General features: G+C 39.3%; 1 protein-coding gene and 1 pseudogene across 1 annotated transcript; both read left to right on the plus strand.

Moving 5' to 3' along the window:
- Nucleotides 1-3,026: 3,026 nt before the first annotated feature.
- Nucleotides 3,027-54,215, plus strand: LOC117279477 (alpha-farnesene synthase-like; annotated as a pseudogene).
- A 15,189-nt stretch (nucleotides 54,216-69,404) lies between these two features.
- On the plus strand, nucleotides 69,405-70,493 carry LOC138905142 (uncharacterized). Its single transcript, XM_070193648.1, has 2 exons — nucleotides 69,405-69,593; nucleotides 69,678-70,493. The coding sequence occupies exons 1-2, from the start codon at nucleotides 69,405-69,407 to the stop codon at nucleotides 70,491-70,493; spliced, it is 1,005 nt and encodes a 334-aa protein (XP_070049749.1).
- The last annotated feature ends 1,596 nt before the right edge of the window (nucleotides 70,494-72,089 follow it).

The raw sequence follows: 72,089 nt of genomic DNA on the forward strand, positions 1-72,089 counted from the left end.
TAAGACTTATTTGTGAAATTTGGTGAGAAACAGAGTTGATTTGACGTGATTCGGACGTCCGGTTGAGAAGATAGTAGTTTTGAAATGTTCTTGAGGAATTCATGAGTTTTGGTGCTAAATCCATAGTTTTAGGTGTTATTTTTGTGATTTGATCGCACGAGCAAGTTAATATTATTTTTTAGACTTGCGTGCATATTTGGTTTGGAACCCCGAGGGCTCAGGTGAGTTTCGGATAGGCTACAGAGTGATTTTGGAACTTAGAAATTTGCTGGTATAACTGCTGTCTGTAGCAGGCCTCTGATCTCGCAATTGCGAGATCAGGCTTCGCAAATGCGAACCAAGCAGGTATGGAAATTTCGAAATTTTTATCGCAATTGCGAAGAAAGCCTAGGCCAGCAGTTCTCACAATTGCGAGTTTATCTTCGCAATTGCGAAGAGAGTCGGGGAAGGGCAGTGATCGTAAATGCGATCATTTAGTCGCATTTGCAAAGATTCAAGATCGCAATTGCGAACTTATCATCGCATTTGCGAAGGCAGTAAAAGTGTGAAGAGCTTCGCATTTGCGATGACTCCTTCACATTTGTGAAACTCAGGTCGCAAATGCGACATCTGCAACCGATCAAAATGACTTTTGGACGGGAATTTTCATTCATTTCCCAAATTTTCAAGACCTAAAACACAAGAGGTGATTTTCCAAAGACCATTTCTTCCCCAAATCATAGGTAAGTGATTCTAAACTGGTTTCTTTCAATCTTTCACTACATTTTACAAGATTTCAACCTAAAATCTAAGGTTTTCATGGTAGAATTAAAGGGTTTGGGTATAAACTAGGGATTTCGAAAATTTACGAATTTAGACCTCAATTTGATGTCGGATTCCAAAACCAATTATATATTCGGGCTTGGGGGTAAATGGGTAAATATATTTTGGTCCGAACCTCGGGTTTTGACCAAGCGGGCCCGGGGTCGGTTTTTGACTTTTGTTGGAAAAACCTTAACTATGCATTAAAGTTGATTCTTTTAGCGATAATTGATGATATTAAACTAATTATGTTTAGATACGAGTGGGTTGGAGGTGAATTCTAAAGGGAAAGCGATACTTGAGCAGTGAGTGGCTTGCGAAATTGAGGTAAGTATCGTGTCTAACTTTGGCTTGAGGGAATAGGTATTGTGTGAGTATTTGCTACGTGTTTTGTTGTTGAATACGATGTATAGTTAAGGTGAAGAACATCTATGCGTTGTGGTCGAGTCATAGCATGCGAGTGAAATTCCATTCTTGCAAATTTGTAGTCTTAAATCTTGTTATTCATACTTATTGTTGTTGTTGAAATGTTGGAAGACTTTTATCCGGTTCTACCAAGGTTGATAAAATTGTGAATATTGATTCGAGGTTGAGATGTTAAATTGTGAAAGTAATCATTGATGAAATATTGATTTCTTTGTGAAACTTCTCTCTATCCGTTGTTATTGATTCTGTGATGGGTGAGGAGGAGTGCAAAGCACGAAGGGTGATGCCGTGCATGCATTATTTATATTGTGAGGAAGAGTGTAAAGCACGAAGGGTGATGCCGTGTATATTACGAGAGATTTAAATGCACGGAGGGTGATGCCGTGTATATTATGAGAGGTTTAAAGCACGAAGGGTGATGCCGTGTATATTGTGAGAGGTTTAATGCACGAAGGGTGATGTCGTGCCGTTCTATTTATTTATTTGGTGAGGTTGGGAGTAAATACATGGAGGGTGATGTCGTGTCGTTCTATTTCTTTATTTGTCGAGGTTGAGAGTAAAAGCATGAAGGGTGATGTCGTGTAGTTTTCCTTGCTGTTTTAATTGCTCAATTCGTTTAAGGATATTCAGTTTAATTCTGTCTTTTCATTGTTCTCACTCTTTATATTGTATTCCCCCACTGTATGTTCCCTTCCCATTATTTTTGCATTATTTCTTTATTTACAGTTGTTGCAACTAGCATGATTATACTGTTCAGGTTATATATGGGTGTCTTTTCCTAGCCTCGCCACTACTTCGCCGAGGTTAGGCTCGACACTTACCAGTACATGAGGTCAGTTGAACTGAGGCTGCACTCTGCACTTTCTGTACAGACTTTGATACCGGTTCGGGTTGATCAAAATTTTGTTATTGGTCCGCTGCCCGGAGACTCAAGGTAGATTTGTCGGCGTTCACAGACCTTGAAGTCCCCACCTATTTTTTTTTGTTCTACTATTTCTTTCATTCAAACAGTTGTATTTCTTTCAGATTATTACTTGTAGTAAATTCTAGAATGCTCGTGAATTGTGACTCCAAATCCGGGTGGTAGTAATTAGTATAATTTTATGATATTCCGTACTTATTATATTTCATCTTAGTTAATTATTGTTAATTACTTAATGAAAATAAGAAATTAGTTAAGGATTCTCTAACGTTGGCTTGCCTAGCAAGTGAAATATTAGGCGTCATCACGCTCACGTCGATGAAAAATTTCGAATCTTGACAAAAATCAATCGGAAAAATATGATTTCTGACTGATTTGACGGTCGCAAATTTAGTGAATATTAAAGCTTTGTGCAATAAGCTGAAAGTTGGATCAATATCCGCAAGATTTTATTTATTTAAACTTTAAGAAAAAATAGCACGCGCCGCATGAGATGACTGAACACAGTTTACTCCGAACGAGTCGAGACAAACGTGTAAAACTTGACCTAAGGAATCTGTTAAGTCTAGAAGGTGAACTGACTGTCACTTCCAGGTCCACATTCCACACAATAGTTATCTCATCTTGCGTCGTTTACAACGTTTTTTGTATTTTAAGTTTTTTTTTTCGAATTAAGGACTCCAATTCTATTTTTGTTCTTTTCTCTCTCTCTCTCTCTTTTACTCAATATCGAGTTAGGAGGCATAAATAAATATATCACGACAAAGGGTTTCTTTCACTTTGTACGAAAGTTTAGATTTGAGAACATGTTGAACAAATGGTAATAGAAAGACGTGAAATTAATTAGTCATTTTACCTATATAATCTCTTAGAAGTTATGAAAGGTCTCCACAATTATTCCTGTATCTTCTCCACCTCTATTATTCCAATATTGTGTCCCAATATTGTGACCCTTTTTTCCACTATACAGACTAATAAACTTCATAGTACTATTAAAAAGCAAAGTCAGCCTGAAAGGAAGATTTGTACCTATAAACCAAACATTTGGAAATATGATCATCTACTTGTTAGTTCCGCCAATATTGCTGTATTTGTAAATAATAATTCTGCAAAATATAAGTTAACGTAATGAAACAGTAATTAATTCGAGCCCACTGAATTCACAGTATTTTCTTAAGGAATTTAATCCCCTCCTAGTACCCAAGGTAATGGATTATTTCCTCCCAGGATAGAATGAATCACATACTGGTGTAGCGGTACTTCAAACCCCAGTGTTTCAGCGAACACAAAGTTTGGTAGCAAATCACACTCACAGTTGCTTTGTTTGAAGTTAAAAACAATGCAGAACGAAGGAGTAGAAACTCAGAAAATCATATGAAAATGCTGAGAGGAAGAAGTGCAATGTATAGCCAAATCTGTTGAGTGATTTCAGTTTGTTGGTCTTGTGTATTGTGTGTTGAGTGTCTTTCTTCAACAGCTGCTGCACATATATATAGCAGCCAATGTTGAAGAAGACCAATCGTCCACCCTCCATGGTGGAGCAAGCATTAGCTTATTTGTGGAGCAAGCACATTCATTGTGGGAAGAGCATTAGGCGGCTGCCAAATGGTCAATATACGGATTGGAAAATATCCGTTACAAATGCGGATAATCTTACGTTAATATTTACTATTAACAAATAAATTTGGTCCAAAAAATTAATCAATCAATCGATCATTTGACCAAATCCGAATCCGAATCCGAATCCGAATCCGAATCCGAAGCCGAAGCCGTAGCCGTAGCCGAAGCCGAGCCGAGCGAGCGACGACGACGGCGCGAGGCTTGCTTTCTTCTTAACTCTTTAAGAGCTACAAGAAGAGCAATTATATATATACCCACCAAAAATCTTTTCCTCTTCCAATATGGGACAATGTCTCATTGTCAAGAGGGAAAACTTAAAATTTTACTCAAAATTTCATTTTTCCTCCATTTCCCATTCACCCTCATTTTAAGACTATTTTATCTTAAAAACAAAAAACCTCAACAATCCCCCACATGAATGGGGAATGTCTATATCACGGAAGTATGCATGGAAAAACTGTGTGATTTACAAGTAAGGATTAATCGCATCTGGATAAGTAGGTTTCCCTTTGAACTTTCCGTAGTAAACTTATGTCGGATATACTCCGTCAATCGGTAGATTTGATATCTTTGAACCGTCGATCTTTGGTGTATACCTAAACAACCATAAGTCACACAATCAACCCTTAACCGTCTTTGGTTCTCATTGTTGTGTTCGTTTCAGCCATGAACACCGCCTGGTTTCATAAGTGCGTAGAGAACTGGCCTTACAAAGTTCTCCTTGAAGCGGCTAACTCTTCACACTTACATAGGTGATTCCTAAACGTGTCATCCTGTACATACACTATTTGATATACCCCATATCAAATTTAGAAATCATTAAAAAACCTTAATGCTTTATCCTTGGTACTGAACATTGTCTCATCACGAGAACGGACTAAAACTTTATTTGACAATGTTGAACCGTTATTAATGACTTTGTTTGATCTCCTTGAACCTAGATCTTGGGATCTCCAGTCTTCTAGGTAGAGTTACCGCCACAATGACTTGTTCTCGGCCATAGTCCCATTTCCCTTGATGATTTCTCAACTACCTCTCTAGTTAGGCCTTTTGTAAGTGGATCCGACACATTATCACTTGACTTTACATAGTCAATCGTGATAATTCATCTAGAGAGTAATTGCCTAACAGTTTTATGTCTTCGTCGTATATGACGAGATTTACCGTTATACATAACGCTCCCAGCCCTTCCAATTGCCGCTTGACTATCACAATGTATGCATATTGGTGCCAACAGTTTGGGTGAAAATGGAATGTCTTCCAAGAAATTCCGGAGCCATTCAGCTTCTTCACCGGCTTTATCTAAGGCTATGAATTCAGCCTCCATTGTAGAGCGGGCAATACATGTTTGTTTGGACGACTTCCAAGATACCGCTCCTCCACCAATAGTGAATACATATCCACTTGTGGACTTAGAATCAGTTGAACCGGTGATCCAATTTGCATCACAGTATCCCTCAATCACCGCAGGGAATTTACTATAGTGCAAGTCAAAGTTCTGGGTATGTTCTAAATATCCCAAAACTCGTTTCATTGCCATCCAATGAGATTGGCCTGGATTGCTCGTATATCGACTCAGTTTACTTATAGCACAAGCTATATCTGGTCGTGTACAATTCATGATATACATTAAGCATCCCAACACACGAGCATAATCCAATTGTGATATGCTTTGGCCTTTATTCTTTGCTAATGCAAGATTCACGTCAATTGGAGTCTTTGCAACTTTAAAGCCCAAGTGCTTGAATTTTTCAAGTACTGTCTTAATATAATGAGATTGTGACAATGCCAGACCTTGAGGAGTCTTATGGATCTTAATTCCCAGAATTAAATCAGCAACTCCCAAGTCTTTCATATCAAACTTGCTATTGAGCATACGCTTAGTAGCATTTATGTTGGCAATGTCATTACTCATTATCAGCATATCATCCACATATAGGCAAACAATGACTATGTGATTTGGAACATTTTTAATGTACACACATTTATCACATTCATTTATCTTAAAACCATTTGACAACATTGTTTGGTCAAATTTCGCATGCCATTGTTTGGGTGCTTATTTTAGTCCGTAAAGAGACTTAACAAGTCTACATACCTTCTTTTCTTTACCTGGAACCACAAACCCTTCAGGTTGTTCCATGTAAATTTTTTCCTCCAAATCTCCATTTAAGAAGGCCGTCTTAATATCCATTTGATGAATTTCAAGACCATACACTGCAGCTAAGGCTACTAATATCCGTATGGACGTAATTCTTGTAACTGGAGAGTATGTATCAAAGTAGTCTAGACCTTCTCGTTGTCTATACCCTTTGACTACGAGCCTTGTCTTGAATTTATCAATAGTGCCATCATCTTTGATTTTTCTCTTAAAAATCCATTTAGAACCCAAAGGTTTATTTCCAGGAGGAAGATCAACCAATTCCCATGTATGGTTATTCAATATGGATTTTATTTCACTATTGACTGCCTCTTTCCAAAACAATGATTCCGAAGAAGTCATAGCTTCTTTAAATGTTTGAGGCTCATTCTCCAATAAGAAAGTCACAAAATCTGGTCCAAATGAAGTAGAAGTTCTTTGACGTTTACTACGTCTTGGATCCTCCTGATTACATATACTTTCTTTTGTTTCTTCCCGAGGTCGTTTAGATCCTTCACCAAACGACTCACATTCCTTTTTATACGAATATATATTTTCAAAAAACTCAGCATTATCTGATTCTATAACCGTATTATTATGAATGTCGGGATTTTCTGATTTATGAACCAGAAATCGATATGCTTTACTATTTGTCGCATATCCTATGAAAACACAATCAACGATTTTCGGTCCTATCTTTACCCTTTTGGGTTTAGGAACTTGTACTTTTGCCAAACACCCCCACACTTTAAAATAATTCAAGTTGGGCTTCCTTCCTTTCTATTTGTCATATGGAATGGATTGTGTTTTGCTATGGGGAACTCGATTTAATATTCGATTAGCCGTAAGAATGGCTTCCCCCCACAAGTTCTGTGGCAAATCAGAACTTATCAACAACGCATTCATCATCTCCTTTAATGTGCGATTCTTTCTTTCCGCTATCCCATTAGATTAGGGCGTGTAAGGGGCTGTTGTTTGATGAATAATTCCATATTCTAAACATATTTCTTCAAAAGGAGATTCATATTCACCACCCCTATCACTTCTTATCATTTTTACTTTCTTGTTAAATTGCATTTGAACTTCATTTTTGTATTGCATGAATGCGTCTACTACTTCATCTTTACTATTCAGTAAGTAAACATTGCAATATCAAGTACCATCGTCAATAAAAGTTATGAAATACTTCTTTCCACCGCGAGATGGTATTGACTTCATGTCACAAATATCTGTGTGAATTAAGTCTAAAGGATTTGAATTCCTTTCAACTGACTTATAAGGATGTTTAACATACTTAGATTCCACACATGTTTGACATTTTGATTTTTTGCATTCAAACTTGGGCATTACTTCCAAGTTAATCATTTTCCGCAAGGTTTTATAATTGACATGACCCAAACGTACATGCCATAAATCATTTGACTCAAGAAAGTAAGAAGAAGCTGAAATATTATTATTATTTTCCACAACCATTACATTTAGATTGAAAAGGCCCTCGGTGAGGTAACCTTTTCCTACAAATATTTCATTCTTACTTATGACAACCTTGTTGGACACAAAAACGCACTTAAAACCATACTTAACAAGAAGTCCAGTAGAGACTAAATTCTTTCTCATTTCGGGAACATGAAGGACATTGTTCAAAGTCATGACCTTGCCAGAAGTCATTTTCAGAAATATCTTCCCATATCCTTCAACTTTTGTTTTTGAAGTATTTCCCATATAAACTGTCTCTCCGGGTCCAGCAGGAGCATAAGTAGCAAAAGCTTCTCTAACTGCACAAACATGGCTAGTGGCTCCTGAAACAAACCACCACAGTTTAGGATTTCCCACCAAGTTACATTCAGAAAGCATGGCACACAAGTTATCAACATCATCATGATTTACTACCATGTTTGCTTGACCCCTTTTCTTGTCTTTCTTCGGAGCACGACACTCCGTAGATTTGTGTCCGGTTTTTCCACAGTTGTAGCAGTTTCCACTGAACCGCTTCTTGCTTGGGTTGTATTTCGGACCAGAAGCCTTCTTCCTCTTTTTGTTATCTTCAACAATATTTGCTCCCATTATTGTTGAATTTCCACGGCCTCTCCTTTCAGCAGCTTTATTATCCTCTTCGATTCTCAACCGAACAATGAGATCTTCAAGGGACATTTTCTTTCGTTTGTGTTTCAAATAATTTTTGAAGTCCTTCCACAACGAAGGCAACTTCTCAATCATTGCTGCTACTTGGAATGCTTCATTGATGACAAGACCTTCACCAAGTAGATCATGAATAATCACTTGCAATTCATGGACTTGGGTAATAACAGACTTGCTATCTACCATTTTGTAGTCCAAAAATTTTGCGGCAACGAATTACTTCATCCCGGCATCTTCAGTTTTATATTTCTTTTCAAGTGCATTCCACAATTCTTTTGACGTCTCCACGCCACTGTATACATTATACAGATTATCATCCAGTCCGCTAAGAATATAATTCTTGCACAAAAAATCAGAATGCTTCCACGCTTCAATCACGATAAAGCGTTCATTCTCTGGAGTTTTATCTGGCAGATCAGGAACATCTTCCTTGATGAACTTCTGTAGACATAACGTAGTTAAGTAGAAGAATATCTTCTGCTTCCAGCGCTTGAAATCAATCCCGAAAAATTTTCCGGGTTTTTCTGCCGGTGCTAACGCCGGTGTTCGGCTTGTCGATGCGTTGGCAGTCACCATCGGAACAGCTTGGTTTTCGCTTTCAGTCGTCATTTTTTTTTCTGAAAAAAAAAATGACACAAACAAACGTTTAATACACGTTTTTAAACTGGAGTAAAAATCACATAGATTTTAATCTCTAACAAAACGCCACGAAGGCTTTACTCTCCAAAACGGGAGTACACAAAACCACAAAGGTTTTAGGTTGCAGAATAATAAGAATAACACAAATACAGAAATAAATATTAAATTGTCCCGCCAAACCCCAGTGTTTCAGCGAACACAAAGTTCGGTAGCAAATCACACTTACAGTTGCTTGTTTGAAGTTAAAAACAATGCAGAACGAAGGAGTAGAAACTCAGAAAATCGTATGGAAATGCTGAGAGGAAGGAGTACAATGTATAGCCAAATATGTTGAGCAATTTCAGTTTGTTGGTCTTGTGTATTGTGTGTTGAGTGTCTTTCTTCAACAGCTGCTGCACATATATATAGCAGCCAGTGTTGAAGAAGACCAATCGTCCACCCTCCATGGTGGAGCAAGCACATTCATCGTGGGAAGAGTATTAGGCGGCTGCCAAATGGTCAATACACGGATTGAAAAATATCCGTTACAAATGCGGATAATCTTACGTTAATATAAAAAAATTAATCAATCAATTGACCAAATCCGAATCCAAAGCCAAAGCCGAAGCCGAAGCCGAGGCCGAGCGAGCGACGACGACGACGCGAGGCTTGCTTTCTTCTTAACTCTTTAAGAGCTACAAGAAGAGCAATTATATATATACCCACCAAAAATCTTTTCCTCTTCCAATATGGGACAATGTCTCATTGTCAAGAGGGGAAAACTTAAAATTTTACTCAAAATTTCATTTTTTCTCCATTTCCCATTCACCCTCATTTTAAGACTATTTCATCTTAAAAATAAAAAACCTCAACACTACTTACTCTTACAAGTGAATATTCTGTGAGTATTTAACAACTTTTATCTCTTAATTAATGTTCATGTTCGAAATACTTCTAATAATCGCTCCTGCGGGAAGAGAAGTACAAAGTTCAGGCTGAGAAGCTAAAAGAGGAAGTTAGTTGCACGTTTTCAAACAGTACTATTAGTCCACTGGACCGACTCAGTTGTTACTTTGAGGTTGAAACCAAGGAAGCTTTGGAAAAGATAATAATGTCCGTGAAAACTAAGTCCAGCGCGAAGGAGGAGGATCTGTATGCTACTGCATTGTGCTTCAGGCTTCTCAGGGAACATGGCCACCATGCTGATTAATGTGTTTATCTACCAACTAATTAACAGTGGCACAACTAGGAATTGGACTATCTTGACTGGGACGGCTGATAGTAGGCTATATACAATTATGTAGTTTAGCTACTATTTAAACTCTAACTTAGCTGCACTTTATTGATATTTGAATGTTAAATGATAACAAATTGCTCTAATTAAGAACTTTATGCTTTGCAAGAGCAATTCCGGGCTATGGGGACATTAAAGAGTGTTTTGGAGCTAATATGGAGCATTAAAGGCCAATTGGAGGTCAGCACGCTTAAAAAGAAGAAAGAAAAAATACTGCAGAAAATCCTCCAGGTGCGCGGTCTATGAGCGGCCGCGCACTGGGCCGCGCATATCAGGCAGAAACTGGCCATAGTGCGCGGTCGATGCGAGGTTCATGCGCGGCCGTGCATGTGCTTCCGAGAAAAATCGTCCAAGGCCAATTTTTTAATTTGAGATGAGACTAACCTTGACCTATATGAAGCCCAGCTCTCCCCAAAAGAGGGTATCTCTGTTTTTAGAAGAACTTTGGAGGCAAGAACACAAAAGGAGCAAGACGGAGAATTCTCCTACAAGTTTTTCATCTTCTTCTTCTTAATTCCATTGTTGGTTATGACTTTTTATATTATAATCGTGCATAGTAGTATGAGTAGCTAAACCCGTCATCTAGGGTTGATGGAACTAATTGTTAGATGAAGTCTTGATTACGTTTTGATATAATTGAGCCGTTTTTACTCAATAATTGTTCAATTATGTGTTTCTTGTGATTAATTAAAAGGGCCATTTATTAATAGTGTCTAGTTGTCTGGTGTTGCTTGAAAACTACTTGAATTACTTGAATTACTTGAATTTAAAAGCAGGATTAGAGATAACGAAGCTTTGGTATGATATTAATGAGTTGTACAAATTATAAACTAGAGTAGTTCGAGAGAATGCTTCTAGTAAATTATCGTAATTGATCAAGAGATAAGTACGGTAACCAAGAACTTATCATCTTTATAGAGTGTTATGGCGAGATTATAGCTAACGTGTCAGGAATTAATCCGACAATTGGGGAAATCAATAACCCTAGATTCTTTTACCCTTGAATTCAATTTCATTCTAACTTATTGATAGTTTTTATTGTCATTTTTTCTTAGTTAAATAATTTTTGTTAATTATCAAATAAAATCTTTAACTCTGAAAATTATCTGAGCTTATCATTAGCGATACTAAAAGTTGTAGCAAATAAGTTAGTTCCCTGTGGGTTTTGACTCCGGACTCTTGAACCGGATTATTATTGTAGCGACCTCTTATTCCTTTTTATAAGGCATAGTTGGGCGTGATCAAATTTTGGCGCTGTTGTCGGGAAACTAACAGTGTTATTTATTACAACTTGAAAAAATTTCTAGGATTTTTAGTTTAGATCAATTTTTTGTGGTGTTAAAAATATTTCTATTGAAATTCTCACGTTTGAACTCTTCTTTGACTCAGGTGCATGCCTAGAAGCTCCTTGAGAACTGGTGAACCTTTTGAAAGATTCTTAGATCCCGAGAAAGCATTCAGGGCATTGAATCGGAGTTGAAGGGCAAACATCTAAAACAAGACGAACAATTCGAAATTGAAATGGACGACATCGAGAATGTCAACGAGAACAATAGGAATGATCGAGTTGACCCAAACATCGGAGTGGTAGCACCTCTTGTGCCGGAAGCTGCTCTATATGATTGGGCGCAACCAACTGTTGATAACCTGGCCACCACAATTGCAGTCCCTCCGATACAAGCTGAGACATTTCAGATTACCAACAACATGCTGCACTTGCTGCAGAATAAAGAGTTGTTCTTTGGTTCGTACATCGAAGACCCACAACAACATCTGAATAACTTTCTATCAATTTGTGTCAGTCAAAGACAGTCGATTGTGACTCCTGAAGCAATCAGATTATTACTGTTCCCATTCTCAGTGACTGGGGAGGCTCAAACTTGGCTGAATTCGCTCCCAATAAACTCCATTGCTACTTGGGAGGAACTAGTCAAGCAGTTCTTAAACAAGTTCTATCCACCCAACATAACTGCGAGGCAAATTGATGAGATATTGCAATTCAAGAAGAAACCGACTGAAACCTTGCAGAAAACCTGGTAGAGGTTTAAGGGTATGCTGGTGAAGTTTCCACACCATGGAATCCCAGATCAGATGCTTGGACAGAGATTCTATATGGGTTTGGCTGATAGTCTGAAGGCCAATGTAGATGCTTCAGCTGGGGGTGCATTGTTGAGCGAAACATTCACAGAGTGCAAGATTCTTCTTGACAAGATGGCTCAAAATTCAGGCCGGATGACGAGAGATACAACACTCACTTCAATAGTACATTCTGTTGCTCTTGACCCAAACAATACAAATGCAGAAAACATAGCCACTCTCATGACCTAGATGAGCTTATTAACAAAGCAAATTGATGATATGGGTATGAAACAGGTGCACATTGTTGATACGACAAATGGAGGCCTATGCACTCCCTGTATAGATGAGTCATATGTTTGCTCGTGGAGTGGAGAGAATGATAACTAGGGCTTCAGAGAAGACATGAATTACGTCAATAATTTTGAGGGTAAGAGGCAAGGTGGACAACAATGGGGACCTCAAAATCAGCTGTACAGACCAACCCAACAACAATACAATACCATTCCAGGGGGAGCACGACCACAAGGCCAAGTCGTGCCTTATCAAAGGCAGTAGTGCTACAATCAGCAGCACCAACAACAGTTGGCTTACCAACCTCCTCATCCACAGCAGGACAGTAATATGATAGAAATCAAGGGCATGCTGCAACAACTCATTGGGACAAATGGAAAGATGCAAGAAAAGTTAGTTGCACATGATTCGACTATTAAAGGTATTAAAACTCAATTAGGCCAGTTATCTATGGCCTTGAACAATCTCCCACAAGGAAATTGCCTGCAGACACAAACATCAATCCAAAGGAGTAGAACCCAAATCAGCTAATGGCAGTGAGTCTGAGGAATGGAAGGGATTTTGATAGAGAGAAAGAACTTGCTCAATCTAGGAGAGACGCAATGCCAATTACTCAGTGACATTAGAGACCGGCAAGTCAACGGAGCTCACAGAGGTTGTAATTGAACATGCACAAGTTGAAAAAGGAAAGGAGAAGGAATTTGAACAATTTCCAGAACATGTGGTGGAAAAGGCTCCTAATAAAGAAACGACACCAAGCAGTGGGCAGAAGCTAACTTCTGCACCATTCCCTCAAAGGTTGGCAAAGCAAAGGAAAAATGACCAATACAGAAAATTCATGGAAATGGTCAGACAAATTTAATTGAATATTCCGCTGATGGATGCTTTGAGGGAAATGCCAGGCTATGCAAAAATGATGAAGGATTTGATGTCTCGAAAATTTGACTTCCAGGACCTGTCTACTGTAACTCTAACTCAAACCTGCAGCGCGGTAGTGACAAGACCTATGGCTCAAAAATTGTTTGTTCCCGCTAGTTTCATTATCCCATGCACAATTGGAAGTTATGCTTTTGCTAAAGCATTGTGTGACTTGGGAGCCAGTATCAACTTGATGCCTTTGGTAATCTACACAAAATTAGGCATTGGCAGAGCTAGACCGACCTCAATGTTGCTGCAACTGGCTGATCGCACAGTCAAAAGGCCGACATGAATTCTGGATGATGTGCTCGTCCAAGTGGGGAAGTTTGTATTTCCCGCCGACTTCGTTAATCTTGATTGTCAACTTGACAAAGAAATACCAATAATTTTGGGGAGGCCGTTCTTAGCCACTGGGAGAGCATTGATCGATTGTGAGACTGGAGAGTTAAAAATGAAGAAATAATATTCAATGTTCAACATTCTATGAGGAGGCCCAGTGAATTTGTAAATTATTCACTAGTGGAGGCTGTTGATGTAATACTACAAGAAGAAGATGAGACCCTTAATGTCAGAGATCCGTTAGAAGCTTGCTTGATGAATTTGAAAGATGTGGATGGTGAAGAGTTGGCAGAGTGGGTCATGGCTCTCGAAGGTCAAGGGTTCTGGAAAAGGGAACCCCAGTTCGAGCCACTACACTTAGAAAAAAGAGCAAAACCACTGCAACGCCATCAATATAGGAGCCACCACAGTTGGACCTGAAACCGCTTCCAGCTCACCTCATGTACGCTTTCTTAGGGCCTAACTCTACCTTACCTGTTATTATCTCATCAGGTTTGTTAGTTGTGTAGGTAGAACAACTCCTACAGGTGTTACAGGAATGTAAGACTGCTATTGGTTGGACCATGGCAGATATAAAGGGTATCTGCCTGGCCTTTTGTATGCACAAGATTCTCTTGGAAGAGGGGCACAAAACTTCCAGAGAACATCAAAGAAGGCTGAACCCGAACATGAAAGAAGTGGTGAAGAAAGAAGTGATCAAGTGGTTAGATGCGGGTATTATCTTCCCCATCTCTGACAGTAACCGAGTCAGCCCAGTTCTGTGTGTGCCAAAGAAGGGTGGAATGACGGTCGTGCAAAATGAGAATAACGAGTTGATCTCGACTCGTACAGTCACGAGTTGGCGAATTTGTATGGATTATAGAAAACTGAACACAACCACCCGGAAATACCATTTCCCCTTGCCATTCATTGACCAAATGTTGGATAGGTTGGCTGAGCGGTCTCACTTATCCTTTTTGGATGGATATTCAGGGTACAATCAGATCTCAATATCCCCTGATGATAGAGAGAAAACATCATTTACTTGTCTGTAAGGCATCTTTGCCTTTCGGAGAATGCCGTTTGGCCTGTGCAATGCACCAACTACATTTCAGAGATGTATGTTAGCCATTTTTACTGATATGGTGGAGGATATTATGGAAGTCTTTATGGATGATTTCTCAGTTGTGGGGGATTCATTCGAAGGCTGTCTTCACAATTTAAGAAGAGTGTTAAAAATGTGTGTGAAGACAAATTTAGTGCTGAACTGGAGAAGTGCCATTTTATAGTACAAGAAGGTATAGTGTTGGGGGCATCGAGTGTCCAGTAAAGGCATTGAGGTTGACCATGCTAAGGTTGACATGATTGAGAAGCTGCCACCACCCACTTCGGTCAAGGCAGTGAGAAGTTTCCTTGGGCACACCGGATTCTATAGGCGATTTATAAAAGATTTCTCAAAAATTGCTAACCCCTTATGTAAACTCCTTGAAAAGGATCATCCCTTTGTGTTCTCTGATGAATGCATGTTGGCATTTGAGGAGCTGAAGAAGAGACTGGTGACTGCACCAATCATTGTTGCGCCCAACTGGGAGCAACCGTTCAAGCTCATGTGTGACGCGAGTGGTTATGCTATAGGAGCAGTCTTGGGCAGTGAAAGGACAAACTGGTGCACCAAATTTACTATGTAAGCAGAACGCTAAGCGGTGCACAACACAATTATACCGTGACTGAGAAAGAGATGTTGGCTGTGGTGTTTGCATTCGACAAATTTAGATCTTATTTGATTGGTTCAAAAGTGATTGTTTATGCTGACCATGCAACACTTAGGTAATTGATAGCAAAGAAGGAGTCAAAGCCACGCTTGATCCGTTGGGTTCTTTTGCTACAAGAATTCGATTTGGAGATCCGCGATAGGAAAGGGATAAATAACCAAGTGCAAGACCATCTTTCAAGGTTGGAGGGAGCTGAAAAAGAAGTAGAGGTTGAAGATATAACTGAGACATTTCCGGATGAACAATTACTAGTAGTGGCAATGGAGGAGACGCCATGGTATGCTGATATTGCTAATTATTTGGCAAGCGGTATTGTACCTTATGAACTCTCTTCGATTCAAAAGAAAAAGTTCTTTCGCGATTGTCGGTCTTATTACTGGGATGAATCTTTACTTTTTAAAATATGTGTAGATAACATGATCCGGAGGTGTATCCCGGAGAAAGATCAATCTTCTGTTTTGCAGGCTTGCCATGCTTCACCATATGGTTGGCACTTTCAATGAATTTGGACAACGGCGAATGTGTTGGAGTCGGGTTTGTATTGGCCGACTTTATTCAAGGATTCCCATGCTTGGGTGAAAAGTTTTGATGAGTGCCAAAGGACATGCAACATATCTCGCTTTCACGAGATGTCGATGACTACAATTCAAGAGGTGGAAGTATTTGACATGTGGGGGATTGATTTTGTGGGACCGTTTGTCAGCTCGTATGATAACAAGTACATATTGGTAGCAGTTGACTATGTCTCCAAATGGGTTGAAGTTGTGGCCCTTCCAAGAAATGATGCCACATGAGTGACATGCTTTCTAAAGAAAGATATTTTCACACGTTTTGGCACTCTGAGAGATATAATCAGTGATGGTGGAACCTATTTTTGCAATAGAGAATTCACAAGGCTGTTAGAAAAGTATGGAGTTTGCTATAAGGTTTCCACACCTTACCACCAACAAACGAGCGGGCAAGTGGAAGTGTCCAATAGGGAAATCAAAAGTATCCTGACCAAAATAGTGAATGCGACAATGACTAATTAGGCAAAGAAGTTGGATGATGCAATATGGGCATACCACACAACATTTAAAACTCTAATTGGTATGTCTCTATACAAGTTGGTGTTTGGAAAAGCATGCAATCTTCCGGTGGATCTTGAGCATAAAGCCTTATGGGCACTGCGGTAGTTGAACTTGGATATGGAAACCGTAGGCACAAGTAGAGTCACAGAGCTACATGAACTCGAGGAATTCCGGTTCCATGCATTCGAGAATGCAAAATTGTACAAAGAAAGGATGGAGATGATGCATGGTAAACACATTCTAGATGAACATAAAACCCGGAGATCTAGTTTTGTTATACAACTCGAGATTAAGATTGTTCCTGGGTAAGCTGAAATCTAGATGGTCAGGACCATTTATAGTTGTGCAAGTGTTCTCAAGTGGAGCAGTAGAAATTTAGTCTGAAGATGGAACGAATAGGTTTAAAGTGAATGGGAAAAGGTTGAAACACTACCTTGGAATGGTTGAAGAAAAAGGGGAGAAAGTTGTGATGTCTTTGGAAGAGCCTCAATATGTGAGCGAAGTGCAATCATGAAAGCCTGTGTCATGTCACGATGTTAAATCAGGCGCTTCTTGGGAGGCAACCCATGATTTTGTTATAATTCATCATGCCGCGATGTTAAATCAAGTGCATCTTGGGAGGCAACCCAATATTTTTTCTTTGTTCATATTTTTCTTATTTGATTTTGAACGGTGAAAGTATTGACGGGTTTATTAATGTGCAGGGATGAAATTATGCGCGACGGAAGGACTTGGGGTGAAGAAATCCATCCAGAGATAGGTAAAAAGTAGCTAAAAGGGAGAAATTTTGAAGGACAAACGTGCGCGGCCGCGCATTGACCGCACACTTTCGGACCCCAATTGTTGCAAAGGTGCGGCCGCGCACTGACTGCGCATGGACCGCTCATTTTTTGACCTCCACTGCCCCACATGTGCGGCCGCCCACTGACCGCGCATTGGGCGTCATTTTTAGGTTATTTCATTAGTTAATTTTATTTTTTTATTTTTTTCCCTTTATTTTCTTTTTGTTAGTTTTTATTTTTTCTTGTCTCCCTTACTAATAACCGACCCCCCATCCTTATTCCTCCCCTAAAATCTGAATAAAAACAAAACAAACCCTCCTCTCTCACAATAAACACACGCCCAAAACCCTTCCTTCTCCCCAATTTCAAAAGCAAAAACCTATCTCCCTTTCCTCCTCTTCCCTACTCAATCACTCCCCAATCTCTATTCCTCACAAGCTTCTTCATGTAAGTGCCATGGCTTCTATTTTCCTTTTCCTTCAGTTTTTATTTTTTTTAGTTTTTCCAATTTGTTTTTCTTTTCTTCTTCTCTTTTAATTGTATAGCTGTAGAAGTCATTGTTGTTCTTTTCTTTGCTTTGTATTACTAAGTATACTTGTTGGTATGTGAGTATAGTAGAATTTCATCTTGTTGGGTTGAATTAGACATTTTTATGATTGTGGTGGAATTGAGGTATAATTGGGTGTTTGGGGAATTTGGGGTGAATTTACACATCAAGTGTTTGTTTAAATGCCACTGTGAGTTCGTGAATGTAATTTGTGACCAATTGTGCGGGTGAAGTCTGAGTAACCGCTATTGGTTCACACATCCCTCCTTGTACTGATAGTGGTATTTGTTTTGTAGGTACTATGACACCCTCAAAGAAAAGACGAACCACATGCGCCTCTTCTAGTGGTCATGCAGGATCGTCCTGGGCACGGGTTTCAACCAATGCGCCTCAGTTTAATAGCACAAGATTTATATCAAGCTCAGCCCAAGAACGTTTTAGTCAGAAGGCTCTTAAGAAGCCCATACCAGAACGGGGTATTCATAGGGGGTCCCTCTAGATTATTTGCCCCAATATGTATGATGAGTTGGTTCGACGCAGGCTGGATAGTTTCTTTGAAGAACCTGAGGAGGCCAACTTGATAGTTGTACGAGAGTTCTACGCAAACTGCTCTGAACATGAGGACCATATTTGCACTGTGCGACAAAAGAGTGTTGATACATCGATAGACGCCATTAGGAGGGCGTATTGGCTGCCAGTATTTGGTGGGTATGAGGACTATTATGATATTTATAGGTGAGAACCAACCTCTTGGAACTTGTTTTTTAGAACAATCTGCGTGCCAAACAAATACATAGTGTGGTTTTACGTCGGGGCAGAAGTTTCACTCGGCCTCACTCAACTTTGAAGGGAAGTGTTAGCTTTATATCATCAATAGCTGCCTGCTGCCTTCCTCCAACACCACTGAGGTGAATGGTCCCAGAGCTGCATTGATCTGGTTCTTCATGAATGGTCACGATTTTGATGTGGCTAAGGTTATTCACGATGAGATGTTCATCCATTGTCCAGTGCAGAGGTATGGGTTCTTCTTCCCTTCACTAGTCACTAGATTATGCCGGGCAGCACGAGTGCCCAAGAACGTTGATGGAAGAGTAAACAAAAGAACCAAAGTTCCGGACAGATAAAGTGACCATTGAAAAGGATCATGTGGTACATGGCAGAGCTAATAGTGATGAATCTGATGCGCCAGAGGAGGGAGATGAAGGGCAGGCTGAGGCTATGGCTGAGTCACCCCCACACGAGCAAGTTGCTGCGGCTGAGGCTGAGGTTGAGGGAACATCTGTGGTCAGATGGGATATGCGGATGACAGCCCTAGAACATGAAATGGCAGGGTTACGCACTTCTGTCACAGATTTGGAGACTCAAGTTGATGCACTGGCCACCCAAAATGCAAAATCTGAGAAGCAGATCATGGCTTCGCTGCGTGCGCTGGGGAGGGCGTGCCATCTCGACCCCGGCACTGTCTTCGATCAGGATTGATGTACCAGGGAAGTTTCCTTTACCTCGCACTTTTTTTATTTGTGTGGCATGGGGACATGCCACCATTTTAAGTGTGGGGTGGGGGATATTTTGTATGTATGTTGTATGTATAGAGTTATGTAGAGTAGTGTAGTTTCGTTAGTTAAATGAATATAAAAAATAAAAATAAAAACAAAAATCTTCAAAAGTTTTGATTTATCCCAACGATGGATATCATTCGACGGTTTTCTTAAGGGATTCAAGTCGAAGAAAAAAACACACAAAAAGATTTTCTTTTGTTAGGATTGTATCAATTCCTCTTTGGTTTTTCTTTGGGCCACAATTCTTTTCTAAGGGTTTCGTTTGAACCGGGTGTAGTTAATTTTTTTTTTTTAAAAGTTAGGAACCTTTGGGCTATGGTCTGAATTGGAAATAGGATATCTTAACTTTGTTGTGCCTTGAATATAGCGGGTACTTTAGTGTGACGCTTAGGCTCAATTGTTCATTCTTGTAAGAGTGCCTTCAATTGTATGTTCTTAACTTGGCTTAAGTACCCTGACTAGAGTATTTTGATGATCCAATATGGAATGACTCTTGTTCCATGTGTGTGTAAGGCTTGTTGTATTCTGTGCACTACATTTGATGCCTAGAACTTGCCCCGTGTGTTTGCAAAGTGAAATAGTAGTCTTGTTCAGTCTTGGAAGTGATATAGACGTTTCTTTGTTGAGCCATATATATATTCCACCCACCTATTTGTTATGTATCGTAGTTAAACCCTTTGAGCTTGTAATCCTGTTTCTTTGACAACCACATTACAAGCCTTACCCATTTGTTTGAATTAACTATCTATTTGAGCCTTTCATGAGCACTTGAATTGTTATGAGCTTTGTAAAAGTTAAAGTGTGGGGTGGTTGGTTTGGCTTTTGAGTGGAACTAATGAAATAAGGACAAAGGTGCACTATTTTGAAAAAGTAAGAGCCACTTGAATTGAAAAATAAAGAAAAGAAAAAAAATATCTGTATTGCCGTGTAAAAGAATATTCCTTGATAAGTGGTGGCTTTTGATGTAATTGTGCTTAAAGAAGTATGGGGTAATATATGTTGATGTGAAGCCGGAGTGTTGGTTTGACATAAGTATGGACTTGAATGTTAAAGAATATGTATTAAAGTGCTTAGGGAGGTGTAGTCACTCTTATATCCAAATATTATCCTACCCGGCCCGCAGTCTACATTACAACCAAATAAAGACCTACTGGATCTTAGACTGAATGAACTCGATTAGTAGAGTAGTACACTACGGGCAAGCATATAGAGCATCTTTTGTGACACAAAAATATCGTTTTTGAGGGTGAGTGAATTCTGTCTATTTTGAGGTCCCTCATTGTGCGTGAATTTTATTGATTGTGGAATGAGTCTCTTTTGTTGTGAGCAGGCACTTGATTCATGAAGGAAAGGTAATTCTTGACCTCTGCGTTAGAGTAAGTGAGTAAGTTAGGAATATTGCGTGGTACGTGGGAGTCAACTCTTGAGGTGAAGATGTTACACTACTGTGCTCAATCTATGTGGAATATTCTTGGCGTGATGAGTTAGAGGCGACGCTTAGTGAAGTTAGGCCTATGTAGAGTGTGTTTTGATTGATCGAGGACGATCAATGATTTAAGTGTGGGGTATTGATAGTAGGCTATAATTATGTAATTTAGCTACTATTTGCAGTCTAACTTAGCTGCACTTTATTGATATTTGAATATTAAATGATAACAAAATGCTCTAATTAAGAACTTTCTGCTTTGCAGGAGCAATTCCGGGCTACGAGGACGTTAAAGAGTGTTTTGGAGCTAATATGGAGCATTGAAGGCCAATTGGAGGTTAGCTTTAAAAGAAGAAAGAAAAAATTCTGCAGAAAATCCTCCAGGTGCTCGGTCTATGCGCGGCCGCGCATATCAGGTAGAAACTGGCCAAAGTGCGCGGCCGCGCACGTGCTTCCGAGAAAAATTATCCAAGGCCAATTTTGTAATTTGAGAGGCGACTAACCTTGACCTATATGAAGCCCAGCTCGCCCAAAAAGTGGGTATTTCTGCTTTTAGAAGAACTTTGGAGTAAAGAACACAACAGGAGAAAGACGGAGAATTCTCCTACGATTTTTTTATCTTCTTCTCCTTAATTCCATTGTTGGTTATGACTTTTTATATTGTAATCGTGCATAGTAGTATGAGTAGCTAAACTCGTCATCTAGGGTTGATGGAACTAATTGTTGGATGAGGTCTTGATTACGTTTTGATATAATTGAGCCATTTTTACTATATAATTGTTCAACTATGCGTGTCTTGTGATTAATTGAAAGGGACCTTGATTAATCGTGTCTAGTTGTCTAGTGTTGCTTGAGAAAGAACACTTTATTAGATTGTTGTTGAACAATTTACTTTCGAGTAAGTTAAGATATTAATTACTTGAATTTAAAAGCGAGATTAGAGATAATGAATCTTTGGTGTGATATTTATGAGTTGTACAAATTGTCAACTAGAGTAGTTCGAGAGAATGTTTCTAGTAAATTATCGTAATTGATCGAGAGATAAGTACAGAAGCAAGAACTCATCATCTTTACAGAGTGTTACAGCGAGATTATAACTAACGTGTCAGGAATTAATCCGATAATTGAGAAAATCAATAACCCTAGATTCTTTTACCCTTGAATTCAACTTCATTCTTGCTTATTGATAGTTTTTATTGTCATTTTTCCTTAGTTAAATAATTTCTGTTAATTATCAAATAAAATCCTGAACTCTGAAAATTGTTTGAGCTTATCATTAGCGATACTAAAAGTTGTAGCAAACAGGCTAGTTCCCTGTGGGATTTGACTCCGGACTCTTGAATCAGATTATTATTGCAGCGACCGCTTAGTCCTTTTTATAAGGTATAGTTGGACGTGATCAACGACTCAATAGAATTAGAGGTCTATACCAAATTATCTTAATAGAGGACCTTAACTTTATTTAGTGAAATTCATCATCTAATTAACAGTGACACAACAAGGATTCAGAGTGAAAATAGCACGGGCTAGCCAGTTTTCGGACTAGTAATCGAAAATAGCCAGCGTTGGCAAAGTCATTGAAAAATCGCCACTATTTAATTTGCTGAAACACAGAAAGTTCCAGCATAATATGCAGGATTATGGAGCTCCTGCATATAAACTTCCAGCATATTATGTTGGAACTCCAGCACACGAAAAATTCCAGCATAATATGCGGGAACTCCATGCGGGGTTATGGAGCTCCCGCATATAAACTTCCCGCATATTCATTAAATTTCAGCACATTATGCTGGAAACTCATGTGTAAAAACTTCGAACTCCAGCATAGTATGCTGGAATATTTTCGGGTTTTAAGGGTATTTTTGTTGAGATTTTATCTTGATATTAAAAATGGTTAAATTTCGATTACTTTTGAAGTTGTGACTATTTTTCATAAATATGGGTATTTTTTATTTTTTTCTGGGATTTAGAATATGTGGACAGGGAAGGCTCAATAGAATTAGAGGGCTAACCTCAATTATTCTAATAAGGGGCATTAACTTCATTTAGTAAACTTCATATAATGAGATAAAGGATTTATTTTCTAATCAAGAAATAAATCAAACGGGATAAAGAGAAATATTTGATTAAGGATAACATAATTGAAATTGGAAAGTAAATTCGTAAGAATAGGAAAAATGAATAAACATACGTAGTGCCGCAGTGGAGTAAAAATCATAATCTAAAGGAGGTAAATATGCTAACAAACAAGAGATAAAACAGTTTTTTAGTCTTTCAATCATCTGAATAACCTCAACTAAATCCTAGCAAACAACCTAAAATTTGAAATCTTTAATAAATAATAGCTATATATATATTATAATATTATTATACTATATAATAATTGTAAGTTTGACTTAAATATTTTGAGGCCTAAAAGCAATTAATGCCTTTCTAAATTACTTTCAAGTTTTTGCTGTTGTAGATATGTTAAAGAACTTCTTTGATGGAAAAGGAAAGCTGAAAGTCTCAGATGTGAAAACACTGTTGGAGGTTTTGGAAGGGTCATATCTAAGCATGGAAGGTGAAAACTTACTAGACGATACACGATTGTTTGTTTACATGAAAAACGGATAGAGTTGAATTTATACGCAGTTCTAAGGATACGTAGTATAAATTGGTACTAATTAGAAAAGATAAATAAATGTGTACTGAAGTTAATTATAAAGGAGATGAATGCAAACCGGATGAACTAGTTAGCCTAAGCATTCAAATTTAATCACCTCCAAATTGGGTGAAGAACAATCGATAGAAGAAACAATATGACTAAAATACCAACAACCAAAGAAGGACAGTATCAACACTATTTTCTTGTATATAATAGAATGAATGTGTGTGCCAATCAATTTTCTCTTACAAATGATAACCACTCTTAATATTGTGAGGGAATTCCATATTGGATATGATTAAAAATACATAGTGGAGATCCCATGATAGATTAATTAATTAGCTTTTCCTTGATTTTAACCGAGATTCTCTCCCTAAGTGTGGCTATAACGGCTCTTTTGTCCCTTGGCTCGATTTCGATCTTGGCCGGTCTTGGTATGGGTCGATCTCTGGATCTCGAGTTCGATATTGACCTGAACTCGATATTGATCGGTCTCTAGATCTCGAGCTCGATATTGATTGGTCCCTGGGTCTCAAGCTCGATAAACTAACTTCTCATCACAGCTCAATATTATAATGAGGACCCTCGACCCATCATGTTCCGATCTAGATTAATCACACAAATAGCAAGCTCGATTTTCACCGTATACAAATAGTACCCTCGTTTCTCAGAAAGAAGATGGCGAGAAACGATATGATTTTTCAACCTCTGACTAGACGAATGCTGACTCCTGTGGCGAGTGCTATTGTGACGTATGTGACAAACGTCCCGTCGGTCCAGTTATCAAGGCATTAAATGCGCGTCAGTCGATGGTTGAAGAACTTATTCTTGGGAGGTGTGTTATTGATTCCGACTTTAAGGTAAAGAAACCCTCATCGGTTGCTGGTTGATGTGATCTTGCATCGAGATATATATGCTTGATATCCAAAAACCTTCTTGATTTGGTGAAGAAGGATTGCAATTGGGAAAACAAAGAGATCGTGATACCGGAACTGGAGGGAGTGATCACTACCCACATGGAAGAGTACTTGAGTGTTTACACTTCTCCTTTCACGCTGGGTCCCCTCGATCCGGTCATCATCGATTTTTGCAAGAAATACCAGGTGACTCTCGGCCAAATTCATCCTTCTTTCTGGAGGATCGTGATCTTGCTCCGTTTCTTTGTGAGCAAAATTGACGGGCTTACCTTCACCCTCGACCACCTCATAAGATTATATAGCCCTCGACTTTACCGAAGTGGGATGATAAAGCTTCAACGTCGTGCAACCAAGGCGTTCACCTCGAGTATAGATGAAGACAGAGATCAGGACTGGATGGGTCGGTTTGTTCGAGTGAAGACCTCGGACCGGATCCTGACCGAGAGCATGCCATTTCCTAAGAAATGGAATATGAAACGTAAGTATGATCCCGTTTTAAATTTCTTTTTGTTGTTTTACTTCTACATCCTTTTTTTACTAGTGTTTTTATTGATGCAACCGTTGCTTGGATGCCGGGAGTAGTTTTCCACCTCGAAAACTGGGTCAGGAGCCTGGTTTCAACGTCAACATTTGCCGAGCACGCATTGCACGATTTTTCAAAGGGACAGTGGGAGGCCCGTACTCATGGTAAGCTTTCATCTTGGCTTACCGATTTATTTATCGTTCGAGGTGACATGTTTATCCAAAGCATGGGTTTACTTATTTTCTCCCTTTGCAGGTCTCGGAAAGGATGCAACTATGAGGCCCCCATCTGGTGGTGAAGAAGTTTTACCGCCTGTCTCAAAATCGGCAAAGGAAAATAAGTGAAAATGGACCTCGGACTCTAACGGCCAAAAACTTTGGAAGAGGACAGCCCGTAAGCCCAAGGGAAACATAATCCCATTGACTATGGAGTTAGCTCAAAGACTAGAAGAAGAAGAAGAAGAAGAAGAAGAAGAAGAAGGTGGTTCTGAGCTGGTGGCCCGTGCGCGAGCTGGTTTCGATATTTGTAAATCTTCGAGATCGATGGGGACAGATTCCGCTCCACCTAGGTTCAGGGAGCAGACTTCGACCCAAGTTCCTGAGCCGAGGGGGACCGTGGATGTTTTGCCTCAGGGCAAAAAAGATTGTCGAAGAGGCGGTCGACGCCGGTGCAGAAACTGAGTTTTAGACTCCCTAAGATGGAGGTTGCGTCCCAAAAAACTTACTAGGGACAATAGAGATCGGGGATTCCCCCTCGTTTCCTCGATTTTTGCAATCGATGATACGTGACGCCCAGGCCGTGGAGGTTTATCATAGGGAGGGAGCCCATTGAGAGGAGGATCCTTTCCATCATTATTTTGTTGGGGTAGAAGATGCCACCGATCTGAGTTATTTGGAGGCTCCGAAGAAGAGCTCGGGCAAGGTATGAGTTCCTTGTCTTTTCAATGAAGCTCAACAGACCCTGAATTGGGTAAGTTCATTTTCTTTTTGTCAATTTTCGTGCTTTTATTTTCTTTCCTCGTATAATTTCTTCCTTCTATTTTTGTAGGCTTCTACACTTTATCACGAAGCTTTCTTCCGATCCCGGGGAGAGCTGAACCGGTATGAAGCCGAAAATCAAAGGCTTACCGAGGAGAGAAATGCCTTCAAGCTTATCAACAAGAAGAGGGAGGAAGAAACAAAAGGACTTCGGGCTGAGTTAGAAGCGGCTAAGAAAGAGCAGACCGATTTGTCCAAGCAGGTAAAAAGAATCTTTGAAGTTTATGACACTCTTTCGGGCGCAATGGCTAACAGTTCGGTCCCAAAGGTTCAACAAAAGCTTGATGTTATCTGGTAGCTTCGTGTTGAAGTGGGCACAGTGAAAGTTGAGGCCGATGAGTTGAAAAAGAACATGGATCGCCTTGCATCAGAAAATGAGGTCGCCTGAGCTCAACTGGCTTCGACTGAGACCCAACTACAAAGTTTGAAAGAGAAAACATTGGTGCAAGCCGAGAAAATCAGGGAGTTCCAGTCTTGGTTGGGTTCAATAACTTCTGATTGAGAGAGACTGGCCATAGAGCTTGCAGCGGCCAAATTAGAGGTCGATATAACCATGGCTAATGCAGATGCCATGGTGGCCGTCTACCGGTCTGATGCTAAAGCTGATCAGGTTCGAGCGAAGGAGGTTGCCGAGGCTGCTCAGGCTCGAGCAAATTGGGTTGCCGAGCATGATAAATGCGAATCTCAGAGAGAGACTCTAGAGGAGATACACAATCGTGGATTCGATCTTACAGACGAGATCGAGAATGCTAAGGAGCTTGAAGTAGAAGCCAGAGTGTTGGCCTTTCCAGATGATGATGATACCAGGAGTATGAACGGATCTGAAAGCGAAGGAGGCCTCTAGGGCGAAGATGCTACTCCTGGAGAGGACTAAGTCCGTTAGTATTTTTTGTCTTTCTTTTAAGACCGTTTTGGTCTTTTGTAGAAAAACGTGATCGGGCCAAGGTGCCCTTGTAAATGATTTCTGGTACATATATATATATATATATATATATATATATATATATATAAACATTCTTTCTTCTATGGCTTCTGAATCTTTTGCTTTTCTTGTTAATTTATACAAAGGTCAAAAAGTACCTTAGCATGGGATAATTACTTGAAGGTCCGATTGAATATTCGAACTCAAATGTTTCTTATAGGTAGTCCCAGAGTGAATGTTCGAACTCGAACTGAGGTAGCTTTTAGACTTGACGAATTGATGTCAAGTGAAATGATTTGCTCGAACTCAAAGCAAAGTAGCGCTTAGGCTTTGCAGTCGAATGAGAATGATTTCTCGAACTCGAATTAGTGTAGCCCTTAGGCTTTACAGTCGAGTGAGAGTGATTTCTGGAACTCGAAATAAGATAGCCCTTAGGCTTTACGATCGAGTGAGAGTGATTTATCGAACTCGAATTACGGTAGCCCTTGGGCTTTATGGTCGAGTGAAAGTGATTTCTGGAACTCGAACTATTGAAGCCCTTAAGCTTTACGGTCGAGTGAGAGTGATTTCTCGAACTCGAACTAAGGTAACCCTTTGGCTTTACAGTAGTGTGAGAGTGATTTCTCGAACTCGAACTGAGGTAACCCTTAGGCTTTACGGTCGAGTGAGAGTGATTTCTCGAACTCGAACTGAGGTAACCCTTAGGCTTTATGGTCGAGTGAGAGTGATTTCTCAAACTCAAAGTACGATAGCCCTTAGGCTTTTCGGTCGAGTGACAGTAATTTCTAGAACTCGAACTAAGGTAGCCCTTAGGCTTTACGGTCGAGTGAGAGTGAATTATTGAACTCAAATTGAGGTAGCCCTTAGGCTTTACGGTCGAGTGAGAGTGATTTCTCGAACTCGAACTGAGGTAGCCCTTAGGCTTTACGGTCGAGTGAGAGTTATTTCTCGAACTCGAACTGAGGTAGACTTTTGGTGTTATGGTCGAGTGAGAGTGATTTCTCGAACTCGAAATAAGGTAGCCCTTAGGCTTTACGGTCGAGTGAGAGTGATTTATTGAACTCGAAATAAGGTAGCCCTTAGGCTTTACGGTCGAGTGAGAGTGATTTCTCGAACTCGAAAAAAGGTATCCCTTAGGCTTTATGGCCGAGTGAGAGTGATTTATCAAACTCGATTACGGTCGAGTGAGAGTGATTTCTCAAACTCAAACTGAGGTAGCCCTTAGGATTTATACATAGTCCCCGATTCGGGGTTATAGTTTGAACTTGAATCAAGATATCTCTTGGGCTTTGTAGTCGGTTGAGAATTTGCTTGAACTTGAAGCAAAATAGCCCTTAGGCTTTATATTTATCTCGTTGATTTTTCGGACGGTAGTCCCCGATTTATGGGGGTAATCATTCAAACTCTGGCCAAGGTCGGACTTTAAGCATGTTTGCATAATAGATCGCTCTTTATAGGTCATTATACATGCGTACATATTTTGTGCCGGGGCTTGAGCAAACTATGCGGGCATGGTTCATTTGACCATTTGGCCTTTACAAATATTTTCTATCGAGACCCTGTTGCCATGAAGTAACGAGCTTGCCCAACCTTAATATTTGAAGGCAATGCCCCCCAGTATTCAAGGTTGATTGTAAAGAGGCCTCAGATACTGTTGGATTGATCTAAGTTAGTACGATCAATGGTGAACTCATTAAAAAGCTCGCCGAAAAACCCATTTAGGACAAAATCGGTCTAAGGGAATCCATCCTTGTTTCTTCTCGAACACCTGCAAGGGTTAGTTTCGAAATACAAATGAACATGGGAGGGTCGTACCTTAGCAGTAGTATCATTTTAGGTGCGATACATTCCAATTGCTCAGTAGTTTTTTGCCATTTATCATACCGAGCTTGTACGATCCTTTTCCGACGATTTCGAGAACCTGATATGGTCCTTCCCAGTTTGGACCCATTTTCCCTTCATTCGTATTTTGGGTCTTGAGGGTGACTTTTCTTAGCACCAAGTCCCTGATGTTAAAATGTCGAAGATTAGTTCTTCAATTGTAGCACCTTTTGATCAGTTATTTTTAGGTGGCCAATCGGACGAGAGAGGTTTCTCGTCTTTCGTCCAACAATTATAGGCTTGTATTCATGGTCTTATTATTCGACTCCTCTGTTGCACATCAAAACTTGATGCTGGGTTCTCTGTCCTCGAACGGGATCAGAGTTTTGGCGCCATAAACTAATGAGAATGTGTTGCTCCGGTACTGGATTTCGATGTCGTGCGATATGCCCATAGGACCTCGGGTAGTATTTCTTTCCATTTTCCTTTGCCGTTGGTTAGTCTCTTCTTAAGATTTTGGATAATAGGTTTTTTGGTCGATTCAGCTTGTCCGTTCCCGCTGGGATGATAAGGTGTCAATAGGATCCTTTTGATCTTGTGATCTTCAAGAAATTTAGTTACTTTGCTGCCGACGAATTGTTTTCCATTATCACATAATATCTCGGATGGTATCCTGAATCGACATTTGATATGGTCCAAAATGAAGTCTATCACTTCCTTTCTCTGACTTTCTCGAAAGCCAATGCTTTAACCCATTTAGAGGAATAATTAGTCATAAATAAAATAAACCTGATCCTTACCTGGGGCCAGGGGGGCAACGATGTCCATTCCCCATTTCATTAAAGTCCATAGAGATAGGACTGAGTGGAGTCGTTCCCCAGGTTGATGAATCATGGGTGCATGCCTTTGGAATTTGTCGCATTTTTGAATGAACTCCCTTGCATCCTTGTCCATATTGGTCCAATAATATTCTGCTCTGATTATTTTGTGGACCAATGAATCGGTACCAGAATGATTTCCACAAGTGCCCTCGTGAATTTCACATAGGATGTAATCGGTATATCCTGGTCCCAAACATATTGCCAATGGTCCATCGAACGTCCTCCTAAATAGCGTTCCATCTTTGAACAAGGTAAACTATGCTGCCTTTGTGTGTAGGGCCCTCGATTCCTTTGGATCTGATGGAAGATTCCCATTCTTGAAGTACTCTATATATTTGTTTCTCCAATCCCGGGTTAAACTTATGGAGTTTATCTCGGCGTGACCTTCTTCGATTACCGATCTCATGAGTTGTACGACAGTCCCCGAGTTGAGTTCGTCATCTTCAATCGATGAACCCAAGTTTGCAAGAGCATCGGCCTCGTTGTTCTATTCCCGAGGTACATGTTGCAAGGTCCATTCCTTAAATGGATGTAGAGTCACCTGCAATTTGTCCAAGTACCTCTGTATTCGATCTTCTCAAACTTCAAAAGTCATGTTAGCTTGGTTTACCATGAGGTGGGAATCACACTTAGCCTCTACGACTTCCGCTCCCAAGCTTTTAGCTAGTCCGAGACCTACAATCATGGCATCATATTCGGCCTCATTGTTAGTTAATTTTGTCGTTTTGATAAACTGTCTAACTACATTACCTTTGGGTATTTTAGTACGATACCTACTCCGGACCCCTTCGCGTTTGAGGCACCGCTCGTAAAGAGATTTGTGATTTGTACTATTTTTGTAAGATACCTAGTCTAGACCCCTTCACGTTTGAGACGCTCAATTTTATAAGTAGTTCTTTTTCAATCTCGGGTTCGAAGGCCGGTGTAAAGTCAGCCACGAAGTCCCCCAAGATTTGAGATTTGATGACGGTTCGAGGTTGATACTCAATATTGTATCCACTGATTTCTATGGCCCATTTGGCTAATCGACTCGAAATCTCGGATTTGTGAAAAATATTTCGAATAGGATAAGCTATTACAACACATATTGGATGACACTGAAAATATGGTTTTACTTTCCTAGAGGCGCTTATTAAAGCAAGTGCTAATTTTTCTAAGTGTGGATATCTAGTTTCGGCATCATCTTGGGTCCGACTAACATAATAAATATGGAATTGCGTACCTCGTTCTCCTCGAACCAGAACTCCAATTACCGCTATCTCCGAGACAACTAAGTACAGGTAAAGTTGTTCGTCTACTTTCGGGATATGAAGCAACGACGGGCTTGATAAATTCTGCTTTAATTCGTCCAAAGCATGTTCGCATTCCAGAGTTCATGCAAAGTTGCTATTCTTAAGTAGTGAGAAGAATCGGTGGCTTCTATCTGAGGACCTCAAAATGAATCGTCCTAGGGCGGCTATTACTCTCAACCTCACCATAAGAAACAATAGAAATGGCACGACATCACCCTTCGTGCATTAACTCTCTCTCATAACATGGCACAACATCACCCTTCGTGCTTTTACTCTCAACCTCACCATAAGAAACAATAGAAACTGCACGGTATCACCCTTCGTGCATTATCACTCTCCCTCACCAAGACAATGAACAATAACAACATGGAGATAGAAATATCAAGAACAAGCCTTACTTCAACATTCAATTCCACATTACTAACCTCAACCTTAAGTCAATACTTAATCGATACCAATTTCCGTAAAACATAATAAGAGTTGTTCAACATAATGAATAGGTAGTCTTATCATGAACAGTATGATCAAAGAATACCACGATTACAATAATACGACTCACTCGCACGTCATGACCTGACGACAACATATAAGTACTCGTCACCTCACCTATACGTTGTACTCAACATACAAACATTGCATAAATTTAGATTTCCCAAACTTTTCCCCCAAAAAGTCAAAAATCGACCCCGGGCCCGCTTGGTCAAAATTCGAGGTTCGGACCAAAATTCATTTACCCATTCACCCCCGAGCACATATATAAAATTGGTTTTGGAATCCGTACTCAATTTGAGGTCTAAATTCCCAAATTTCAAAATCCCTTATTTCTACCCAAAAGTCCCCAACTCTACCATGAAAACCTTAGGTTTTAGGTTAAAAATTTATAAAATGCAATGGAAAATTGAAAGAATGTGGTTTAGAATCACTTACCAACACTTTGTGGAAGAAAATTCGTCCCGTTAGCCTCTGCACGACCTTTACATTATCTACTACCGTGATGTCCTCGATAGCTTTGATTTTATCGGGGTTGATCTCGATTCCTCGATTGGACACCATGAAATCAAGAAACTTGCCCGAGCCGACCCCGAATGCACATTTTTCGGGGTTGAGCTTCACATTTTTTAGTATGTCAAAAGTTTCCTACAAATGCTTTAATTGGTCCTCTGCTCGGAGGGACTTGACTAACATATCATCAATATAAACTTCCATTGATTTTCCTATTTGTTTTTCAGACATTCGGTTTACTAGGCATTGATAAGTTGCACTAACAGTTTTTAGACCGAATGGCATTACATTATAACAGTAAGTACCGTACTTAGTGATAAATGAGGTATTTTCCTAGTCCTACGGGTTCATATGTATTTGGTTGTACCCGGAGTTGGCATCGAGAAAACTGAGAGTCTCGTGGACGACCGTGGCATCGATCATACAATCGATATTTTGCAAAGGAAAAGAATCCTTAGGGCATGCTTTATTCAGATCTTTATAGTCTATACACATTCTAAGTTTGTTTCCCTTCTTAGGGACTACCACCACATTTGCTAGCCATTCGGGGTATTTTACTTCTCGAATGGATCCTATTTTAAGAAGTTTGGTTACCTCGTCTTTGATGAAGACATCTTTGAACTCAGACTTGGGCCTTCTTTTTTGCTTTACCGGAGGGAATTTCTGATCCAAGCTTAGTTTATGAGTGGTGATTCCCGGTGGGATTCCTGTCATGTCAAGATGGGACAAAGCGAAACAGACCATGTTAGTTATAAGAAATTGAACAAGTTTTTTCCTAAGCTCGGGACATAACCTCGTGCCCAGGGATACCTTTCAATCGGGCAGATGTTCGATTAGTGTGATTTGCTCCAGTTCTTCGACCGTTGATTTGGTAGCATCAGAATCATCGGGGACCATGAAGGATCGAGGGATCCCATAATCATCATCTTTGTTAGTCTCCCGCTTCTCTAGTTTGGTTGAGGCTGGCGTTTTTGATTACTATTTGGTACCCCATTTTTCCTTCGAATTAGATCCCTTTGTCGATGAGAGTGATGATATCGGAATCACTTTATCGATGGCAAACATTTCTTTTGCGGCTGGTTGCTCTCCGTAGATTGTTTTGATTCCCTATGGTGTTGGGAGTTTTAGAATCTGATGAAGGGTAGAGGGTACTACTTTCATGTTACGTATCCATGGCCTCCCGAACATGGCGTTATATCTCATGTCACCTTCGATGATGTGGAACTTCGTTTCTTGGATGGTCCCGACCACGTTAATTGGCAGAATTATCATGCCCTTAGTAGTTTCACGTTCCATATTTAATCTGTTTAGTACCAGGGTTGCGGGCACGACCTGGTCCTCTATACCGAGTTGTTCTACGATCCTCGATCGAATGATATTGGTCGAGCTACCTCGATCAATTAACACACGCTTAACTTGAGTTTTATTCATAAGTACAGATATTACCAGTGCATCGTTATGGGGCTGCATGATTCCTTTCGTGTCTTCATCACTGAAGGATAAGGTTCTTTTAGGTATGTAGTCCTGAGTTCGAGATCACTTCTCTCTTATGATCGACATCTTAGTGCGTTTAAGCACCGGTCCCTGGGGGCATCGATTCCTCCGATGATCATGTGGATGATGTGTTGTGGCTCTTCTTGTTCTTTTTGTCTATTGAATTCTCTGTTTTTGAAATGGTTCTTGGCTCGGTCACTTAAAAACTCTCGAAGGTGCCCTTCATTGAATAACCGGTCTACCTCTTCTTTCAACTGTCTGCAATCTCCCGTTCTGTAGCTATGAGTGCCATGATACTTGCACATTTGATTGGGATTTCTCTGGGCTGGATCAGACTGTAGAGGTCGAGGCCATTTAGTATCTTTGATGTGTCTGATAGCCGATACAATGGAGGATGCATCAATGTTGAAGTTATATTCTGATAACCATGGTGCTTCGTTAGGTTCGGTGTGCCTGTCAAACCTACTCTTGTTCATCATCCCTCAAGACCCTTGGCCTCGATCACTTTTCCTTTTGTTTCGTACGGGGTTGCGTCCCGTTTTGCCACCTCTACGATCTTCATTATACGACTGGTATCGGTCCCTGTTCGACCTTGGCTCTCGGTCGCTGTCCCTTATAATAATGGACCCAGAAGCCAACTGGTTGTCTTCGACTCTAATCTTCGATTGATATCAATTGTGTACATCGGCCCAGGTAACAATTGGGTACTCGATCAAGTTTTGCTTCAACCATCGTTTAGCCATCGAGCTTCGTTCGTTTAGCCTTTGGGTGAAAGCTCGAACGGCCCAATCATCCATGACCGGTAGTAGATCCATTCGTTCCATTTGGAAAAGAGATACAAATTCTCTTAGCATTTCGTTATCTTTTTACCTTACCTTAAAAAGATCCGACTTTCTGGTTTTGACTTTTATGGCTCTGGCTTGCGCTTTTACGAAAGAATCTGCAAGCATAGTAAAAGAATCGATAGAGTTAGGCGGTAAATTATGATACCATATTATTGTTCCCTTTGATAGGGTTTCACCGAACTTCTTTAATAATACGGATTCGATCTCGACATCTTCTAGATCGTTCCCTTTGATGGCACATGTGTAAGAGGTGACATGTTCATTGGGGTCGGCCGTTCCATTGTATTTAGGAATTTCAGTCATGCAGAACTTCTTGGGGGTCGGTTTGGGAGCCGCGCTCGGGGGGGAAAGGCTTTTGCATGAATTTTTTGGAATCCAAGCCCTTCAATTCTGGTGGTGCCCGGGGATCTGATAAACCCTGAAGTTATAAGTTTTCACCTTTCGATCGTTTTCTTCAATCCTCCTTTCTCCTGACTCTATTCATTTTGTCAATTCCTCGAGCATCTTAATAATTTCGGGATTAGTCCCCGATTCCTGCTCATTCGACCTTACTACAGCTGGCCCCGTTTTGTGGGTTACTTCTTGGGGTGGACCGGGCTCGATCCTGCAACTAAGCTATCACTACTTGTTGATCTTGCAACATTTCAAAAATCATACGGAGGCTGATTCCGTTTTCTCCATCATTTTGTGTATTTTGAATTGCAGATTGGGTTCCACCATGAATGCATTTTTCTGGGACGGAACTTTGATTCGCCTCAATGGTCACATGTAAATTAACGTCAATTGGAACTACGACTCGAGTTCCAATAGGGTCGATGGGTAGCCTTTCGTCCTCAGGCGTCAGGTTGTTATTCTCATCTTGAATGCCAACTTCGTTATCGATATATAAGGCCATTAATTGATATTTCATCGTTTTAACTTGAAATCAAAGGCACTTCCAAGAGCAAGTGTAAAATAGTGTATTTCACAGAGATTCGTACAAAATAACCACTATTATCCTTAGCCCCACGGTGAGCGCCAAGCTGTGTTGTCCCAAGTAAAGTTTAGTTTTTAAGATTGACAAAGGAAGCTCAGGCATGAACCGGGTCCATCCCTCAGGTCCATCCCTAGTATGCATAGACACGGGCAGAATTGAGTATGTGGGATGCACGTGAAGGAGATATGTTTAATTGGTAGAATTAATATCTCCTGATTGAAAAGGGTTGCATAATTGATAAGTAGAAGGACTCCTTAATCAAAGAGAACACTATCCAAGATAAGGGAGGAATTAGAGGTTGAGATCTACTAGAACTCTTCCACCAAGGAAGAGTAGCATTAGAACTCTAGTTGTTTCTTCATCTACTGACTCTATAAATCGCAGGATGTTCTCATTCTACATGTGACGCACAAAAGCAGAAGTTAAATGTGAATTGAGAGAAAAATAGCAAGGCATTTTGCAAGAAGTTCGTGTGTGATTCAAGTGTGCGAACCTGAAGCTACATGAACCAAATAGAAGAACCAGCTCCAAGTGTCTGTCTTTTATTCTAGTTCAATTGTAGTAGGTGTTTTCATATTGTACCTTTCAGCTTTATCTAGAGGCAATTGTAATAGGTACTCAGAGTATTCAAATTAGAGTTAACTTGAAGTTGTCGCAGCAGTTAGAGGCTGATTTCCACAACGGGATTAGAGTTAATCCTAGGTTTACAAAAGTGTTTTGTAAATGCAGTTTTTGGCTCAGTGATTTAGTGGAGAGTTTGGGAAAATACTACTAGAAAGTAAGTCGTGGTTTTTTCACCTTTTGAGCCAGGTGTTTTCCACCCAAATTACTTGTGTTCTTTAATTTCTACATTTATTAGTCTGTAACAGTAGTATAAGGAACACATAGAAGAATCATGCCCTTCCATAATCCGTGAACGCGAAAAATTGGATACCACAAAAATCACCCCACCCTCTTGTGTGGTATTGACGTATAAAACATCAATTGGTATCATAGGAGGTTATCCTTGAAGAGGCTAACATCTTAGGAGAAAATCAAGATGTGTGCACCACCTGGGAACTGGGAAGAACAATCAACTGCCAGGCCTCCACTCTTCAATGTCCAGTACTACTCCTGGTAGAAGAACAGAATGAGAGACCACATAATTGGAGATGACTACGAGCTATGGGACATTGTTACTGATGGTCCTTTGGCTACCATGAAGAAGACTGTTGAATGAGTAGATTTGCCAAAGACAAGAGCTGATTGCACTGCTGAGGACTTGAGATAGTGGGAGAAGAATGCTAAGGCCTAGAAATGGCTTGTATGTGGACTTGGTCTAGATGAGTATAGCAGAATTCAAAGTTGTACTACTACTAAGGAAATTTGGGACACCTTGCAAATGGCTCATGAAGGAACTACTCAGGTAAAGACGTCCAGAGGTACTTTACTATATTCTCAATATGAGAATTTCTCTATGAAGGAAGGAGAGACTATCCAAGATATGTATACAAGGTTCACCACACTAACTAATGAACTGAAGTCTTTAGGAAGGACTCTTCTTGAAGAAGACAAAGTTGAGAAGATTCTGACTAGGGTTCTACCAGTTGCTTGGGAAAGCAAAATCACTGCAATTGAGGAATCTAAGAACATTGCAACTCTTAACCTGGATGAGCTGATTGGAAATCTCACTGCCTATGAACTTAGAAGGAAGACCATGAAGATGGATGTGCCCAAGAAGGAAAGGAGCTTGGCACTCAAAATCACTGAAGGTGCTGATCTGGAGGAAGATGAAATGACTATGATCACCAAGGACTTCAAGAAATACCTTATGAGAGGAAAATATTCTTCAAGAGGTGGAAATTATAACAAAGCAAGGGTTCCTGAAAAAATGACCAATGAGGGATGCTACAAGTGTGGGAAGACTGATTATCACATCAAGAACTGCCCTCAATGGTAAATTGAATAGAAGAAGGAAAGATCTAAACGAAGGAACAGGAAGAAGGAATAGGTTCATCCCAAGAAGAACAAAGGATCAACAAAGGCTATGGTTGCTTCTTGGGGAGAAAGTTCAGATGAAGAATCAGACGATGAAAACGGAGATGAACAAGCACTTATGGAAATTGGAGAATCAAATGGGGAATCTCATGAGGAATCTGAGGTAAGTATAATTCATCTCAAAAACAAGATTAAGTTTTTGTCTAAAGAAAAACTCTATGAATTATTGCTAGATTTCATTGATGAATCTGAGGTAATAAATAAAGAAAAAGAACAGTTGTCTAAGTATTGTGCGATTTTAAAAGCAAAGTGTAAGAACCTGGAACTCAGAGTTAGTGAGATTGCGAGTGAAATTACTGCTCTGAAGAACCAGGTTCATAGATTTGAAGCAAATGTTCTTCAGTTAAAATCTGAAAATCTAAAACTGAAACTAGGAACCGGTAAGAAGACAGTTGATCGCACACAACTCACTTTAGAAGAAAATGTAGGCAAACTTAATGATGAGTTGTATAGGAAGGATGAGCATGTAAGAGTTATAAAGGAGGATCTAGGTAAGGTCAAGCATGAACTAGATAGAACTAGTAAATGGAACAGGTCCTCCGGTGCTTTGTTATGGCTACAGGAACATCACAGTAGCAATAGAAGAGGACTTGGCTTTGGGAATCATCTACCTAAGTGGGATCCTAAAAGCAAGTACCTCACTCTTCCTGAGAACAAGAGTTTTACTCACTTTGGTAAGACTGGTCACTATAAAAGTGAATGTAACGCAAAAGAAAGGGCTAGTCAAAAGAACAAAAATTTTGTTCAAGGGAAGAATTGGTTATCAAGTTGGGCTAAAAAGAATTCAATTCATCCTTTTCCTTATAGAAAGGGACCCAAACTATTTTGGGTTCCTAAGACTAACCCCTGATTTCCTTTTGCAGGTCCAAGTAAATGGGAGCAGCCAAATATGGTACATGGATAGTGGCTGCTCAAAGCACATGATAGGAAACAAGAACCAGTTCCTTTCACTTGAGAACCTCAAAGGAGGAAATGTCTCCTTTGGAAATGGGAAGAAAGGTGAGATCATTGGGGTTGGTAAGGTAGGTAAGACTGACTCTCACTCGATTGAGAATGTCTATTTGATAGATGACCTAAAATACAGTCTAATTAGTGTATCACAACTGTGTGATAGAGGTAACTTGGTAGCATTCACCTCTACTAAATGCTTTGTGATTAATCTTACCACTGACAATATTGTTTTGCAGGGAAAAAGAGTGAATAATATATACATTATAGACCTGTCCACACTCTCAGAAAATGAACTAACTTGCTTAAGTGTGATGGACAGTGATCCCCTCCTTTGGCATAAGAGACTTGGACATGTAAGTCTAAGTCAACTCAACAAATTAGTCTCTAAGGACTTAGTGATAGGAATGCCTAACATTAAGTTCAAGGAAGACAAAGTTTGTGAGGCTTGTGCAAAGGGGAAATAGGTAAGATCCTCTTTTAAATGCAATAAAGTGGTAAGTACCACTAAAACAATGGAACTGGTTCATATGGATCTATATGGTCCAATGAGAACATTAAGCAGAGGTGGTAAGAAATATGTGATGATGCTTGTTGATGATTACTCTAGGTTTACCTGGACATTGTTCTTAACATCTAAAGATGAAGCATTTGACATGTTCACTTATTTTGTTAGAAAAAATCAGAAATAACTAGGTAATCAACGTGCATCAATTAGGTCTGATCATGGCACTAAATTTGAAAATGCTCAATTTCTGAATTTTGTGATGAGCATGGCATAGATCATAACTTTTCTGCTCCTAGAACTCCACAACAAAATGGAGTAGTTGAAAGAAAGAATAGGACACTTGAGGATATGGTTAGAACCATGCTTCTTTCTAGTAAACTGACTTATAGCTTCTGGGCAGAAGCTATAAATACTGCATGCTATATCATAAATAGATGCATGACTAGACCTCTTATTGAGAAGACTCCCTATGAGTTGCTTAAAGAGAGAAAACCAAATATATCCCATCTTAAGGCATTTGGATGCAAGTGCTTTGTGCACAACAATGGTAAAGACTCCCTTGGTAAGTTTGATCCCAGAAGTGATGAGGGAGTATTCTTGGGATATTCTTCACATAGCAAAGCTTATAAAGTTTATAACAAAAGAACTATGTGTGTTGAAGAAAGTGTTCGTGTGGTTTTTGATGAAACTAACATTCTTTCTAAGAGACAGGAACATGATGATGAAGCAATTGGGTTGGTTAGAAACTTAAATGAAACCACAGCCCAGACTGAAGCTACACTGGAGGAAGGAACAGGTTCATCCATCCCGAGCAACATGACAGGAGGAATAGAACAAAGAGGAAATAATTCTCAAACTTCAGTGGAACCTGTCCCTGAACCTGTTCCGCAATAACAAAATGCTGAAGGAACATCAAGGGAAAACCAGTTGGTTGTGAAACCTTACAAGTATCAAAGTTCTCATCCCATTGAGAACATAATTACTGATCCAACCTCTAGAATCAAAACCAGATCTTCATTAAAGTATCTTTGTGCTTTTGATGCTTTCTTATCTCTTATTGAACCTAAAAATATTGCTGAGGCTTTGCAGGATACAAACTGGGTAAATGCAATGCAAGATGAACTCAACCAATTTAAAAGGAGTCCAGTTTGGTATCTGGTACCAAGACCCTTGGGCAGATCAGTAATTGGCACAAAATGGGTCTTTAGATATAAGCCTGATGAGAATGGAACAGTTACAAGGAACAAGGCAAGATTGGTGGTTCAAGGATATAGCCAAGAGGAGGGCATAGACTATGATGAAACCTTTGCTCCAGTTGCAAGGTTGGAAGCAATAAGACTCCTCATAGCTTACATGGAATTCACCCTTCACCAGATGGATGTCAAGAGTGCCTTCCTCAATGGCTATCTAAAGAAAGAAGTGTTTGTCAAGTAACCTCCGGGGTTTGAATGCAAGGAGAATCCTGATCATGTGTACAAACTTGACAAAGCGCTTTACGGGCTCAACCAGGCGCCAAGAGCATGATATGAAAGATTATCAAAGTTTTTGCTTGGTCATGACTACAAGAGAGGTAAAATTGACAATGCTTTGTTCTTGAAAGAAAAAAGTAAAGATCTCTTGGTAGTTCAGATATATGTTGATGATATAATTTTTGGAGCAACTACTGATAAGTTAAGTAAATATTTTGCTAAACTAATGGGGAGTGAATTTTAAATGAGCATGATGGGTGAGCTTAATTTCTTTTTAGGCTTACAAATTAAACAAAATCCAAATGGAACTATGATCCATCAGCAGAAATATGTAAAAGAGTTGCTTAAAAAGTTTAAAATGGAAGATTCCAAAGAAATTGACTCTCTTATTGCAACAACTACAAAGTTGGATATAGATGAACCTGGTTCATCTGTCGATCAGAAGTTGTATAGGGGAATGATTGGCTCATTGTTATATCTCACTGCTAGTAGACCTGATATTGTTTTCAGTGTAGGCCTTTGTGCAAGATTTCAGGCAAATTCGAAGGAGTCTCACTTGACTGCTGTCAAGAGAATTTTGACATATCTAAAAGACACCACTGATCTTTGTCTTTGTTATCCAAAAGGTAGTAATTTCAATCTTGTGGAATATGCTGATGGTGATTATGCAGGTTTTTTTGTAGATAGAAAGAGCACCTCAGGTATGACACACTTTCTTGGCTAATGTCTTGGGTCTTGGACCACCAAAAAGCAAAATTCAGTGGCCTTATCTACTACTGAAGCTGAGTATGTTGCTGCTTCTTCATGTTGTGCTCAATTGTTGTGGATCAAACATCAATTAATGGACTTTGGAATTGATGTTGGTTGTATCCCTATTTTTCGTGATAGCACTAGTGCAATTAGTATGACCAAAAACCGGTTTCATCACAAGAGAACTAAGCACATAGATGTTAGGCATCACTTTTTGAGGGATAACTATGAAAAGGGATTGATCACTGTGGAATATTTTGCTACTGACAAGCAAATAGCTGGCATCTTCAAAAAAGCCCTAAGTAGAGATCACTTTGAAAGGAACAAGTTAGAATTAGGGATGATTAAGATCACCTAAAAGGACCAGTTCAGAGTTCACACCGAAAAAAAAAATTTAAAAACAAATGATGAAAAAAAAAAGAAAAACAAATAAAATGAAAAAGAAAATTGGTTAGAAAATCTGAAAATTGTGTATATGATTAGATTAATTTTTGCTCAGTCTTATACTTTCAATAGTATACTCTTGTTCCATGTGTTAAAATGAATATATCTAATTATATTTTTTCTATTTTGGCAAATTTAGACTTACACAAGAGTATTCTCAGTGAAGAACCTGGTTCATCAAGATTACATGGTATGTTTTCTACACTCTGCATAATTTAAAATAATAATATTTGGATCATAAGTAGAGTCCTACCTAATTCCAAAGATCTTTTGAACTTATCCGTTACAAGTGAACCAGTTCCGTTCAAAGATTCCTAACCAAATTAAACTATCTAGATTCTAGGGAAAGACTCCACCGTCTTTTCAAAACTAAAATTCAGTTTGATTAGGCTTCCACACCTACTATCATCCCTTCCACCACCCAACCTCTAAGAAAAGAGTAAATATGCTTGCTCACAAGCTTGTTGCGGGGAGAGAACAAATCAATAAAATAAATGAAAATAAATTGAAAGCGGGTAAGGAAGAAGAACCCCAGAAATCTGATGAATCATTCAAATCTGCTACTGAGGGGGAAGAAACAGTTTCTTCTGAAACCGAAGAGGTATCTTCTGGACCTAAAGTCATTTCTGAGACAATTTTTGAAGTTGATACAAATTTGGAGAATAGTCATGTACTAGTATGGTCTATGGCAGACGTTGAATGTATTGAATCTTGAGGAATTGGTGGTAAAAATAAAAAAAAGAAAAGAAAAAGAGAGCAAGGTTGTTCGAAGTGCTGTGAGGGGAAAGGGTAAAAGAGTGGTTGATTCTTCACCCAGTCCCGTGAGTTTAACCAAAGACACAGGTGCAATGGTTGTTTGGGGAGAAAAATATGCTGGAGTAGAGGAGAGTGTAAAGAAAATAGGGGGAAATGGGTCTGGCAAAGCCACTGAAAGGCTGGTTCAACTTGGGAAAAATATAGATGAACCTATTCCATCTGAACAGGAAACCCTTGCAAACCTACTGAAGAGAGTGACTCAAAGTTATAATCCAAAGAAGAAAGGGAGGTTGGTACAAACAAGGATCACTTTGGGAAAATACGCTGGTTGCTTGTGACTATGAGGTTCATGCCACTCCTAATGAACCTGGTTCATCCAAGAAGGTACCAGTCAATAGCAAGGTCAGAGCCTTGGTACAGGAGAGTGGGGCAGAGGATGCTGAGATTGAGAGGATGAAGAAAAGGTTGGCTGGGGTGGAGACTGAGAGAGATGCTCTCAGAACTGAGCTGGCAAGAGAAAATGAGAAGAATGATGACATTCTTCAGGATATGCTGAAACTCCTCAAAACCAAAAACCAAGCACCCAATTCTTCCCAACCTTAAGCATTCTAGCCTAGTGTAGATCAACCAGTGACCCAGTTCGGGATTTGTTTTGTTTCTTTTGCTCATGTTTCCAGTGTTTTTATTTCTTCTTATGCTTTGTGGTAGTATCTTATCAATCATCAATGAAATTCACTGTCTTTTGCTCTAACTGTATGTTTATATTTATTTGATGGTTAAAATTCTTAGCTTGATCTATGATGATTAATCCATGATTGCATTTGAAGTTGCCCCAGTGTCCATGAGTAAGTTTTAAAATTTGGATATCTCATATTTTTTATGCAACTTTTTGATGATACCAAAAGGGGGGAAAAGTGGTGTTTTACACTTTGAACATTGATATTTATAACCTAATGAACCTGGTCCTTGATGATAAGTGATAAAAAGGAAAAATATTTCTAATATTGTGTTGGCGTGGAGCTAAGTTGAAACATGCCTAATCTTATGAAAAGCAAAGAGTTTGTCATCATCAAAAAGGGGGAATTTGTTGGCCCAAGTAAAGGTTAGTTTTGAAGATTGACAAAGGAAGCTCATGCATGAACCAGGTCCATCCCTCAGGTCCATCCATTGTGTGCATAGACACGGGCATAATCGAGTATGTGGGATGCACGTGAAGGAGATAAGCTTAGTTGGTCGAATTAATATCTCCTGATAGAAAAGGGTTGCATAATTGATAAGGAGAAGGACTCCTTAATCAAAGAGAACACTATCCAAGATAAGGGAGGAGTTAGAGGCTGAGATCTACTAGAACTCTTCCACCAAGGAAGAGTAGCATTAGAACTCTAGTTGTTTCTTCATCTACTAACTCTATAAATCGCAGAATATTCTCATTCTACATGCGACGCACAAAAGCAGAAGTTAAACGTGAATTGAGAGAAAAATAGCAAGGCATTTTGCAAGTAATTCGTATGTGATTTAAGTGTGCGAACCTGAAGCTACATGAACCAGATAGAAGAACCAACTCCAAGTGTCTGTCTTTTATTCTTGTTCAATTGTAGTAGGTGTTTTCATATTGTACCTTTCAGCTTTATCTAGAGGCAATTGTAATAGGTACTTAGAGTATTGAAGCTTGAGTTAACTTGAAGTTGTCGCAGCAGTTAGAGCCTGGTTGCCACAACGGGATTACAGTTAATCCTAGGTTTACAAAAGTATTTTGTAAATGCAGTGTTTGGCTCAGTGATTTAGTGGAGAGTTTGGAAAAATCCTACTGGGAAGTAGGTCGTAGTTTTTTCACCTTTTGAGTCAGGTGTTTTCCACGTAAAATACTTATGTTCTTTAATTTCTGCATTTATTATTCCGCAACAGTAGTATAAGGAACACATAGAAGAACCAGGTCCTTCCATAATCCAAACACGCGAAAAATTGGATACCACACAAATCATCCCCCCCCCCCCTTTTGTGTGGCATTGACGTATAAATATCAAACTGTTTACCCGAAAAACGGATAGAGTTGAATTTATACGCAGTTCTAAGGATACGTGGTATAAATTAGTACAAATTGGGAAAGATAAATAAATGTGTACTGAAGTTAATTATAAAGGAGATGAATGCAAAACAGATGAACTAGTTAGCTTAAGCCTTCACATTTAAGTACCTCCAAATTGGGTGAAGAACAATTGATAGAAGAAACCAAAACAAACAGAGAAGGACAGTATCAACACTATTTTCTTGTATATAATAGAATGAATGTGTGTGTGTCAATCCATTTCCTCATACAAATGATAACAACTCTTAATATAGAGGGGGAATTTCATATTGGGTACGATTAAAAATACATAGTGGGGATCCCACGAAAGATTAATTAATTAGTTTTTTCTTGATTTTCGCCGAGATTCTCTCTCTAAGTGCGGCTATAACGGCTCTTTTGTCCCTTGGCTCGATTTCGATCTTGGCCGGTCTTGGTATGGGTCGATCTCTAGATCTCGAGTTCGATATTGACCTGAGCTCGATATTGATCGGTATCTAGATCTCGAGCTCGATATCGATCAGTCCCTAGGTCTCAAGCTCGATAACCCAACTTCTCATCACAACTCGATATTATAATGACGACCCTTGATCCATCATGTTCCGATCTAGATTAATCATACGAAGGGCAAGCTCAGTTTTCACCGTATACATTGTTCACAACCAAAAACCTCAAGAGCCTTGTTTCTAAATCAGATTACACATTTACTAATAAGGATTATACCTTGAGTTTTCCATTAGCATGGAGAGTGAAATGGTATGATGTTAGAAAAATATCTGTGCTCGAGAACTTGAATGCAACAACACAAATCCATTGTTGCTCAAGTTGGCAAAACTTAACTTCAATATAATTCAAGCCACGCACCAAAAGGATCTCAAACACATATTAAGGTACTTAAAACACATATTTTCTTGTTTTTATATGAAAATAATTTCTTGTGAATTTAACAGATGGTGAAGGAATCTTTCCAAAGTTGAAGATTTGAGCTTTACCGGGGATCGGATAGTGGAAAGCTTCTTTTGTGCTGTAGGAGTTGCCTCTGAGCCACAACTTGAAGCATGAGAAAATGGCATTTGATACAAGTTAAAATTAATTAAGTACTTTACGTAATCATGCATAAAAAGGAGATTTTTCTCATTTAATTAGGTGAGATCCAAATGAAGTAAAAGGTCTGCCAGAATGTATGCAAATCTGTTTCAGGTCATTGCATGATACAGTAGAAGAGATATCTGTTGAAATTCAAACACAAAAGGGTGGCCTTTCAGCATTACCTTATCTGAAACAAACGGTAAATACTAAAGTAGTCTTCATATATATATATATATATATATATATATATACTAGTCTCTCTACACGTGCGTTGCACGTGTATTTTATATTATTTTTTTACAAAATATACATACTTAAACTAGTAAATGTTACATATTCGAAAAATATTTGATTTAGTTATAAATTACAAATTTGAATATCAAAACCTAGCATTCATGCGTAACCGTAAGGCTTTTATGTAAAAAGTCATAGGCTCTCTAATAAACTCTATTTCAGTTCTAGCCATCACATTATCAATTAAATTTTGGTATATCTGCCTTTCGATATTTTATTACTCCAATAGACGATGTGGGAAGCAGCATTCGTTGATCAACTTTGTCTTCTCTGTGTCCTTCAGCCATAACAGTGTTAATTGCACCATCAAATAATTGTCTTCTCAAGGTTTAATTGCCCTTTTCTGAAATACTCATACCTTCCTTTTCCTATTTTAATGTACACGTCATGTACAATCTCCAGTTTCATCATATACATCTACAAGTAATATTTATTTATACATCAATAAGTGTTAAAGTTAAAATCTCATCAAATTAATAAAATTCAATAATCAAGTTAAATAAAATTTAGGGAAAAGGTCCATATATATCCCATGTATTATAATATTTCTTATTTTTCAAAACAATCAAAGAGCTTAATATCTTCCTCGGGGTGATCGTGATCTTTTCTTCACATTAGCATTGTCACAACATGGAGCTCTCCTTTCTCTACGTCATTTAACTAATTAAAACTTAGATTAAGGCTTTGAAAAGAAAGCAAATGGGACTTAGATAAAAGAAAAGCGTAGAAAGAATTACTAATATATTTATTAAAATGATGAATTTTAGTGTTGCTTTGTTCGTCCAATAGGTCATACATTTCCAATCACGGTTGAAGCAAGTGAGTCCATTTCTACAGTACTTAATTGGTTTGATGTGAGGTTTCAGGGACCAAATCTTTGATGTAAATAGAAAATTGTACAGCCAATGCCACAATATCTCAAGACTAATGAAACTAAAGCAAGATATACCAACAGAAACAAAATTACACATAGTCAGAAAACAATAATTATCAAAGTCAGGCTCACAACATCTATCAATGAAATCAAGATAAAGCAATAATAACATAAGTATACTAACTAACAAAATATTCGTCGGTTCGTGGAAGGGTTTTCATCTATAGCAAGCCCATTGACCAGATTGACCCAGAAAAGTATCCCATTCAAATGGTAAGACGAGTGTGAGATGAGCTTTCAGAAGCTCAAGACCGCTTTGACTACGGCGCCAGAGTTGGTATTACCCACAGGTTCAGGATCGTACACGGTATATTGTGACGCATCTCACATTGGGATTGGTGCGGTATTAATGCAAGATGGCAAGGTAATTGCATATGCATCGCGGCAGTTGAAAGTTCACGAGAAGAATTATCCTTTTCATGACTTAGAATTGGTAGCCATTGTTCATGCGCTGAAGATTTAGAGGTATTACCTCTACGGTGTCTCGTGTGAGGTATTTACTGATCATCGTAGCCTTCAGTATATGTTCAAACAAAAGGATCTTAATTTGAGGCAGAGAAGATGGTTGGAGTTGTTGAAAAACTATGATATCACCATTTTGTATCACCCCGGAAAGGCCAATGTGGTGGCTGATGCTTTGAGTAGAAAGGATGTGAGTATGGGCAATCTTGCGTATATTCCGGCTGGTGAGAGGCCATTAACTGCAGATGTTTAGACTTTGGCTAATCAGTTCGTGAGGTTAGATGTTTCAGAACCCAGTTGGGTTCTAGCTTGCATAGTCGCTCGGTCTTCGTTATATGAGCGCATCAGAGAGAGGCAGTATGATGATCCTCATTTACTTGTCCTTAAGTACACGATGCGGCACGGTGATGTCAAACAGGTTGTTGTGGGGGAAGATGGAATTATGCGAATGCAGTGTCGTATTTGCGTGCTTAATATGGATGGGCTTCGTGAATTAATTCTTGAAGAGGCACACAATTCCAGGTATTCTATTCATCCAGGTGCCACTAAAATATATCAAGATTTACGGCAACATTATTGTTGGAGGAGAATGAAAAAGGATATAGTTGCATATGTAGCTCGGTATCTGAATTGTCAGCAAGTTAAATACAAGCATCAAAGACTTAGTGGTTTGCTTCAGAAGTTAGAAATTCCAGAATGGAAATTGGAGTGTATCACTATGGATTTTGTTGTTGGACTTCCACGGACTCAGAGAAATTTGACGCAGTTTAGGTTATTGTGGGCAGGTTAACCAAATCACCACAATTCATTCCAGTGGCAGCTACCTATTCTTCAGAAAGGTTAGCTGAAATTTACATTCGTGAGATTGTCCGCCTTCACGGTGTGCCCGTGTCTATTATTTCAGATCGAGGTATGTAGTTTACCTCACATTTCTGGAGGGCTGTACAGCGTGAGTTAGGCACGTGGGTTGAGTTGAGCATAACATTTCATCCATAAACTGACGGACAGCCAGAGCGCACCATTTAGGTATTGGAAGATATGTTTCGCACTTGTGTTATAGACTTTGGAGGTTCTTGGGATCATTTATTTCCAGTTGCGGAGTTTTCTTATAATAATAGCTACCAGTCAAGCATTCATATGGCTCCATATGATGAATTATACGGAAGGCGATGTCGTTCTCTAGTTGGCTGGTTTAAATCGGGAGAGGCTCGGTTATTGGGTACCGATTTGGTACAAGATGCCTGACAGGATTTGGTACAATCCTGAATAATCTTGACCTACCCAAGGCATCTTGTACCAAATCGGTACCCAATAACCGAGCCTCTCCCGGTTCAAACCAGCCAACTAGCGAACGACATTGCCTTCCGTATAATTTATCATATGGAGCCATATGAATGCTTGACTGGTAGCTATTATTATAAGAAAACTCCGCAACTGGAAAGAAATGATCCCAAGAACCTCCAAAGTCTATAACACAAGTGCGAAACATATCTTCCAATACCTAAATGGTGCGCTCTGGCTGTCCGTCAGTTTGTGGATGAAATGTTATGCTCAACTCAACCCACGTGCCTAACTCACGCTGTACAGCCCTCCAGAAATGTGAGGTAAACTACATACCTCGATCTGAAATAATAGACACGGGCACACCGTGAAGGCGGACAATCTCACGAATGTAAATTTCAGCTAACCTTTCTGAAGAATAGGTAGCTGCCACTGGAATGAATTGTGGTGATTTGGTTAACCTGCCCACAATAACCTAAACTGCGTCAAATTTTCTCTTAGTCCGTGGGAGTCCAACAACAAAATCCATAGTGATACACTCCAATTTCCATTCTGGAATTTCTAACTTCTTAAGCAAACCACTAAGTCTTTGATGCTTGTATTTAACTTGCTGACAATTCAGACACCGAGCTACATATGTAACTATATCCTTTTTCACTTTCCTCCATCAATAATGTTGCCGTAAATCTTGATACATTTTAGTGGCACCTGGATGAATAGAATACCTGGAACTGTGTGCCTCTTCAAGAATTAATTCACGAAGCCCATTCACATTAAGCACACAAATATGACCCTGCATTCGTAGAATTCCATCTTCCCCCACAACAACCTATTTGACATCACCGTGCCGCATCGTGTACTTAAGGACAAGTAAATGAGGATCATCATACTGCCTCTCTCTGATGCGCTCATATAACGAAGACCGAGCGACTATGCAAGCTAGAACCCAACTGGGTTCTGAAACATCTAACCTCACGAACTGATTAGCCAAAGTCTGAACATCTGCAGCTAATGGCTTCTCACCAGCCGGAATATACGCAAGATTGCCCATACTCACAGCCTTTCTACTCAAAGCATCGACCACCACATTGGCCTTTCCGGGGTGATACAAAATGGTGATATCATAGTCTTTCAACAACTCCAACCATCTTCTCTGCCTCAAATTAAGATCCTTTTGTTTGAACATATACTGAAGGCTACGATGATCAGTAAATACCTCACACGAGACACCGTAGAGGTAATACCTCCAAATCTTCAGCGCATGAACAATGGCTGCCAATTCTAAGTCATGAAAAGGATAATTCTTCTCGTGAACTTTCAACTGCCGCGATGCATATGCAATTACCTTGCCATCTTGCATTAATACTGCACCAATCCCAATGTGAGATGCGTCACAATATACCGTGTACGATCCTGAACCTGTGGGTAATACCAACTCTGGCGCCGTAGTCAAAGCGGTCTTGAGCTTCTGAAAGCTCATCTCACACTCGTCTTACCATTTGAATGGGACACCTTTCTGGGTCAATCTGATCAATGGGCTTGCTATAGATGAAAACTCTTTATCTTGATTTTATTGATAGATGTTGTGAGCCTGACTTTGATAATTATTGTTTTCTGCCTATGTGTAATTTTGTTTCTGTTGGTATATCTTGCTTTAGTTTCATTAGTCTTGAGATATTGTGGCATTGGCTGTACAATTTTCTATTTACATCAAAGATTTGGTCCCTGAAACCTCACATCAAACCAATTAAGTACTGTAGAAATGGACTCACTTGCTTCAACCGTGATTGGAAATGTATGACCTATTGGACGAACAAAGCAACACTAAAATTCATCATTTTAATAAATATATTAGTAATTCTTTCTACGCTTTTCTTTTATCTAAGTCCCATTTGCTTTCTTTTCAAAGCCTTAATCTAAGTTTTAATTAGTTAAATGACGTAGAGAAAGGAGAGCTCCATGTTGTGACAATGCTAATGTGAAGAAAAGATCACGATCACCCCGAGGAAGATATTAAGCTCTTTGATTTTTTTGAAAAATAAGAAATATTATAATACATGGGATATATATGGACCTTTTCCCTAAATTTTATTTAACTTGATTATTGAATTTTATTAATTTGATGAGATTTTAACTTTAACACTTATTGATGTATAAATAAATATTACTTGTAGATGTATATGATGAAACTGGAGATTGTACATGACGTGTACATTAAAATAGGAAAAGGAAGGTATGAGTATTTCAGAAAAGGGCAATTAAACCTTGAGAAGACAATTATTTGATGGTGCAATTAACACTGTTATGGCTGAAGGACACAGAGAAGACAAAGTTGATCAACGAATGCTGCCTCCCACATCGTCTATTGGAGTGATAAAATTTCGAAAGGCAGATATACCAAAATTTAATTGATAATGTGATGGCTAGAACTGAAATAGAGTTTATTAGAGAGCCTATGACTTTTTACATCGTCTATTGGAGCAATAAAATTTCGAAAGGCAGATATACCAAAATTTAATTGATAATGTGATGGCTAGAACTGAAATAGAGTTTATTAGAGAGCCTATGACTTTCAGCTACTCAGAGGAGACTTGAGGTATAACTGCACGACGTTCGCAGTTCTGAAATCCTCGTCTATTTTAATTTAGCTGTGTATTTATTTCCAGACAACTTTATTTTATTTAAGACCTTTATTGGTATTATTCTAGAAGCTCGTGCACTTGTGACACCAAATTCTGGGATGGTATTTAGACACCGTTATTTTTATGGATTACTAACTATATTTCAGACTTTACTTCCGCAATCGTTCTTTGTTATTAATAAATTTAAAAATTATTTAAAAAAATTGGTTAATATTATTCTAACGTTGGCTTTCCTGACAAGTGAAATGTTAGGCGCCATCACGGTCCGAAAGTGGGAATCGGGTCATGAAAGAAATAATAATATTAATATTATTAAAATAAATTTTTGAGTAAATAATTGTACATGAAAGAATATGTCGAGATTAGGATGATTGATATCATCTAAACGTACAAAGTTGAACAATCAAAGTTTAGTTATATACATGTAAAATAATTTTACTTATTTTGATTTATGAGGTACAAACATGTAATAGTTATACATTATCTAACACTACTCTATAGACGATATTTCTAGTGTAGGTTTATTTTATTCGAATCAATTATTTTGTCATGATCAGGACTCTTTGTTGTCGATACTAATATTGCTCTTGAAAGTACTACCAATGTTATTAACTTGCAAATTATATCACAAAGGTATGAGATTAAAATTAGTAATAAGTAACAAATAATTATGTATGAAAATAGTTCAGAACTTCCTTTAAAAATTTACAAAGATAGCGCCTTCACTATATTTTCCCCGTCTTCTAATGATACAAATCATTTTGAAATTTTTTGGATAGGAATATCATTGTTGGATTTTTTTATAATGGCACTGTTAGTAAAAATTATTTCAACTTCTTTGTGCATTGAAGAGTAATTGGGGTTAACACGATTCAATCGGTCATTAATAATATAGTAGCTCCTATTTGGTTCAGAGAAATCCTCACTTTTCTACATGAGTAGAAAACATAGTACTTGGATCTTTACCCCCTTTAAAAGCTTTAACCAGAAGTTGATGTCATTAATAAAAATAATATAAATAAGTAGAAATATAATACAAATTTAAAATGTCGTTACTTTTCGTTAACTAATATTATAGGACTTACATTGTGACTTGAACTTTTGCCTCTTACTGAACTTGTTCGAGTTACTAATATTTTTATTGCTCGGTCACATATATATATTTGGTGTTGACAACCAAATAAATTTATCAGACCCGCAAGAAGCAATGGTACGAAGAAACTTCTGTAAATTATTTTTTTTTTCTTCACATTTTTCACGTTATCTAAAAATTTAGGACTTTAAACAAAGACTCATGTTTAGGATAATTAGCGTAGAAACTACCCTAAATCCAAAAAAAAATGCAATCTCGAACTTTAGGATTGATATGGTAACAAAAGCCTATCAAGAAAGGTTTTCTTGAAGATGATTTAGTAATAAACGGAGAGTACGTACTCAAATAAAGGAGTGCAGATGCGATGATATGTTTCCTGTTCCAATACTCCCTGAAAACAAAAAGAAGATCACTAAAGCAAGAACAAAGAAACATTTTTAGAATCATGTTTGCCATCACAATTCAAGGGCACAAGCAGCAAACGCAATTAGATGTACTCCATAACGTTTACACATCCAAATTAATTAGAAGTCTAAGTCAATCATACTACCTTTAGAATTGAATATTCAACTCGTGGTTGATATTGATTTGGGGAAAGAAATAACATAGTCATAACGTAAAATTACCTACCCTGTTATTCATATAAATAGGACTTTATAAAATCACAGAAAATAGGAATAGTTAAATATATTATAAATGGATGCTTGTGCATGAAAAGGTTTTGATCTTAAAGAAGGGGCATGAAACGTTGCTTGCTTGGCTGTTAAAAGTAAGCATATGTCACTTGCATCTATTTGTAGTTTTTAAATATTTAAATTAAATGGGTTGGTTTAGTAAATAAGGAGAGATATTTTAGTAATTTAACTTTTCAGTTAAGGACTTCCCACTTTTAATATAGTATATATATATATATATATATATATATATATATATATATATATATATATATGTTCGGAATAGTGCTTATATGTCATGACTGAAGTGCCCGAAAGCCGAACTCCTTTTCTTCTATTCTAAATACTAATGGCATCAGTTGTTTCAGGAGATAAATGATACTCTATTTAAATAAATCCATCATCCAAATTTTCCCATAACGTAGCCGAAGCTAAAGCAACTTGGTTCCAATATATATAGAGAGCGCTGAGGGTTCTAGGCTGCACGCCTTAATACTAGATGTATTATCATGTCACTTAATAATATATATATACTCCCTCCATCCCAAATTAGTTGTCATGTTTCGCTAAAACCAAAATATATGAATTTTGATTAATATTTTAAAATAATTTTTTTATTATATTAAAATGAGAAAACTTGTAACTTATAGTACTTCCGTATAGTTTTTGAATTACAAAATTGTAACTTTAAAATATTAAGTTGGTCTATTCTAATCTAGCTTCATTAGTCAAATTGATTTTTGAGAAGCTAAACATGACAACTATTTAAAACAGAGGAGTACTAATTATTAATTAATCATCTATTCATTTCTATGACAGGAAAAGAATTTAAGATCAAATCCGAATAAGCCAATTTGTCGCATCACCTAAAAAATGAAGCTGTAATTGAAAGCGAAACGTATCATGTAGTCACGTCTTTTTCTTTCATTTTTGTCTAACCTGTGTTCATGTTAGTATGTTACATCTTTTACATGCCTCTTTTCATGCATGTTTTATGAAAGTCTTCTGATATTTTTTCAATAATTCAGTGGGTCAACTTTTGCAAAGCCTTGCTGTTGGAAGCAACGTGGTATCACAAAGGTCATATACCAACACTTCAAGAGTACCTTGATAATGGGTGGATCCCATCGTTAGACCATTTGCTTTCTTTACATGTGATTTTTGGTATAACAAATAAAATAATAAAAGAAACCCTTGATTTATACGAAGATTCTCATGAAATTATTTACCATACTTCGGTTGTAATTCGACTTTGCAATGACCAGGGTACCTCAGAGGTAAAACCTCAAGCTTTTACCTCTTTTTATTTTTTATTTTTTATGCTTTCCTTTCTAATAATTTAACCCCATTTCCCCATTTGGCTATTTCTTAATTTTCACAATATTTCTTTCACGTATAGGCGGAGCTAGAGAGAGGTGATGTTGCTTCATCAATTTTATGTTACATGCAACAAGAAAATGTATTAGAGGATGTAGCCCGAGAGCATATCGAAATCATAATTTTGAATTCGTGGAAAAAGATCAATTACCATTTTATTACTCTTTCTCCATCACATCGATAACTTGTCAAGCATATAGTAAATGTAACACGAATGGCATATGTCATGTACCAATTTGGAGATGGATTTGGAGTTCAAGACGGTGAAACTCGAGATCAAGTCCTCTTCTACTTGGTTCATCCTATTACATAATTTCTGTGATAATTTCGGCCTATTCACTTTCTTCCTATTTCATAAAGGAAATGTCATATAACTTAAATACTAAAAGCAATTGGCATACAAATCTTGGAGCAAACTTGTCTAGACTCCATTTTGAGTAGAGTTACATCTGGCCCAATTTCATTGTAAGGGCCTTGGCTTAGGAATTTACAAGAAGCCCCACGTTGAAATTTTATTTTTCAACTCCCACTTAAGCGGTAATTATTCAAAGAGAAAATTACAACAACAACAACAACAACAACAATAACAACCCAGTAAAATCTCACTAATGAGGTCTGGGGAGGGTAGTGTGTACGCAGACCTTACCCCTATCCCGAAGGAGTAGAGAGGCTGTTTCCGAAAGACCCTCGGCTCAAAAAAAAAAATGACAGAAGGGCAAAAAGGGAGACAATATTAGTATCACAACAACAATCATAGGATAAATAGGAATACCATAAAATCCAGAAGAAAGATACAAAGTAAAGGGAGACAATATTAGTATCACCATAACAGTCATAAGAAAAATTACGTGATACATAAAATATTTACACTATATTTATTTTTTGTAGCTATACTTTCAGAAAATTTACCATTCATAGCTATTACATGGGGTAAAATATATTCATATTTTATGATCGCACGAGGAAAAGACATGTGGAATAGAAGACAGAAGATAGCCAAACCCGAAGGCAATGATTTTGCTTGTCATCGGAGAAAATAATACTCATAAAGACAAAATAAATATCGCCATCCGGTAGCATTCAATGCAGAATATTCTACAGCATTAATGGCATGATCTGTTACAGAGAATATGGTATTCATTGTCCACTGTTACACATTCTTCAATGACCCGGAACCAAGATATCAGCCGTTTATTTTAATTTTAAGGCTAAGTATTATATTTCTGTCTAATTCATCGGTTATTTTTGGATCAAATTGATTCACTTGTCTATAAACCATGTATAAATTCAATTGTAACGTTTTACGGATAAATAATTTGGCGCCCACCATGGGGCATAGACACTTATGCAATTGAATTGATCCCTGCATTTATTACTAACTTGTTTGATTATTGGTTCTTAGAAAATAATCATAGAAAATGGCAGATAACAGTGTTAATAACACACACAACGTTGAGGCCCAAGGAAATCAGGCTCAGCACGAGAATATAATCAATAATACCCGCAACAAGGGGAATGAGGCCACGTCGGTCCACAACGGCCGTTATCCGCGACCTGTTAGGGAGGCGACTCCTGATAATACTGAAGAAGAGCACATTGTCGAAGTAGTCGGGGTCTTGCTGGAGCTACATGAGGCCATTTTAGGCCATCTCACACGACATGATAAGGTCATGACGGAGCTGAAGCTGGCATTGTCGGGTGCTTCCAAAAAAGCGAATAGATGAGGTCCATTTCCTCCCGGTGCTCCCGCAAATCAAACAACGCAGAGGATCGACAACAACACCTCGAGGGGCGAGGTTAGCTTCGATGGGGCTGGGAGGAGCGGATCTGGTCACAACAACGAGAGTGATCCCTTTAAAATCGAACTCATACGGTTAGTGAGGGAAGTAAACACCCAAATGGATCATATTCTGGGCGCACCACCAATGTTGAAGGGGTCGGACTGAAAGAAGTATATGCCATTGCCGTACAAACCAAGTGCGGCACCAGAATTGATCTCGAAGCGTTTTAAAATGCCAAATGTGCCGAAGTATGATGGGACTTCAGAACCTCAGGAGCATATCAGCACCTATACAATGGCGGTAAAGGGAAACAATTTAGCTCCCTGTGAGATTAAGTCAGTTTTACTGAAGAAATTCGGGGAGACTCTTATGAAGGGAGCCCTTACGTGGTATTCGCTATTGCCCGAGCATTCTATAGACTCCTTTGAGATATTCGCGGACTCTTTCATCAAGGTCCATGCCGGTGCCTGAAAGGTACAAACCCGAAATGCCGATATATTCAGGATTGTGCAAGGAGAATCCGAGTTGCTACTGGAGTTTGTAACCAGATTCCAGAAGGAAATGATTTTTCTACCGGCCATACCAGACAAATGGGCGGTTGAAGCATTCACCAAATGTTTGATTCCGAGAAGCTTTGATGCTTCCCGAAAATTGAAAGAAAGTTTGCTCGAGTTCCAGGAAATAACTTGGGCGAATGTTCACAACCGGTATGAATCCAAGATAAGAACTAAAGACGACCAGCTCGGTTTCCTGACATCATTCAAGGGTCGGGACCGAGAGAAGAATAAGGAGAAATCGAAAGATGATTTTGTCACAGATCGACAATCTTCAAGGAGTGAGTTTTTGCCCTATGAACGGTGTCGAAGGACGCGACATAGGTTTCCGATCGACGGATGAATTTGCTACCGATAGGAGATATGATCGCGGATGAAACAACAGGTCATGACAGGATGAGGAAACGTCAGGTTCTCGAGATTCTTCCTATCCTAGGCTTTTCGAATAGAACTTCAATGTCAGTATAGTGGAGCTGGTGTCGGCTATGAGGAACATTAATGAAGCACGGTTCCTGAATCCAATAAGATCTGATCCCGGCCAGAGGGATCCTAATTTGTGGTGTGAATACAACGGGACAAACGGTCACCAAACCGGGGATTTCCGGCATCTGCGCAAAGAGATGGCGACATTGCTAAAAATCGACCATCTTAGGGAATTTTTAAGTGACCGGGCTAAAACTAATATTGTCTCAATTGTGATAACGCGGAGCCTTCAAAAGCAGGAGATGATCCCCCGCGCCTGATGATCAACATGATTTTTGGAGGGAGCGAGATTAATGGCGTGACATTTTCGGTGACAAAAAAGACAAAAGTATCGGTAACCCACAGCAAGAGACTCCGGGAAGTTGCCGAGGACGATATTACTTTTACGAAGGAGGACGTGAATACACTGCTGCTACCACATAACGACGCCTTGGTAATTTCTCTAAATGTCTTATATTTTAAAATTAAATGTGTTCTGGTGGTTCCAAAAAGTTCGGCCAATATTATCTAATGGAGAGTGTTGGAGCAAGCCAAGATCACTAGAAGTATCATTCCGGCTACAAAACTCCTCGTTGGATTAAATCTGGCAAACATTATAACCCGGGGAGAGATCCCACTGCCCAGAAATGCCGATGGGGTGATGAAGACGACCCTTTTAGAGGTAGTGGAGGGCGATATGTTACAATATCATCCCGTGGAGACCATGGTTGCACGAAATGAAGGTTGTGCCATCACCATATCATCAGTTACTGAAATTTCCAACTCTCGAGGGAGTTAATCAAATAAGAGGTGACCAACCGACAGCAAGGGAGATGAATGCAATCTCAGTCTCCAGTAGCAAAGGGAAGGAGCATGTGGTATAGCAATTACAGTAACTGGCGCCTCCTCCCGAGCCAAGAAAAATCAACCAGCGAGAAGAGTCGTCAAAATCCTATCAGGTACCAAGGTATTTTCATGTACCGGAAGAGACGAACGCGACCAAATCTACAGCGGAGGAAATTAAACAAGTCACATTGTTAGAAAGGTTCTTAAGAAGGAAGTTCAACTTAGGGATAGGAGTGCTCCCCGAGCTCAGGTATGAATTTATTGAATTCCTTAAAATTAAAGTCGATTGTTTTGCATGGTCGCATGCGGATATGACAGGTATCCCACCAAAAGTGATCGTACACAAACTAAGCTTGGATCCCAGTATCCCTCTGGTAAGACGAAAAAACCATCCTATTGTCGAAGTCAGAAACAAATTAGTCAAAGAAAAGGTAACTCGCTTGCTTGATATCAGTTCAATCCGAGAGGTAAAGTATCCTGATCTGCTAGTTAACGTAGTGGTAGTTCCAAAGAAGAAGACTAAATTTTGCATGTGCGTGGACTATAAGGACTTAAATAAGGTGTGCCCAAAAGACTCGTTCCATTGCCAAACATTGATTAAATTATTGATGCAACGGTCGGGCACGAGTTAATGAGTTTCCTCGATGCTTACTTCGGGTACAACCAAATCAAAATAAACCTGGAGGTTCAGGAAAAAACTTCGTTTGTCATGAATTTTGGCATATATTACTACAATGTGATGCCTTTCGGGCTAAAGAGCGCCATAGACGCTTTATCAACGGCTCGTGAACAAGATATTTGAAAAGAAAATAGGTAAAACCATGGAAGTTTACATAGTTGATATGCTTGTTATGTCTTTGAATGCAGTTGATCATCTCAAACACTTGCTAGAAACTTTTGACATCTTGAGGAAGCATAACATAAAACTTAACCCCGAGAAATATGCATTGGGGGTCAGCTCCGGTAAGTTCCTGGTATTCTTGGTGTCGCAAAGGGGATTGAGGTTAACCCCGATAAAATCAAAGCCATCGAAGACATCCCGGACCACCTATCAAGCGTAAAAGATGTTCAAAGGGTAACATGGAGATTGACTGCTTTGAGCAGATGCATTTCCTGGTCTTCGGAGAAATGCCATCATTTCTTCTCGCTTCTAAAAAAAAGAACAACTTCGAATGGACCCCGGAATGTCAACAAGCTTTGATAGATTTGAAAATGTATTTGTGGAGTCCTATGTTACTATCAAAATCAGAGGTAGGCAAAAAATTATTGATCTACTTAGTAGTCTCGGAGGTTGCGGTAAGTGTTATTTTAATCCGTGAGGATGAAGGTACGCAATTTCCTATTTATTACATTAGTAAAATTTTAACTAGTGTAGAAACTCGCTACCCACATCTGAAAAAATTTGCCTTAGCCCTCGTATTCACCGCTCGAAAGCTAAGGCCTTATTTCCAACGACACCTGATAGCTATGGTGACCACTTATCCCATGCGGAATAGTTTTCATAAGCCTGAACTCTCAAGTAGGCTGGCCAAATGGGTCGTCGAAATGAGAAAATTTGGCATAGAATATAAACCTAGGACTGCAATTAAGTCAGAGGTATTGGCCGACTTTGTGGCCGATTTCAGTCAATGACTTTTACCTCTAACTACCAAAGAAGCAATAATGGTGTCGGAATCAACATCTGGTGTTTGAACCTTGTTCACGGACGGAGATTCCAATGTAAAAGGGTCCGGGCTCGGCATAGCATTAAGCACGCCTTCAGGAGAAACCCTAAGGTAGGGCATAAGAATTGTTCCTCTGACTAACAATGAAGCAGAGTATGAAGCTTTGATTGCAGGGCTCGAATTAGCCTGAGGACTGGACTCCGAGGTCATAGAAATCAAATGCGACTCCCAATTAGTGGTAAATCAGGTCTACGGGATCTTCGAAGCCAAGGAGGAATGCATGCAACAATGCGTGATAAAAGTTCAGGCTTTGCTCGCTCGGTTTCGGGAGTGGTCAATCATGCATATCCCGAGGGGAGAAAATGCAGAAGAAGATGCACTCGGTATTGGACGCAAATAGCTATTACGAGGTAAATCCGGCTAATTTAGTTTGGGACTGGAGAAAAAAGATTATTTACTACCTCAAACACGGTAAACTACCTAAAGATCTCAAGGCATCTTGGGCACTACACACTAATGCAGTGCGATATAGTTTGAAAGGAGGTCAACTATACAGAAATGTTTCCAAGGCCCGTTGGCCCGATGTTTGGGAGTCTCCTAAGCTAACTATGTAATGCGAGAAGTCAGCGAAGGGATTTATGGAAATCATTCGGGCGCAGATTCCTTGGTGCTAAAGTTAATTATTGCAGGATACTACTGGCCCCAGATCGAGCAAGATGACAAGGCTTATGTTTAGAAATATGATAAATGTCAGAGCTATGCACTGTTGGTACTTCAGCCGGCGGAGCCGTTGCACTCAGTTCTATCACCATGGTCGTTCATGAAGTGGGGAATGGATATCGTTGGACCGTTACCATCGCCCCCCGATAAGGTAAGATTTTTTTAGTTAACTGACTATTTTTCTAAGTGGGTTGAAGCATGTCATTATCAGAACATCGGTGAATGTAAAGTGACAAATTTCTTATGGGAGGACATAATTTGCATATTTGGGATACCAAAAGAGACAGCTTGCGACAATAGGTTGTAATTTATAGGCGCAAATGTCACAAATTTCCTAGAAGATTTGAAATCAAGAGGATCACATCATCACCTTATCATCCGAGCGCAAACGGCCAAGCAGAATCAACGAACAAGGTAATTATACAAATTCTCAAAAAGAGATTGGGAGCAGCTAAAGGAAAATAGCCCATATAGCTGCCAGGTATACTATGGGCATACCGAACAACAACCAAATCGATAACGGGGGAGACTCTTTTTTTTCTTGTGTATGGGGCAAAAACCTAGATCCCTGTGGAAGTAGGTGAACCTACCCTGAGGTATTTCCGGTCAAACGAAGAACCAAACAATGAGGCAACAATGTTGGTCAATTTGGAGCTGCTCGACGAACGCAGGGACTTGGCGCATATAAGGATGGTAGCCAAAAAACAGAGAATATAGAGATATTATAATCGAATATCCAACCTCCGATATTTCAAAGTAAGAGACTGGGTTTTAAAGAAAGTAACTCAGAACAGCCGGGAACTCAATTTCGAGGAAGCTAGGTCCAACATGGGAAGGCCCCTACCGAGTTTCAACTATCACCGGGCTAGGGTCATACGATTTAGAGAATCAAGATGGAGAAAACTTTCCAAGCAACTGGAACGTGGCACACCTCTAGAGATACAATTGTTGATGAACATCACATGTACTGAAAGTATGTGATGTACTCTTTTTAACTTCGTCTAGTTTTTATTCCAATTGGATTTTTCTGGCAAGGTTTTTAAGGAGGCAGCAACGGAAAGCATACTACGAAGGAAGCTTCAGAAATAAGACCTTTGAATGACAAGGCACACAAGCAAAGAACCACTACAGAGCGGTTAGATAATCTTTTGCTTGATAGCAAAGTTCCTACGGGGAGTTAAGTTTGTTGTCGAACAGAGATTACCCGACCGTTCACAAGTACAAGCCACTGGGGGAGTTTTAGATAATCTTTGCCCCGATAGCATAAATTCCTAAAGAGAAGCGAAGTTTGTTATCGAACTGAAGACTATCTAGCAATTCACTAGTGGAATCCTCGAAGGTGTAAAACTTCCAGTCTTCAAATTTGCATTCTTCCTTGGCGGGTACGATGTTGAATATCGACCCGTACCGCCATTAAATCTCAAATATTGGCGGACTTGGTTCATCCTATTACATAATTTCTGTAATAATCTTGGCCTATTCATATTCATGATGATGGGACATAGTTGTAATTTGTTAAGAGAAGAATTACAAATAAAATTCAATTAACATTTCTTTAAGAAATACATGAAAACAGTTATTGACTTGAGTTGAAGAACTTTATGGGATGTCCGCGAAAGGACCTTTAGTTGAAGAAAGAGGAAAAAATTGAGAAGGGTAAAAATTAAGAAGAATTCATGTAAATAGCCGTCCACGCAATTATTTAAATTAAAAATAGTCGGGAGATGTATAGTACATATATGTATAATGCAAATATAATATATGCATAATAATGTATAATTAGTATATAATTTATATATATATATATATATATATATATATATATATATATATATATATATATATATATATTGGCTAAGAAAAATAATCAGTGAACCCGACCGACTATTTAGGTAAAAGTTAGTCCAACAAAACCTTTAATTTTGTATTGGCCAATATAACTAATAATTAAGATTGTGAATGGGCTGAGGCTACAATCAAATTTAGAGGTGTATCTAGCTTGTAATCCACGGTTTCAAAAGTGACCCAATAGACTTTTGCGCTCAAGATCCTATAAATTTATTAAAAAATCCATAAATATATTTATAGATATTTAATTGTAAAACTAAGAACATGGTCCTTGATGGGAACGTGTTGAAGTCGAGCATTAGGATTGAAGGTTAGAAGGCAATTAACTATTTTGCTACTACATACTGGGTGTATGGGGCTAGTCTGATAATGTCTTGTCTTAGGCTGCTAGTATTTCATATTGTGTTCATACTATTTTTCCGCTCCGTTTTCCTAGTACCTTACCAAAGTTTCTGGTTTGTTATTGTTATTACTTTTTACATCTATTTTTTTGGTTCTTAGGTTGCGGGAAATATCTTTCTGGCTAATATATTATCTGTTTTCGTCTTCTTGAGCTAATGATCTATAGAAAACAATCTCTCTACCTCTCCGGAGTAGGGGTAAGGTCTGCGTACACACTATCTTATCCTCCGCACTTGTGAGATTATATTGAGTTGTTGTTTTTGAAATTGTGTTTGAACATAATTTTATTTGAAAAAGTTAAAGTTTTGTGAGTAGAAGAAAATATTTCACCCGACAACTGCTCTAAACGATATTTTGGGAACTTGAAAAAAAAATCAAAATTTTCAAATTAATTATATTCCATGAACAAACAAACAATGTTTTCAAAAAAGAAATTTAAAAAAATATTTGCTAAAATCTATGGACAAATGGGAGCTATGGATTTCAAACCACAATTCATATTGACGGGACTACTTTAAAAGAAAAGTCGAGGATACTTAGAAATATATCTTTGTGTGGCTCAAATTTCTTTTGATTTAGACTTATATACTGAATCGTCTATATAAATCGTTACTGCAATAGACATGGTCCATTACATTTATGTTCTCTCGTACAGTAGTACTATATGATAGCCATCTAGGACCTGTTGCACATTTTTTTAAAAATAACAAGTGAGCAATGTATATGGTCAAAATCGATCTCCCCTACGATATGGTAGGTCAGGTTCGGAATATGGCAATAAAGGACTGAAGATCGACCCCAAGTCCCACCGGGCTAGAAGCCGGGGTTGGAACGCCTGCCTTCGAGAATATCGAGGTCGTGATCCCGGAATCGATCTTAGCCCCGAATGAGCTCGAAGAAACATTGTTAGCATAACAGAAGACCTAAATATCCGTAATCGGTCGGATATTACGGTAGAAATCTCGGCACGTATCAATAAGGAACCGGCAATCAGCAAATCAAATGTTTTTTACGTTTTATAGAATTGTACCTAAAGTAGGATTCCTCTACTATATAAAGGGGATCTGATAATTCATTTAGCATATGATAACACGCATTCCAAAGCAATACATTATTATTATTCTCTTTAATCTCTTATTCTTCTATGTCTTGATATCGATCGAAGTGCATTTGGCTCGAGGGTGGCTAATCTTCCAAGGCTGAAATTTTTCAATTCGAGTGGTTTGCATTTACTTTATCATTATTTATTTCAATAGCAATCTAATTTATAATTTTGTGTCAAGTTAATCCACGTATCCTTAAAATCACTTACAAATTCAATTCTTATCCGATTTTGAGGGTAAACAGTTTGGCGCCCACCGTGGGGCTAATAATAATAGTGGTTATTTGATACAAATCTCCATAACACACACTACTTTACGCTTGTTCTTTGAAGTGTCTCTAATTTCAGGTTAAAGCTCAAAATGTCAAACTCTCAGTCAGCACCCCTACACGTTGACAATGAGTCCGGCCATCAAGGCCAAAATAACAACATAGTGCCTAGTAACGAGGTATCGGCCGTTGATCCCATCAAAATTCCGGTCGCGGACCCAATTGATGCTAAGTCGCATGTGGCTATCAATAAAGATCTACCTACCGACCCTGAGAATAGCGTATGTGGTGGAGCCTTATCGGCAGCTCAAAATATATAAAATATTGGAGGAGACAAAATCAATTTACGGATGATCTTCGAAATGTTACAGGCTCAACAGGCGGCGATAGCTTAGTAACAAAACCAAAGCCGCGCACCCAGCAGAATTGAATCCGATCAGTCTAGGGAAGTCACCCGCAGGGATGAACTAGTCGCAGAAAGTTCGAATGAAAATGAATCGGGGACTAACACCGAGATCATAAAGATGCTCGAGGAACTGACAAAACGGATAGAATGAGGGGAGAATAAAATCGAAGCTAATGACAAAAAGTAGAAACCTACAATTCCAGGGTCGACCAAATCCCAAGCGCACCGCCAATATTGAAAGGCCTGGATTCCAAGAAGTTCGTGCAAAAATCTTTTCCTCCGAGCGCAGCTCAAAAGACGTTCCCTAAGAAGTTCCGCATGCCCGAGATCCCTAAGTACAATAGAACGATCGACCCAAATGAGCATGTCACCTCCTATGAGTGTTCCGTCAAAGGGAATGACTTGGAGGATGATGAGATTGAGTCTGTCTTGTTGAAAATGTTCTGAGAGATCATGTCAAAAGGATCTATGATATGGTATCACAACTTACCTCCTTGTTATATTGACTCATTTGCTATACTTGCAGATTCTTTCATGAAAGCACACACCGAGGCTATCAAGGTCAAACCTTTTCAAAGTAAAATAGAAGGATAATGGACCTGCCACCGACGTGTCCCGGTTTCAAATGGAATGGATGGACTTGCCACCGATTGTTGATGATTGGGCAATTCAGGCTTTCACCAAAGGACTCAACATTCGAAGCTCGTTGTCTTCACAAACGTTGAAGCAAAACGTGGTGGAATATCCGGTTGTCACTTGGGAAGATGTCCATAACTGGTATCAATCAAAAATCAGGGTTAAAGATGATCAGCTTGGGACTCTTTCCGGGTCCGTATATCTTGTTAGAACCATCAACAGATCAAGAGAGACATCGATCTTGAACCTAAATCACACAGGGATCAATATCAGTCGTACAATGGAGACCGAAGAAATAGTGGGTCTGGGTGGAACTCTGTGAGAAATTAAAGGAGAAGTGATCGAGGACAAAGCAATCAGGGACTCATGAGCAAAAACAGCTTCGACAGGCCCGTCGGGCCTAAAGAAGCACCGATATTATCGCAGTACAAACTTCAATGTCAATGCCGCTGCTATTGTATCTGCCATCGAACACATAAAAGATACCAAACAGCCTAGACCTTTACAGTGAGATCTATCCCAAAGGGATCCCAACCTAATGTAAAAATATCATGGCACGCATGGCCACAGAACGAAATACTGCCGATAATTAAGAGAAGAGGTGGCCCAACTGTTCAACAACGGGCATCTCCTAGAGTTCCTGAGTGATCGGGCCAATAACAACTTCAGGAACAGGGATTCTAATAAGCAGATTGAGCAGGAAGAGCCTCAGCACATCATTAACATGATTATCGGTGGAGTCGACATTCTTTAGGGTCCGATGTTGAAACACACCAAAGTATCCATCACAAGGGAAAAACAGACTCGGGAAAACGTACTGGAAGGAACCTTGTCTTTTAACAACGAAGACACTGAGGGGATCGTGCAGCACCACAATGACGCACTGTTAATATCGGTACTCGTAAATAATTCTCAAATTAAGCATGTGTTAATTGATCCATGTAGCTCAGCCAACATTATCAGATCAAGGGTCGTGGAACAACTCGGCCTACAAGATCAGATCGTACCTGCGGTCCGAGTCTTGAACGGATTCAACATGATATGCGAGGCCACTAAAGGGGAAATAACATTACCGGTGAACGTCGCCGGAACCATGAAGGAAGCCAAGTTCTATGTAATAGAAGAGGATATGAGATACAACGATTTGTTCGGGAGGCCATGGACTCACAACATGAGAGAAGTACCCTCCACACTGCACCAGGTGCTGAAATTCCCAACACCCGGAGAAGTCCAAACAGTTTATGGGGAACAACCGGATGCCAAGGAGATGTTCGCGGTCGATAAGGTGATCCCGGCATCCACACTCCTGACATAGGATGATCCGAATCGAATGGTCAAAGACGGGGCTGATAAGTAGAGATTTTATCCTATTAATTGCTCTCTTTTACTTGTGTTTTGGGCCAAAAATGCGTGAAGGTATTCTCGGAAACTAATTTAATATGCTTGCTTGCAGGGATTGTTCAAAATGAGACAAAGGAGCCATAATCAACTCATAAAGGAGTCAAAACTTGAACAAAAACCAAAACTTGGCCAAGAGGTGTGGAACGCGGACCGCGACAAATACGTATGGCTGCGAAAGTATCAACGCGGACGCAACCATTATTTCGAGGTCCGCGATATGAAGAATCAGAGAGATGTTTTTTTGGGCACAAACATGAACGCGGACCGCGACAAGAAGATGCGGCCGCGAAAGTACCAGCACGACTGCGATGGGAATTTCACGGACCGTGGTTGCTAAGGTTTAGAGAGTGCTTAATTCAAGGAAAAATGAGAAGGGCAGTCCCCTTCAAAGTTAAGCGGCCGCGGAAGTTTCTCACGTGGACGCAGTGGAAATTATGCGATCTGTGAAATAAGGTTCAACCCAGGTCCAGATGTGAAGAAACGCGGACCGCGATCAGAATTACGTGGCAGCAAAAGCAACTATGCGGCCGCGGTCAGAATTATGCGGCCTTGAAACTTTTGCAGGGGTATTTTTGTCCGAAAATTTCAGCTTAGTATAAATAGATCTTTTTGTTAATTTTAGGTTATGTTATGTTTTTGCTGAGTACGTCAGATGACTAGGTTTTCCTTTTTGGGCAATTTTGTACAAGATTTACCTTTTAACATTAGATTTCCATCTTTTAATTTAGTATTATGGATTATATCTTCTCTTTATCTTTGAATTCTGCTATTATTATGAGTAGCTAGACACATAGCTAGGGTTGTGACTCATCCCTAATGTGGGTATTTAATGGGTCTTGAATTTTAGGGCTTGAATGTTTATGGGTTAGTGATATTTAGCCTAGTTCTTGCTAGAATTATAGAATTAGTGGTTGAAAATACTGATTCATGACTTTATGATATTGTCTCTTCCTGACAAAGAGGGATTAAGTCTGGGAAAACTAGGCTAACAAGGAATTGGGGTGAACTCAAGAAATTGAATACCCAGTGGGACTTGAAAAAGCCAAACTGGGCAAAATCACTCAAACTATCGAGAGATATAGAGTGAGTACTTAGGCGTGATAGCTCTATTACGATCCCAAATTAATCAAGCTTGCCCTAGATTCTTACTACCCGTTAGATATCCACCTAGGCGGGAGTCGCTACCCTAATCCTTTTAAACACTTGAAAACCAACATAAAAAATATTGTACTTAGCTTTAATCTTAGCATACAATAGAAATAGAAATAGAAATAGAAGTAGAATCAACACCTTCATGTTTGTAAGTGCTATTAGGAATAAAACATGCATATACACTTAGATATAAACTTAATTGCAAAACAATTAACTCCCTGTGGATTCGATCCCGACCTTATTGCTTAAAACTGCATCGACCATCCTCGCTACTCAATAGTAGTGCAGGCTTGGACCCGATCAATATTTGGCGCTGTCGCCGCAGAGTTAGACGGTCTTAACTATATATCTAACTATTTGTGTGTTTTATTTTTTTTTCCTTCCGTTTTTCTAATTTTTGTGTGTCAATTTCTTTTAGGTACCAAATGGCTCTTAACGAGGTCCTCGGACATATTCCTCAGAGGGAGGAGGTAGATGAAAATGAAGTGGATGAGGTTCATCTTGAACCTCAATTACAAAGAAGAGGCCACCCGTCTCATGACAATGTTCCAAACCCTCCCCCACCTCCTCAAGGTCAGCACACCGCGTGTTGCCCAATGAAGGCTACGCAAGTGCAATTTTCCCGCCCCGGATTCGGGTGGGCAATTTTCAAATAACCAATGTCATGCTTACTCTATTGGAACAAAGGGGTTTCTTCATCGGAGTTCCACATCAGAATGCATATAAGCATCTCAAAGGTTTTGTAGACACATGTTGGGGGAGCAAACAGGCGAATGTATCTGAGGACGTGTTGAGGTTAAGGCATTTCCCTTTTTCACTTAAAGGGAAGGCTTTGGATTGGCTAGAGAGGCTACCCAACCATTCCATCACCACTTGGGATGAGTTGGCCGAGAAGTTCATAGCAAAGTTCTTTTCTCTAGGACATATGGCAGCATTGAGAGATGAAATCCTTGCTTTTAGACAAGAGCCAAATGAACCGTTACATGAGATTTGGGAACGGTACCAGACAATGGTCAAAGAGAGTCCCAACAACGATACGACTAAAGCAATGATCCAGCCAACCTTTTATAGGAGTATCAACACAACTAACCAGTGTGTGGTGAATCAGCTCGCAGGGGGTAACTTCATGAACACGCTATATTCAGAAGCATGTGAATTATTAGATGAGATGGCGGACACCTCTTCAACTTGGCAAAGCCGGGCCAACATTCCTCAGGGTGACCCTAATGTTATCCACCTTCACAAGGGACTCCATGATTACGGACAAGCTATAGCAGAGTTGACAACTACCATGAATCAGTTAGCCAAGGCACAACTTCAGCAGGTTCAGGGTCCAAAGCAAGTAAATGCCATTGAAGGAGTGAATGTAATGGTTAACAAAAGGAGACAAAGAGGTCAACAAGTTCAACACAATCGGGATCAATTTGAGCAAAGTGGGTACACCCAAGATGATTCTTATAACGGTCAAAGTGAAGAGGTTCAATATGTGAACAATTACCAAGGTCAACGGAGTAATGCTCCAAATCAACAACAGTGGAGATCATAGGGAAACAATCAAAATTGGGGCAACCAAGGCCAAGGGAATTGGAATAGTGGCAACAACAACAATCCGAACAATTAGGGGAACAACAATCAAAATTGGGGGAATCAACGTAATAACCAAGGCAATTTGGGTGGCAACAATAATAGTAATTGAGGAGGCAATGGAAACCAAAGGGGTTGGAATAACAATAATCAAGGGAACCGGCGGTCGGGCCCTCAAAGGCCCCCCGATGTATCAACAACCCAACAACCCGCCTCCATATCCGTCATAAGGTCAAAGTTCTTCCAACAATGAGATATGATGGATAGAAAGTATGTTCAAGAAAATGATGGAAAGAAACGCCGACTCTAATGCCCAAATAGCCTCCCACAATACTTCTATCCGCAACTTGGAAGTAAAAATGGGTCAAATTTCTCAAGCGTTGAATACTCGCCCTAAAGGGGCACTACCAAGTGATACGGTAATAAACCCGAAGGGTGGGAACAATACAGGCCATGCTATGGCGGTGACCACAAGAAGCGGTAGAGGTGGAGATGCAAGTACCTCCAATCCAAGAAAGATTGTTAATGATGATTTGGTTGTGCAAGAAGATGATGAGATCCAATCCAATGATGAGAATGTGAATGATGAAGTGAGGATAGACATTGATGACAATGTGGAGGAGACACAAAAAGGATGTGAACCCGTCTAGGGAACACGTGATAGACATACCGAAAATGGTAGTGCCCAAAGCTAAGGCCCCTTTGCCAAGGCCTCCTCTACCATATCCTCAAAGGCTCGCAAAGCAAAATAACGAGACCCAATTCAAGAAATTCATTGATATGTTGAAAAGTTTGTCCCTAAATGTACCTTTAGTTGAAGCTCTAGAACAAGTGGCGGGATATGCCAAGTTCATGAAGGACTTGGTAACAAAGAAGAGATCAATGTACTGTGAGACGATCAAAATGACACATCAAGTGAGTAACATTGTGCATTCCATGGCTCCAAAGCTAGAAGATCCCGGTGCCTTTACAATTCCATGCACTATCGGTAGTGCCAATTTCGCCAAAGCCTTGTGCGATTTGGGAGCAAGCATTAATTTGATGCCATATTATGTGTTCAAGACATTAGGGATTGGGCAACCAAGACCTATTTCAATGAGATTGCAAATGGCAGACCGAACACTGAAGAGGCTATTGGGGATAATTGATGATGTGCTAGTTTGGGTTGACAAGTTCATACTTCCAACAGATTGTGTGATACTCGACTGTGAGGTTGACTATGAGGTACTAATCATATTGGGGAGACCCTTCCTAGCAGCAGGGAAGGCATTGGTTGATGTAGAAGCTGGGGAGCTCACCTTCCAGGCGGGAGATGAAAAATTTGTGTTCCACGTGTGCAAATTAGTGAGGCAACCTAATAGCAACGAAGTATGCTCTTTTGTGAATCTTGTGACGGAGGTGATTGCTGATAACACTAGTGCTATGATCAATGTGGAAGACCCTCTGGAAGATGTGTTGTTAAATCACGAGGATGATGAGAAGGCAGGCTTGATAGAATGTGCAAATGCTTTGCAAGGAATGGGATCCTACACATATGGACCCCGTAAACTTTCCTTGGACTTTGAGAACCGGAAGACTCCGCCAACAAATCCCTCAATCGAGGAGCCACCAACATTGGAGTTGAAGCCCTTTCCTTCACACCTCAGTTATGAGTTCTTAGGCACTTGTTCCACAATACCTGTTATTCTTTCTTTGTGCTTAACTAACGTGCAGGTAGATTCCACCCTTGCGGTGCTTCAAAGAAGGAAGAAGGCAATAGGTTGAACATTGGCGGATATACGGGGTATAAGCCCCGCCTTCTGCATGCACAAAATCATATTGGTGGAAGATGCCAAACCCTGCATGGAACATCAAAGGATGTTGAATGAGGCCATGCAAGAGGTAGTCAAGAAAGAGATCATCAAGTGGCTAGATGCAGGGGTTGTGTACCCTATTTCTGATAGTTCATGGACTTTGCCGATACAATGTGTCCCAAAGAAGGGGGCATGACTGTGATCACAAAAGATAGAAATAAATTGATCCCCACAAGAACTGTCACCGGTTGGAGGGTATGCAAGGATTATAGAAAGCTGAACAAAGTGACCCGCAAAGACCATTTTCCATTGCCATTTCTTGACCAAATATTGGATAGACTTGCCAGGCGTGCTTATTATTGCTTTTTGGATGGGTACTTCGGGTACAACCAAATTCTCATTGCACCTGAAGACCAAGAGAAAACCACATTCACCTGTCCGTATGGCACATTTACATTCTCACGGATGCCGTTTGGTTTGTGTAATGCACCGGCTACCGTTCAGCGGTGTATGATGGCAATATTTACGGATATGGTGTAGGACTCCCTCGAGTTGTTCATGGATGATTTCAGTGTTGTTGCCCCGATGTGAGGAGACCAACTTAGGGCTTAATTAGAAGAAGTGCCACTTTATGGACGAGGAGGGCATTGTCCTCGGCTATAAGATTTCCAAGAACGGTATTGAAGTGGACAAAGAAAAAATTGAAGTGATATCAAAACTCCCTCCTCCGACTTCCATCAAGGGAGTGAGGAGCTTTCTTGGTCACGTAGAGTTTTACCGTAGGTTCATCAAGGATTTCTCAAAAGGGGTGAACCCCTTGTGCAAGTTGTTGGAAAAAGATGCCAAGTTTGTGTTCAATGATGATTGCATGAAAGCTTTTGAGCTACTCAAGTATAGGTTGACTACCACTCCCATCATTACCGCACCCAATTGGAGCTTACCATTTGAGCTCATGTGCGATGCTAGCGACGTTGCCATAGGAGCGGTATTGGGGAAAAGAATCAACAAGATATTTCATTCGGTCTATTATGTAAGCAAAATAATGAACGATGCCCAATTCAACTATATGGTGACCGAGAAAGAGCTATTAGCCATTATTTTTGCCATGGAAAAGTTCCGCCCGTACCTCATGGGTACCAAAGTGTTTGTGCACACGGATCATACGGCACTTCGTTATTTGATGAGTAAAAAGGACTCTAAGGCTAGGTTGATGAGATGGGTTATTCTTCTACAAGAGTTTGACCTTGAAATCATAGACCGAAAAGGGAGTGAAAATCAAGTGGGGGACCATTTGTCCCACTTGGAAGAGGAGGGGCGGCCCCATGATGGCCTCGAGGTTAATAATTTGTTCCCGGATGAACAACTCATCTCCGTGTCTGTGACTGGGATACCTTGGTTCGCCGATGTGGCTAACTTTCTTGTGACCGGAATTATACCGAATGAGCTCTCTTCAAACCAAATGAAGAAGCTCAAACGGGACTGCTTGGATTATTATTGGGATGAGCCATATCTTTTTAAAATTTTCAATGATGGTGTTATCCGGAGATGTGTTCCGGAAGAAGAGTAA

This window comes from Nicotiana tomentosiformis, chromosome 2, assembly GCF_000390325.3.
Source record: "Nicotiana tomentosiformis chromosome 2, ASM39032v3, whole genome shotgun sequence".
Lineage (NCBI taxonomy): Eukaryota > Viridiplantae > Streptophyta > Magnoliopsida > Solanales > Solanaceae > Nicotiana > Nicotiana tomentosiformis.

Bases quoted from the DNA above. Each gene is read 5' to 3' on its own strand.
- LOC138905142 (XM_070193648.1), top strand. From the start codon at position 69,405: ATGGTAGTGCCCAAAGCTAAGGCCCCTTTGCCAAGGCCTCCTCTACCA. The intron at 69,594-69,677 runs GTAACAAAGAAG...ATGGCTCCAAAG, and splicing joins CCAAGTTCATGAAGGACTTG to CTAGAAGATCCCGGTGCCTT.